This window comes from Hevea brasiliensis, chromosome 15 (assembly GCF_030052815.1).
Source record: "Hevea brasiliensis isolate MT/VB/25A 57/8 chromosome 15, ASM3005281v1, whole genome shotgun sequence".
NCBI classification, from domain to species: Eukaryota; Viridiplantae; Streptophyta; class Magnoliopsida; order Malpighiales; family Euphorbiaceae; genus Hevea; species Hevea brasiliensis.
The window spans coordinates 52,347,907-52,419,995 of record NC_079507.1 but is presented as its reverse complement, the minus strand read 5'-3'; the positions used below and the strand labels follow the sequence as shown (position 1 = coordinate 52,419,995).

Below are 72,089 nucleotides of genomic sequence, written 5' to 3'. Positions count from 1 at the left end.
TAAATTAATTAATCTCTATTAATTAATTTCTCACAATTAAATTCATATTTAAACACTTTAAATATAAATTTAACTTATACTATACATCCAATAACCTATATTTAGTTTCAAGCCATGCTAGAAACTTTGCAATCTCATTGCAAATCAAACATATTTAATTAATTAATTAAACTCTTTAATTAATCAATTAAATCATATTTTACTTGGTAATTATCTTGTGTTTGTGTATGACTCACTAGGCTCATCACTAATTGGCAATGAGATATGATATCAACTCTTAATATCATCAGAACTCTTTCTTACCATGAATGATTTCTCTAAATCATTTTAGGCATCTCATAAACCATGGTTGACACCTAGCATAGCGTGCCATGGCCACCCAATCAATAACAAAGAATACCTTAAATGAACCTTTAATCATATGTTACCATGCACTAGAATCTCTCTGTTATAAAATTTCTATTCGAGCTGGAGTCATGGTTTATGTCAAACCCCATTTGCTATGAATATTATATTCTCTTTTAATTCCAGTTCTTGATTAATTAGATTTTCTTATCAGAAACTCTTTTCTGACTAAATCTGTCTATCCTAGCCAGGAACTTGAAACATCAAGAACAATTAAATGAACATAGGATTTTATCCCTATTTACTTAGGGTAACAGATTCCATCTTGATCAATACCTATCTCCATATATAACTAGTAAGAGCCAACACATGCCCATATACCCATACACAGTACAAGTATGAAAGCAGTATCAAACTCAAACCACCTATATACAAGATAACTGTGTTATCTCAAGTCTAAAGATTATATGCACTGATATGATATATGACAATGCATTGACTAGAGTAAACTCCTTGTGCTTGTTATATGTGTCACTGGTTCGGCCTACTTATCATGTATAAGTGCCTATCATGTTTGTTATATGGCATGAGACTCACCATTCCATCTTATTTATATCTCATATAAATACCTTGGGAACAAACATGAATACAATTTTCTGGACAAGTCATGTCCTGTGTGAAGTATCCTCGACTGTGAACCAATTTATGATACTTTATGCTAGAAATACTGTCACTCATATTCTTAACAACTTAAGAATAGAATTTCTAATAAAATATCAATGGACCTTTTCTATTACACATAAATACATTATGTAAACGAAAAAGTGAAATTACCTTTTATTAATAAAATGTATACAAGATACATACTACATGATATGCTCTAAAGCATACTACTAATAATACGACCTAATACTAGCAAATACCTACTTTATAAAAAGGGAGTCGCATTTAGTGACTTTCAAAAGTGGACAACATAAAAGCCAAATTGACTTCCTCTTAACCAGGAAGACAAATAGAGCTATAGCCAAGGATTACAAGGTTATTCCAGGAGAAGTTTTAACAAGTCAACATCGGTTAGTAGTCTTGGATGTCAAGTTTATGAACATTTCAAATAAGGCTAAAAGAAATATTGTAGCTTGAACAAAATAGTAGGAGTTCGAAAGAGTAAAGCAAATGAAGTTCAAAAATAAGCTTCTCAAGTCCGAAGCATGGAAGCTGGATGTGGAGGCAAATGGTATGTAGATACATATGGCATCAAAGATTAGAGAAATAACTAGAAAAGTACTTGGAGAGTTTAGAGGATATGGACCACCCTCAAAAGAGCGATAGTGGTGGAATGAGGAAGTACAAAAGACAGTGAAGAGAAAGAGAAAATGGTATAAGAAATTATCTAAGTGTGATAATGTAAGGCTTATAAACAGTACAAGATAGCAATGAAAGAGGCAAAAAAGACGATTAATCAAGAAAAAGCACAGGCCTTTGAAAAGTTATATGAGAAACTTATAACTAAAGAAAGGGAGAAAGATATTTATAAATTAGCAAGGAGGAGAGAAAAAGAAATGTCAAGATCTCAATCAAGTTAGGTGCATTAAGGATAAATAAGGAAAAGTATTTGTGAAAGTTGAGGACATTAAAAAAAGATAGAGAAATTATTTTGATGATCTCTTTAATAATAGTCAAAGTAATAATAGCGTGAATATAGACTACAAAGTAATAGAAAAGAATGCGAATTACACTAGAAGGATTAGATCTTCGGAAGTAAAGAAAGCACATAAAAGAATGAAAGTGGATAAAGCCTGTGAACCCGATGAAATACCGATTAAAGTGTGGAAGTGTTTGGGAGATGTGGGAATGGCATGATTAACTAAATTATTTAATAAGATTCTAAACTCAAAAAAAAAATGTCTGATGAATGGAGGAGTATTTTAGTACATATTTTAAAAAATAAAGGAGACATACAAAGTTGCTCAAACTATATGAGAATTAAACTCATGAGCCATAGCATGAAGTTGTGGGAGAGTGTTGTAGAACATCGACTACGTCATGATACTTCTATCTCTCTCAATCAATTTAGCTTCATGCCTGATCGTTCAACTATGGAAGCGATCTTTCTCATTAAAAGTTTAATGGAGAAATATATAAATGTGAAGAAAGATCTACATATGGTTTTTATCCATTTGGTGAAAACTTATAATAGTATTCTAAGAGATGTCTTATGAAGAGTGTTAGAACAAAAGAGGATATCTATTAGGTACATACAAGTATTGAAATATATGTATGAAGGATCAACTACTATTGTGCGCGCAGTAGGAGAGGACACAAGAGATTTTCTTATCTCTGTTGGATTATACCAAGGTTCAGCTGTGAGCTCTTACCTTTTTATATTAGTTCTAGATGAATTGACAAAACATATACAAGAGAGTATTCCTTGGTGCGTGATATTTGCAAATGATATAGTTCTGATCGATGAGACAAAAGAAAAAGTCAATAGAAAGCTAGATCTTTGGAGAAGTACTCTAGAGTCAAAGGGTTTTAAGTTAAGTAGAACGAAGACAAAAATACATGCATTGCAAGTTCAGTGAAGGCCGAACTGGTGATAGGGACGGAGTTAGTTTGGATGGAGTGGTAGTGCCCCAAAGTAATGACTTTAAATATCTCGGCTCAATCATTCAAGTAGATAGAGGATATGAGGAGAATGTTAGTCATAGGATTAAAGTCAGATGGATGAAGTGGAGACTTGCCTCGGAAGTTTTATGTGATCGTAAGATTCCCAATAAGTTGAAAGAAAAATTTTACCGTACAGTCATATGACCGACCATGTTATATGGTAGTGAGTGTTGGGCAATAAATATGTGTCTAAGATGAGAGTTACGGAGATGAGAATATTAAAGTGGATGAGTAGTCATACTAGATTAGATAAAATCCGCAATAAGAGTATTAGAGAAAAGGAAAGAGTAGTGCCAATTGAGGATAAGTTGAGAGAAAGGAGATTGAGATGATTTAGTTATGTGAAGCGTAAACATATGGAGACTCCAGTTAGACAAGTAAAGCACATTGAATTAGAGTATAGAAAGAAAAGAAGAGGTATATCTAAACTAACTTGGAAGAGTAGTACAATATGTCCTAGAAATATTACACAATTTCAAGAATTTAACTCAAAATCTTTTAGAGTAGAGAAAGAGAATTCATATAGCCGATCCCAAATAAATTTTTTGGATAAATGCTTAGTTGAATTGAGTTTTATATCTCAGAGACTAAATAATTATTTAATAAAAAAAAAATTTTTCAACCATGCTTATCAAACGCATTAAAAAATCCTGAGGCATTAGAAAGTTAATACAGCCACAAGTTCCCTTGGAGGATAAGCAGTCCAATTAGAAGAAAGGGAACCTTTAAGATACAACTTAGCAATGCAATTTGCTGCCTGATTTGCAGCCCTTTTAATCAAGGACAAAGATACTTGGGACGAGGAGGATATAGCAGCCTTAATAGCTTGTATGGAAGCTTGAATCTCCCATCTCTGACATTCATGGGACTTGACTGTAGAGGAATAAAGGATTTCAGAATCAGTCATACACAAAAATATGACTTTATGATAGAAACTCCAACCTGATCGCATTGATAAAATGATTCAACTCTTCTCATCAATCGTGGATGAGTCCAGCATCAATTGAAATTCTCCTGATAGATGGTTTTGGACCAAAACCCATATCCAGATGGTTTAGGCCATATATAAAACTATGAACTTTTGAGACATTTTCAAAGGCTGTTGGTCAAGTGGGCTTGCCCAGGATTCATTGGGCCAGTATACATTTGGGCCCCCAAGTTTGTTCCCTAGTTTTCGGGTTCAGTTTTTGTTAGCCTGGTCCATTTGCTTTCATTTGCCCTTTTTTTAATAATTAAATTATAAATCTTGCTTACAAAAATTACAAATCTCAAATTAATTAAAATAGTTTCGATTTATTAAATAAAATCTCAATGCACATACAAATATTACTTTATTTACCCAAAAATTGACACATCAGAGTCACCTATGAATGTCAACATCTTCCAGCTAAAAAATTAACCCATCAATAATAGAGGAACCCAGGAATATCCGCAATACCCTAAACAGTACAACGCCTTTCTCGAAATAATAATATCAACAGTTGTTCATATGCAGTAATAACAATATTATTATTATTATTTAAAAAAAAATTATTATTGATCAATGCGTTCTGTTGGCTGGTGAGCAAATATAAAGATAATTATAAATTTTCTTGCTAGTAAATTATTCCGAAATTAAATAAACCTTACAAATAATAATAGAAATTAAATTCAGGAAAATATCTAAAAATATATATTTATAAAGGAGGAAACACAAAATGATAGGAAACTGAAATTTTTCTCATAGAACTTGCAAACAAGATCTATAGACAAAAACATAATCATCGATCAAAAATGATCTACATCATCATTCAAGGAACAACACTGACAGAGCACCCTACAGGAATCATAAAACCAACACAACTCACAAGCAAACAACAAAGCCAGAACTACTACTTCCTAATTCCTCCAGTTCCCGTCAGATGCACCACCACCCCTTGAGTAACGAGATCCACCATCACCATATCCACGGTCCCGACCCCCACCGTAACCACCACCGCCATATCCACCACCTCCGCGGTTGTAACCACCACCGTATCCACCTTCACGTCGTCCGCCACCACCATAGCCGCCACCGCTGCCGCCACGGCTGTATCCACCGCCACCACCTCCGCTTCCGCGGGATTGAGCTTCGTTAACGGTAATGTTACGGCCGTCGAGATTCTGACCGTTCATTCCTTCAATAGCATCTCTCATCGACTTCTCGTTGTTGAAGGTCACGAATCCAAACCCGCGAGATCTGCCAGTCTCTCTATCATTGATGATCTAAACACAAAATTAACAGATCCAATCAGAACTAAGCCCGAACAAAACCAAATCCATAACTGATAATCAAAGAAATAAAAGAAAAATAAATCGATCGATCTTCGCCCAAAGGATGAAGATGAACGTACCGATTTGAGGTTAGTAACATAAAAGAACAGTAACACAGAGATTATAGTAACACAAACAGATCACAGATTTTGGATCGACAAAGCCGAATGGGGTCGGTCAGATCCGATCTCTGCGACTACGCAAACCGACCTTCGATTCAAGGATCTCGCCAAAGGGACTAAAGGCCTCCTGGAGGGCTTGGTCGTTTGTGGCCCAGGCAAGGCCGCCGACAAAGCACCTGTACTCTATCTCTGTAGACGCCATAGGGTTTGGAAAAAGGATTGAAAAAGAAACCCTCAAGAGGAAACTAGGGTTATAGCGAAGTAAAGGATGAGATACCTGCCTAAGGCTAAACCATGATTTTATAGAAGGAGTGGGAGTTAACTATGGTTAGCTGAGCTGACTGGGGGTTAAAATTGCAGACGGTGACCGTGCAGGGATGCTTGGTTACGGGGCTAAGCATATCCTGATCTTTGCGGGTTTTTGAGTTGGTTAACCAGAGCAGGGATTAGCGGAGTAGCGAAAGCGCTCGTGGTGATTTAACTTTTTATTTCAATTTGAGGCTAAAAGAATTCCAATTAAATCCAACTTTAATTGTATAATATAAACCGCTAATACACTTTATTGTATAGTATATATTTTATTTATATTTTAATTATATAGTCTTTAATTATAAAATATATATACTTAAGGATTAAAAAGCATACTATATAATATATTCATATATTTATAATTAAAAAATTTAAAAATAATTTAACATATTTATAGTTCAAATTATTTAATAATAAAAATATGAAAAATAATATTAAATTATATATAATTCATAATTATAATATATATTTAAATTTTGATGGGATATATATCTAAAAAATAATAGAAAAAACTTACGTATAAAATTAGAGATGGCAAAAGCCGTATATTTGTGAGTATTTGATGTAATCGAACTTTAATATAATAGGTTTTGATAATGCATAATCAAATTTGAAATGAATTTAAATTTAGAAAATAATACTTATGATGGATTTAAATTCTGAATATTAAGCATTTGTTACTCGAATTTATTTATTTTTAGTTAAATATAAAATATATATTTTTATAAAAATATTAATAATTTTTTATGAATTATTTTTAAAGTAAATAGAATTCAAATATTTTATAGAATTATTAAATTTTTAAATATAAATTATTAATAAAAAGTTTTTATATAAATTATAAATTAAAATATATAAAATTAAATAATTTAAATATTTTTTGAATAAAAATAATCGAATTTAGAATACATTCAAATATTAAATATATTAATCAAGTTTAAATTTAAATATTATAATATTTATTGATACTCTACTCATTATCATCTTTATATAAAATTAATTTTTAGACTAGTAAAGCGTCTACAATTGTTTAAGTTTAATTATAAAAAAAAATAAAAATAATAAAATAAATATTAATATAATATAATTCTTCAATTTAATTTGAGACTTTCAAGAGCATGCAATATTCATGATTATGAATATATTCAAATAAAATTATAAGCAAGTTGATTTTGGTACTTCTAACCACATACCATGTTGAGGTTGAAATCAAATCAAATAAATAGAGATTATGGATGGTAATGTTATCAAACTCAATCCAATTCGCTTAAACTCAAGTAATTTTTTCTGATTTACTTTGACCCTAATTCTCATAACCTATTTCGATAATAATATATTATATTATTTATTAAAAAATAATTTATTTTGTGTATTTATATATTTGAATTATATTTATATATAATAATTTTAAAAATATATAAGAATAACATTCTAATTATGTTTGAGCTTATATTTTTTAACTTAAAATTATTTTTAACAAATAAATTTATATTATATAATGATAAATTAAAATAAAAAAATTCATTTCATCTCGTCCCAATTCTTGATTGAGAAGTCCTCACTCCGATCTACCCTGTTGTCATTCTTATTTTAGACCTATTTATAGAATACTCATAATCAAGATCGAACGGTGATTGAAAAAATTAAAACTCGAACCTCAGACCATTAATCAATTATAAATTTCAATGCAGCTCAAAATCAACATAAATGAGAGCTGATCTCAATCTCTTCTCTGAACATGAGTCAAATTAGATTGAAATCAGAAATTTGACACTGCAAACTAGTCTAGTTTAGCACTTTATAATGATAATAATAATAATAATAATAATAATAATAATAAATTTTCATTTATTTATGATTTTGATTCTAACAAATTTCACCTTTTTAAAAAAGAAAAATATAAATTAAAATTGAAAGTCGGATAGAGGCTAAATCAGAATCAATGATAACAGAAACCACTTGAAAGTAATTATAAAAGTCAGTGGTCTAATTAATGTCTTATTTAATATTAAGTTTTGAAATTTGAAATTATTTTTTTAAACAAAAATATAATTTTAAATATAATTAAAAAAATAATTTAAAAATTATTATTTTATTATTTTAATATTTTTATAATTAAAATTAATTTTTAATTATTTTTAATATTACCTAATTAATATATTTAAAAATATAATTCTCCCAATAGCACTTTCAATAACAATAACAATAAAAATGTTAAACAATCGCTAAATTACCAATTTTAACAGGAAACCTAATCGTGAGGACCGGTTGGTGTAGGCTTGGGTGGGTGTTTAAGGAATGGTAAACCATGGTTAACAAACGAGGTGACTCGGGTCAAGTGGGGTCCACAATCGTGCTGAGATGGGTGAGAGTGGATAGAGACGAAAATTGCCGATATTTATGGTCTTGGAAAATATCCTGATAACGCTGAAATTACAATCGTGTCCCTTCCATTTTGCTTAATTCCTAATTAAATTAAATTAAAAAAATATTAAACAAATCAACGATTAAAATATAATTTATTAAATATAAATAAAATTATATTTATAATAATTTTTATTTATTTAAGAAAAATAATTATAAATTGAATATTACAAACATTTTAATTAATTTAATTACAAAAAATAATACACACTCCAAGTTAGCTGGCATAGCTGTCGTATTGCATGCGTCACTCCAATGATAATAAATTAAATATATATTAATCATTTAATATATTTATATTTAAGCTTCCGTCTATCGAATTTTTTCTTTTTAAATATCATTTCTAAAATAATGAGTATATGAAAGGATAGATAAAGAAAATAAGTGTGGATTTATTTAACTAAGATAGGTTTGTCTTTTATTTTTAAAAAAATTATTTTATTTAAAATTATCTATTAAATTTAAAAAAATTAATTAATATTAATTAATTTTTTTTCTAATTTTATCCTTATTTTTATTAAATATAATAACTATTTATATAATTTTTTAAAATTTATCTCATCAGCTCGATCTAGTGATGGAGCCAAAATTTTTTATTAGTAGGATAAAAATTTTATTTTCATGCATTTAAAAAATATTTGAATAAAAATATTTTTTATTTATAAAATATGGTGTCACTAGCAAATAAATAAATAAATTTATTTTTTAATAAAATATGTCAATTTTTTTATTTATTAAATTTTATTTTAAAATGAAATATATGATATTTAATTATATTATTTTTTATATTTCACAATAAAAATAATTATATATTTATTTTATATATTTTAATTATATATTAAATATGAATATTAGTAATTAATTATTAATTAACTAATTAAAATATATATGTAATTTATTCATATTAAATATGAATTTTTTATATATATACTTTAGCTCACATAATATGTAATTGTTAAATGGAAAAATCTCATTAAAAATTGTCAAGTTACTTCCTCAGTAAATAATTACTAAACTTTAATATATTCTAATCAAATTTTGACTCCAAGATTAGGAGAAAATTTTCAATAGAAATATTGAATAAAATTTAAAATTCATCAACAGCATTAAGAATATATATAAGAATTTTAATAGAAATTATTAATATTTAAAAAAAAAATTAGTGGGTCAATTGACCTCGCTAGCAGAGCTGTAGCTATGCCCTTGCCTCAATCTCTCTGTTATTTAGGTGAAATAAATAACAATTTAGACTCTGTTTGGTTTAATTTTATGATAAAATTTATTCGATTTGTAAATAAATTTCATGATAAAATTTATTTTTGAATAAATTTCTTTATTTGGTATATTTTATATGAAATATGAAATTCATTTCAAATAAATAAATTTGTGTTTAAAATAAATAAAATAAAATAAAATGATATATGATAAGGGAATAATTTTGTCACTTGCAATAAAAATGATTTTAAATTTAGAATTCATTTGGAAATTCTATCAATTTTGATGGAATTTGATTTAGTTATAATAAATTTTATGAAATTGATTATTAAGAATTTAAAATGAATTTTCATTTAAACCAAACATTAAAATCTTAAATTTATAAATGAATTTCATAAAATTTTATATAATTCATTTATATCAAACATTACCTCAATTAAATTAATAAACATTTTATCATAATTTAAGTAATTTAATTTTTTAATTATCATATAAAAATTTCAAACGATAGATAAAGTAGACGACGGAGTAATTTAAAATTTTGATATTATTTAAAATTATTATATAAATGAAATATTAAAAAATGAACAAATGAAAAAAATAAGAATCATACATGAAACCAACGTTAAGTTACTATTAAACAGACATTGGGCCAGGCCATGTACTGCACCTTCTCGAATTAATGGATCTATCTTTGGAAAAAAGAAAAGGGATAAATGATTCAATCTTAATAATAATAGGTCCTTCTATGAAAAGTATATTAGGTGACCTATTGGCTCCGATTATTTTTAGAGTCAAATTACTGTGACACTTATAAAGGAGAGCTCTCGCAATATAATTTTTTTTTTATAGTATATTTTAATAAATCTTTAAAATTTAATAAAAATTTATTGGTAATTTCAAGTATTGCCTGATTGAATGTATATGTAAAATTTATATGTAATTAATATAAAATAAGTTTTGTTACATTAATATTTTTTTTTTTAATTTTATCATTATTATAAAAGAAAAAAATATGTATAAATAAATCATCAATTTATATTATCATCATGCAAAGGACAAAGTTTAGCTGTCATCAAATAGTAATTTAAGCCTTTTAATTTTAGGTTAGGTTATTGAATCAAACCTTAGGACTTTTTGGCAGATTTATGGGCTATTAAAGGGCTAAAAAGAATTAATCCAATATTGAAAGTTATCTTTTGGGCTTGGAGGAACATAGCCCCACCAACAATTTTCTTAATAACATGGGCCTTACTCATTGTGGGTTGAGTAGGCTATGAATATTACCAATGCTCTCATTATATATATAAAAAAAAATGAACATAAAAATTAATATATGTCATATTTTTAAGCTAATATCTACTTAATTACTAAGATTAATAGATGGAATTTCTTAAATTTTGGGTGCTATCATAGAGAACTCCAACTTATATAAAAATAAGTTAAGAGTTCTTGAAAAATATTAGAACTTAACTAATATTTGTTATTTTGAAAATTCATGCCAAGAAATTTAATATGGCACTATTTCTTATGACTTTTCTTTTCTAATAACATCATTCCATATTTTTGCATCAGGGATTGAAATTGGGCTAAAAGCTTCTTATAGATCGAAACATCTTTAGAAAATATTATAATATCATCCATATAGATAAGAGCACGTGAAGAATTGGCTCAAAATTTCTGACCATGACCTTTTAGAAGAGAGATGAGGCTATTCTAAGCCAGTTTAAGTGTGATATCTGGTTATCTATACTAAAAGGCATTAGATGCCTTATCATGTGATTATTTATACTTCTCTATACAACAACGAAAGCTTTATACAATTCTATAATCGTAATACAGTAAGGTATTAACTCTCTTAAATATTTACATATAAAATTATGCATTATATATATATATATATATTTTAATTAATTTTATATATATTTCGATACAAATATTTAATTCAACGATAAATTGTTAAGTCCATTTTCATATTAGCACAGAATTTATATTATATACACTCAAAAACTTCTTATGGAATAGTCCAACTACCTCTCATATTTAGCATCTAACATACAAAAAAATAAAGTCATTAATTGGCTGCCAAAAAGAAAAAATAAAGTCATTAATTTGAAATTTCAACGGCTATTTTGATGGCATAATTTTTATGTATTTAATGTTGAAAGTCAAAGTTAGTAATCTAATCTCTAATTCAATGGTGAACAATTCTCAAGGTTTTCGATAATCAAATTTATTCCGTTCAACGTTCATAACAATGGTATGGCGTGCCACTCTTTTCTTCCTTCACTATCAGTACACCTTTATTTTAATAAAATATTTTATCCTTTTTTATTTTTTAAATAATATAAATATATATATATATATTAGTTTGCCTTGCAAGCAAAAAAAAAATCCCTTTATTTATCAATTCATTTTGCTTATTGGGAAAATTGTTTGACAAATTGGGACATGAAATAATTAATTTTTCTTTTATTTTTTTTTTTAACTTTAAGGTTAAAAGTGATAATTAATTGGGGAAAGAATGGAATTGTATATTAGGGTTTAGAAAATATGTAATTTACATTTTTAACTTTCTAATTAGTTAACTTTTTTTTAAAAAAAATTTTACGTGATAAGTGGGACCCACACAAATACTATTAGAATTTTCAACTATCATGTCACCTAAGTTAAGCTGCATTCCTTTAATTTTAATTACAAATTTAGATAAAATTTCACTTTATTTTAAAATTTTATCAATTAATTTAAAATTAAAAAAAATTAAATTAAAAAACCAAAATAGTAAAGATTTAAATTTTTATGACCTTAAAATTATGGGTTTTTCTTCACACACAAAATGAAATTAAGAAAAAAATTTAATTGAATATATTGCCTTGTTTAATGTATAGATAAAATTATCAATTTACTGAATAAATTCAGATTTGAGTATCACCCACTCAATCCCTTACTAAAAAAATTAATTCCATCATCAAATATTTCATAATGTATTTTTCTTATTTTTTTAATTAATTTTTTGTTTTGTTTTTTGGTAGATTGGGTGAGGATGATAAAGCATATAGACAAAACTTTCAAGGCACAACCTGACATCTTCTGGATGTTCCCACATTGGGCTGTTATTTCCTTCATTGAATTAAGGGAGAAGCCCTTTCGGCTTTGAAGTTTTGTATAGATTTATATATAGCTGTATTTGCAAAGCCAGCTAAAACTTCACAATGGTATATGTGAATATGAACTTCAGCTTCAATATATTTATGTCTTATCCTCAAACATGAAAAAAAAAAGATTATATATCAGAAATTTTTCATGAGAAATGCTTCTCTTAGAAGTTCTTAATAAATAAATGTCTTCGCTTGATTTAACAGTTAAAGACATATAATTCATCTGACAGTCTCGGATATAAAGATAAGCTACACAAAAATATTAATTAGCATATTAAGAAGCTTTAATTGAATAGGAGTAGACGTGTTTTCAAAGTTGTAAAATATTGGGTTGGAGTCTTAATCATAATTAATTAAAAAAATAATAATAATTGGTTTGCTAATTTATAAATAGCATATATGAACTCCAACTAAGGTGAAGGAATCATGCTTTGGCCAATAGAGTTTACTTCTACTTTTGTTCAATAATTAATGTAATGTATTGTTTCCTTATATTATTGAGGTTTAGTGGCTTAATTAGTCTTCTCATTGCATGCTAAGCACTAATATTATAGATTAGAACATGATAGACAATGCTAAGTGCTTTAATTTTATAAAGATTCATTGCTTTTATTAGTCGTAAGAGAGAGGAATGCTTAAAATATTTAATTGAATATATAGCATAAAAAAAGTAAAAAATTATTTTACGGTTTAGCTCACATATTTAGATTTTAAATTTATAATGCATCGGATTTCGGTAATAATATCTTATTAGCAGGATTTTTCTTACCTAAATCCGGTTCACTATGAGTTCAAAATGTAAAATATATAATGGAACATATATATTAAATATATAAACCATATATATTTGTACTGGGTCTAAGCAAAAATTCCCTAATTAGATTTTTTTTTAACTAAATATGATTCATTATAAATTTAAAATATAAAATATATGGTGTAAATTTTTAATTAAATAAAAAAATTAGAGTAAATTTTAAATCAATCTTCTTTAATTAAATTAAAACTTCTGTAATAATTAAAATGTAATTTTTTTTTTCAGGTAGATTGTTAATATACTAATATATTAATTGGATCTAAGGAAAAAAAAAAAAAAAGATTTCAAGTGTATATATAATATTGAATTAGATGATTAAGGTAACTTTCAGATGAGTCAAAGGGTCCTTAATGAAATCTCTAATTAGATTACCGAAAGGATCATGGAGTAAACAGTCTGGAATGTAATTAATTAGACCATTATAGGGATTATGATGTCACACCTCACGATTGATTAACAAATTAATAAGTAGGCCAGTGGTCACACACTCACCATAATCATATCCTAATCATCATCAAAATGCTTCAAAGCCCTCGAGATAAAATTAATTATAATTAATATTAGGGCTTAATTATAGGTGCTAGTTCACAGGTGCCAACGGCCACATCATGAAATACTAATTCATGGTGTGTATTGTACTTTCTATTAATCAAGCTTGCATGCGTGGTATAAATTAATTAGTTTGATTAAATAATTGATAGTTAATTAATTAAGTTTTATTTTTGAAATTATTTTGTAATTACATTCATGGTATTAAAACAACTTGCCAAATATAATTAAGTGGAGCGCAAGATTAAGGAGTATTTAGTACGAGATTAACGATATATAATTGTTAAGATTGTAATTTTTAATTTTTATTAATATTATTTAAATACTTAAAAATGAATAGGTTAATTTTTTATCTCATTAATATTTATGTCTTTTTAAATGATTAAATGTTAACCTTAGGGACCTAAGTTAATAATTACCTTAATAAAACTTATAAGGTATTCCCTCCATCTATAAATAATAGCTACATTTAAAGTTTTCACGGTGATTAAAAAAATGATTGAATAATCTCATTTTAATAAAAAAAAATACTAATAATTTACTTAATTACTCTTTCTTGAAAATTTAAAGAAATGAATATTAACGTAACAAATAACTGATTTAATTAAGTGACTTTTGAATATTAACGTAACAAATATTTACCATTTATCTGATAGATTTTAATTTGAATTTTTACTTTAAGTGACTTTTGAAGCATATAGTTAGATTTAGTTTTGCTTCAAGCGAAATTAAGATCGTGGCATTTTCTATCAATTTTAAGAGTGTATTCCCATATTTACTCGTTACATAATTGAAGCCTAGGGCCCATTTTATTAGAGGAAAAATAAGAAGAAAATGATAGAAAGAAGGGAAAAAAAAAATTTTTCCTAATTTTATTATAATAAAAAAATTAAAAGTTAAATTTCCCTGTTTTGCAATAAGGAAAAGAGAAAACTAAAAAAAAAAATTACATGAAAAATATTCAAATATATTTTGAGCCACTTTGTTTTTCAAACAATGTTAAATTTTATTTTTTCTTCATAATACCTTATTTCCCTCTAATAGTTATTATTTAATATAATCTTATTTATTTAATATAAGTATAATAATAAAAGTATAATAATTTTTTCTTATCACTTTTTTTTTCATTAAAATATAAAAATAAACAAATTATTTTTTTTCTTTATCTTATAAAAAATATTTATAAGAAAAATAATAATTTTTTTCATAAAAATTTTATTTTCTTATAATTCCATTCGCTTTCCTTTCAACGAAACAAAACTTAATAAATAAGGATAGAGCCTGATTCTTATAAATCGATAAAATCTTATTTGTTTTATTATTGATTTTAAAACATTAATTAATTTTTTTTAAATAATAGTAAGTAGTAATTAAAAGAATTCGATTATTCTAAACTAACCACAATTACTAAATAAATTTAAATATAAAATTATTAAAAAAATAAAAAGAAAAAGAAAATTAATTTTTTGCATATGTTTAGCCTAAAACAGTTGAATCTAAATCTCAGGGTAGAGTATAATGGCAGCTCAACCTCTATCAGTGCGAATCTCAGATAAAGATTCCAAGTGGATGAAGCTTCGCAAATAGTTGTCTTCATTTTAATTACTTTTGCGGATTCAGCACGACAGCATTGGCAAGTGTATAATATAAATTAATTTTATTAGCACAATCATGGGATTGTGAACAAAATCAGGGGGGATTCCCATTAATTAGCATCATTTATGGAACTATAAACCCTTTATATATAATTTTTCTTAAAAAAGTGTTAAAATTTAAATATTTTTATTGATTTTATTTTCATTAAAATTTAAATTTGAGATTTTTTATAATTAAATGTTATTTTGTATGAGAATGATACATGGCAGTTTAATAAGATTTATTTATTTGGCATGGATGCAATTTTTTTTTTATCAATTAAGATTTAATTTTGTTTCTTTAAAAAAATTGATTTTATTAAAAATATTTAAAAATTAATTTATTTAAATATACTAAATTTATGTGTGAAATTATTATTTTTTAAATGTTTTTGAGAAGAAATTAATTTTAATGCACGTAATTGAAATAGTAATGGATGAAATATTTTTAAATATTCAATTAGACCAAACTCTATCGAAATAGACTTAGAACCAATAGTTTAGAGTTGAGAATAGAGGTGAACAAGATTTAGAATAGTTATAAGCGATTTCAATCGGTTCTGATTTAAGATAATTCAAGGCATATTTTAATTCAATTCGAAAGTAGTTTATTTCTAATTTCAATTTTAATTTCTGAACGGTTCAATATGATTTGATCCATATGAATTTTCTATGTCTAAACATTTAGTTCTAATTTCAATTTCGATTTTTGATCAGTTCAATATGATTCGGTCGATATGACTTTTCAATGTCTAATACATTAACCTTTTTTTCTTAAAAAAAAAAGGATCAATTTAAAAAATATTTAATTTAATTTATAAGTAAAAAATTATAAATAAATTAATATTTTATTTGACTTATAAATTAAAAAATTACTTAAAATAAATAAAAAATTATAAATAAGATAAGTGCCTTTTAATTAACCAATTAAATTATTTAAAATTTAATTTTAAATAATTTTATTAAATAATTAATATTTTTAAATTAATTAATTAAAAATAAAATTTAAATCAAAAGTTAAAAATAAATAGTCAGTTTAAATATCTTGTTAAAATTAAATGAAAAAAAAACTGTAAACCATTAATAGAACCAATTCTAAATTTAATAAAGACTAATCTTAATTTGATTTAAAAACTGAATCGACGTTTGACTTGGTCTTGCTATGATCATCAGAGAAAAAAAAAAAAAAAAAAAAAAAAAAGACAAATTGCAAGTGTGCAAAACACTCAAAGAAAATGAAAGTTGGAAATGATGGGTGGTTGACTGACTTGATGATTAGGACAAGTAAACGAGGCCAAGTAGGAATATATAAGTCCACATCAGATAATTGGCCGAAAATGTGCCAAATCAGCAGTCGGTCGACTGCCCCTCAATTTGGTTCAAGGTCGTGACCCAGTGGCCTAGTGGCAATGAAAAACCGTGTGCACCGGACCTTTGATTGACGTGTCCTTTTTTTTTTTTAATATTAAAGGCAAATGACATAAACAGCACATTATTTTAAAAGGATGTAATAATAAAATATTTAAATTTTAATTTATAATATAAATTTTATTAATTTTTAATTTAAATAATATATATTTCTTTATTACTTTCAATAATTAGTTTTTAAATTATTTTTATTAATATAACAGTTAAATAAAAAATTATATATTTTTTATTAATTTCACACTTATTAAAAAAAATTAATTATTTATTTTTTACTCATAATTTTAATTATTTAAATTATACATATCGATATTTCAATAACATAAAATCTATTTACTTAAAAATTAGCTACTAAAAATTATAATGAGTTTTTTGTTAAATTAAAAATTAAAAATTTTCTACTATAGATTAAATTTTAAATATTTTACTGTTTTATACCTCTAAATTAAGGTATTATTTATATATTTTACTCATGCATTATCATTGCTTAAATATTTATTTTATAATATAAAAAATTTAATTTTTAAAATTATTAAAATATGTCCATTTGAAGATATTTTAGTAAAATATTCACTTAATTATTGACTTCTCATTTTATTTATATATATAAATAATTTTGTAATTACATTATTGGATTAATAATTTTCTCCTTATAAAATTTTAAAATATCAACAAGAAATATTTTATTATTATAAAATATAAAAAAATTCATAGCATTGGTTTAATGGCCTTACATTTGCCATTTTCTTTTTTTTAATTATTACAAAATAAATATTCAAAAACTGAATCATTAGTCTAAGCATCACATTTATAAAATTATTTTTATTGTGATTGAGTGATATTATAGACTAATTTTTGTATGATATATTAATTATATTATTTTTATACATTTACATAAGAATTAAAAAAAATTTGCAACAAAAATATTTATGGTATATATGATTAGACCAATTACCAAAAGTTTTAATATTTTTAGTTTACTATTTTCAAATTGATTGTTGTAATATCAATAATTATCAGGAAAATGTCTTAGTTTTCTTTTTCTTTTTTTTTTTTTTTCATGTATTTTCATTCTTATTTCAGTAGTGGGAGTTCTCCCAAAATTTTGATGCATAAAGCTTGATAGGATGATAAAGAACTGAAGACTATATAAAAGGAAAAAAAAAAATCAATTGATCAAAATAATTAATCTATATGGGGATGTCTCTTTCATGTTCTCTCTCTCTCCTCTCATATCTCTTCAATTTCTCTCTCTCTCTCTCTCTCTCTCTTTGACACACTCATACATCTCTCTTTTTATTTGTGTTTCTCTCTCACGCTTGGCTTTCTTTCTTTATTTTGTTTACTTTAAGAGTGTCGATAGCCAGTTTTTAACCGGTTGCCTGTAATCCTAAGAGCCTCCAAATCTATATAAGGAGTTGCTCTCTTCAGTTATAATCAGACTCAGTTTCCTTTTAATAATATTCTCTGAAATTTTCTTCTATGGCTTTCTAAACCTTTCTCTTTCTCTTCGAAAACCTTTGAACGTGTATCAGACTCTTATAATCAGAAATACGTATGCTCTACAATTGCCTCCTTGAGAAGATCCTGTGTATCAGAAATATCTTTGTTATGATATTAAATACGACGGTCTCATTATTATATGTATAATGTACAAAAGGGTACAATCAGAGAGTACCTATAGAGAGGGAACAGGCATAGCATGAGTATATTATATGTATGGTAAGGACTTCCGGCTTATTTAAAAAAAAACAAAGAAAAGAAAATTCCGAAAGAAACAAGCTAATCAATTAGAGTACACAACTCTAGGCAAAGCTCAGTCATGCAAATTCCAGAGGATCAGATCCATCGTTTTCGCCGGGGGAGGACGCAAAAAAAGGATACCCATCAAAAAAGTCAACTGCCAAATTGCCTAGCATCTCCGCAATTCTGCTAGCCTCTCTATAGCAATGAGACACAAATGCACCGACCAACGTGGAGTAAGAAAGCCCTGACACTATGAAATTAAGTCCATGGAGCAAGATCTTCATCCGAGAGCAGCTCCAAGGCAGCTTTGAAATCTAATTCAACAATCAATTTATGAACACCCATTTCCCAAACAAACTTAAGACAATGGGACAAGTAAATAAGGCCAAGTAGGAATCTGCAAGTTCACATCAAATTAGAGGCCATAGTGCCTGTATGAAAAAGTTATTTTATTATTTTAATATTTTTATAATTAAATTTATTAAATTTAATTTTAAATTATTTTTTAATATTTTATAATTAATATGTTTAAAAAAATAATTTTTTTAACAATAATTTCAAAAACAATAGTCAACAGGTGGTTGACTACCCCGTAATTTGGTTTAAGGTCATTCCCTAGTAGAGCTAGAGGTTAGTCACAACTATAATTCCATTCATATTAAATAATCAAAACCGTGTGTGCCTTTGATTGATGTGTATTGTTTTTTTTACTTTTTTGTGCAATATCATTCGATTATGCAACTTCATAAAACTTTGGATGAATTATCATTTATTATATATTTATTTTATAATTTTAATTTTTATGTCTTATTTTTTATTTAAAGTTTTTTAAAATTATTAAAATATAGGTCTATTTAAAGATATTTTAATAAAATATTTACGTAATATATGAGCTTCTAATTTTTCTATAGATAAATAATTTTTTAAATTATATTATTGGATTAATTGTAACATTTTCTTTATAAAATTTAAAAATATCAACAAGAAATATTTTGTTATTATAAAATAAAGAAAAAAATAGATTTCAAACAATTCACACCTTAAGATATTATCTGCTTTGATTACATTGGTTTATGGCCTCATAATTCTGCCATTTGAGAAAAAGACATTGGAGTCTCCTTTGTTTTGCAGATATTTTTTAGTATTGCAATTATAAAATGAAAAATATTTTCCTTATTAAATAAAAAAATTAAATTATTTTTAAAAAAATTTTATTAATATATATATATATATATCATTAATTCATAAATTATATTTATAAATTATTATTATTGGAAATAAGCAGAAACCATTCGTAGCAATACTTTTCTATTCACTTTTATAGTAAACTTATAGTTTTCTATATATTTAGAATTTATTTTTTTTTAAATGAAAACTTCTGTTTGGAGCTTTTAATACGCAAAACGTATATTTATGTATAGTCTCTATGGTATTATTTGATCACTTTACATCTTTATTTTCACATTGAATCCCTCAACTTTTATCATTTTTATGGAGAATTTACAATTTGGTTTTTAAGCTTTGCTTTATATTATATTTTAGTCATTGAGTTTTGAGAAATTAATTATTTAATTCTTGAATTTTGCATTATATTATGCTTTAGTCCTTAAATTTTAAAAAATAAATTATTTAGTCCGTCACGACCTGAATCCATAAGCTAGACCGGTACTAGGATCTGGGTCGGCATTAAGCTCCCGAGGCTCGTAATAAGCATTACTGTTCCCAAATCCATAACCAAAGCCTAAAAACTAAGACCCAACATGTAAATAAAATAAAAATAAAATATTTTATTTTAATTCGGATCACCCAACCCAATGATTATCAGCTCTTAAAGTGAGGGGAGCCCAGCTCAACCCTATTACCACTATTTATAAGTTATTTATAAATCATAAAAATTTTTGTTCAGTAAAAATCAAAAACTCATTTAATATTGTCTCCAATAAGATTCATAATACTACTAATACATGCGAAGTTATAGATTATAAATTTAGAAAATAATATTACAAATAAACAACTGTTAATAAACCTGTAAGCAAAAAAAGCAGGTTCCTTCGAAAAAGAACTCCTCCTGTTGCATGGAAAAATAGGGTAAATAGAAGTGAGCGTTCGACTCATAGAGTAAGATATTGATTTTACATATAATTTTTATAACTATCTAATTCTAATGTATCATTATAAATGAAATGCATCATATTCATACAAGCCATACAGATCGGATCCAATCACATCAAAGATAATCTAGAGCACTCACACATCCGTGTCAAATCTATACTCACACATACGTATTGTAACACCCCTGATTTTATATATTATTATTGGGCTTCGTGTAGGTATCCTCAATTCGCGAAAATTTGTGATTGTCGGATCTGTGAATTTCCGGCGCATGGACTAGCTACCGGAAAAGTCTCCGAATTGGATCGAGGTTTTGGCTACCCCACCATTGTCAGGCATCCCGAGCGCGTTCCCGAAGTCGGAATCGGCAAAGGTAAACCCGAACCTTGTTTTTACGTAATTTTCTAGTGCTTAAATAGGATTAAAAATCCGTAAAATATTCGTGGTAGCTTAGAAAATTATGATTCTTTTTGCAATAGCTTAGTAATATTGCTAAGGACCGCGGGGCAAAGTTTTAGAATTTTTAGAGCTTATTTGGGCAGTTTTTGCAAAAATGGTCAATTATAAGGACTAAATTGAAATATTACATACTGTGATGGATGATTGATTTGATGGGCCCAGGAGGGGCTGTGTGATATGATTGAGCTGTGGATATATGGATTGTAAATATAGAAGTGTGTTTTGAGTCATTTTGCAGGTTGGGTAGGTCCTAGGTATAGGGGAGACTCTGCCGGATTTTCGGCACGACTTAGGACGTATTGGTCTTTTTCTTTGTTTGTATTGAGTCAAATTTATTAAATGATTGTAATAAAATTGTCGTGTGAGCGGATGACCTTCTTCCTCCGCCCGGCCGCCTCGGTGACCATCGTCAGTGCGTGAGTAAAATATTAATTTTAATTGTAATTTCGATATTATTATATGTTCAGCATGCCCATGCATCACTTATATGCATATATTTATGTAGTTAAACTCTAGGCACGATTTATGATGCATGATAACTGTTAAAGTGCCATGATGTTGTTGTGGTAATTTGGAGCAGTGTGCGTGCGTTGGCGTGCGTGTGATGTGGTGTGGACTATGGATAGGACGGGGTAGTCACGGCTTGAGTAATTCGCTGGGACCCGATCCTTCGAGGGGTAGTCACGGCTTGAGTAATTCGCTGGGACCCTCGATTTGGTTATTAAGTGGAAGTCCGAGCTTGAGTAATTCGCTGGCACCAGGTTGGATTTAAGAGAGCTGTATAGGGGATCAGCTCCCATATGTTATGATTGATACTACAGGGTGTGTGAGTGCTCCAAATTACCTTTTTGATGTTATGATGTGAAAATGATGTTGATGTTGCATTTCACTCTACAGGGTGCATTAGTTTTAGATAGTTATAGAGATTATGGTTAAAATTGATATTTTACTCTCTGAGTCGAACGCTCACTCCTGTTCAAAAATTTTTACAGGCCACAGGAGGATACTTTTTTTGAGGTTAACCTGCTTTCTCCCTCGCAGGTCAATTATTACTGTTTGTATAAACTTGTTAAATCTTAGAATTTCCGCATGTGTTAGGAATGTTTATTTGATTTGGGTCTGTAAACTAAATTATTATTTTTGGACCTGTAAACTTAATATTTTATGCATGTTGGATGGATTGGATGAGGGAGCTGAGCTCCCATTTATTTTTATGCTGATGAGTATGTGAAAGGTGAGCTGAGCTCCCCAATTGAGTATTTATTGTGTTTACAGGTCGGGTGAGTCGAAAACTCCCCGTTGGAAAGTCCATTTTATGGCCGGACTCTGTCCATTTGTTTTCTTGAAATTGGGCCCAAATGGGCCTTAGAATTGGGTAAATGAACAGTTAGGCTTACTACGGGCCTCGGGGGCTTTAGGCTAGCCCAGGTCCTAGTGCCGGTCCGGCCCATAGGTTGGGTCGTGACAGATGTGGTATCAGAGCTTAGGCTCCAGATTCATAGGGAAAAATTATCTAAGTGTTGGGAAGAGTCTACTAGGAGTCACATGCGGAGTATAGGATTACATTTCGTCTTTCCTGTAATTCTTTGTTTCTAGATTCTACGTTATATCTCGAAATATAAGATTACCTCGCTTAGTGTCTTGATTTTCGTGGAGTACAGTAAATGTGAAATAGAGTTAGTAGACATGTGAGGTCTATCATGAGGATACGTACTCCAAGAAATGTTATATTTTGTCTGTATGGGTTTAAATGGTGTGCCCATTTCGTAAGACACGAGTACATAAAAGTGAGTCTTAAAAATACAGTTGCCTAGATAAGGATGAGGATACCACTACCGGCAACATCGTGAGATGACCCAATGTAATAAGTTTGTGATAATAGAAGATTCGGGAGAGATAAGAAATTAGGAGACCTAGTGCTGTCAGACGTATCGTAGTAACTATACAATGTTCTCGATGTCCGCTCTGTAAGTCGCAGACACTGATCGACATGAGATTATTGTGTAGAGCTGTGTACTTCCCTGTAGTGCTTATGATGAGGATGTTGCAGGCAGTCTCTGTTTTGGTACAGTAATACCAGAATAGAGTTTTATATCTGCAGAGGAGTTGGGAACTCCTGGTTAAGAGCCTAGAGCTAGAATATCGAAAGGTCACAGTTGGGTGGTAACTAGAGTCAGTGATTCAGTTACCCTAGCATGAGCTAGAGTTCTGATAAGAGTTGCCATCAGACCAGAGGTTTCGGACTAGTTGCAAAGTAAAGGTGACACCTATAGAGTGAGAATAGTATACTTTGTGTGTATCAGTATGGAATAAAGTACAACCCTACTACCTAGGAAAGGTCGAAACTATGAATTGATGATTTATGGAGCTATGATATAATAAATGAGACATTAATTTGACATGGTTTTGGGCAAGGTGGTAAATGTAGTACCTTTGTTGCAGCAAGTTATGGTATAGTCCTATCTTTTCAGAAGGGATCGAAAGTTATTACTAATAATGGTGACCAATAAAATAGTGTCCCAGATGGGACTGTAGAGTGTGGTAGAGAGTAGTTGGCTCGGGTATCCTGGAGAGGATACAAGTTCCATTATAGGAATCATATATAATCAGATCATGATGGATGTAAATCCTTTGAATTGGATGACAGGTTTGGGTGCCCGGAATCTTAAGTTTTGGGCTAGTTGAGTAAACATGGAAAATAATAATAATAATAATAATAATAATAATAATAATAATAATAATAATAATAATAAAATTACTGCAAAATTAGTTCTCGAGGTAGTAAGGGTATTATGTAAGCTAAAGGATAAGAATAGAGATCATACAATAAAAGTATGACTGTAATTTGCTGAGTTCCTTTCTAATTTCAAATTATTCAAAACAATAGTATAATCTAATTATAATAGTGTTAAGAGTAATAAATTAGCAAAGATAAATTATAGAAGGCCAATGGATAGAGAAAGTGCAGAATGAAAGTTTGGACAAGTGATTGTAGATACAATATAATCTAAATGCTAGTGGAAGTACTAGCTAGAGTGGTCAAAGGACCAAATCTGAGTAGCACAGATATGTGATAACGCGGTAGAGACTCTGAAAGATATAGTTAGCAGGTACAGCTGTCATGTTAGGAAGAAGAATGGAACCAGAAATAGAATAGTTAAGTTCTATTTTGGGTAAGACAAAAGAAATAAATGAAAGGACAATCTGAATGGCGCATAATAGAAGGAACAAAGTTAAGATATAGGGTAGGCTAAGTGTTATTCTTGGCAAGGTGAATGACAAGGATGGAGAACCCAAAATGGGACCATATTAGCAAGAATAGTGATGGAGGTATGGAATACAATAATAATGAGTAAATGTTAGAAGGTGTGCGATGGTATTGCGGACTACTTAAATAGGTAGAGAAAGAGAAGTTAGTAAGCAGTAAGTTGAATAAAAGTCAGTCTAAGGGATCAAATAGGTATGATGAGAGGAAAAGAATGATAGATAATGACACATAGGTTTTAGGTTAGACTTTTGAGATAGTGAGAAGGTAGTTAGAGGTTCGTTATGAATGTCAGGCAAACATTTTTAGTGTGATCAACAGAATCACTTTGTAGTGAAGCAATAACGACAGGACAATAGTAGGGGTAGAACGAAAAGTGACAAGTCTGGATGGTTATAAATCACTAGAAAGTTCAAGGATCAAATTAATGACCCTAGATAAGGGTGGAATTAGTGTTGGAAGAATTTATTAGTGAGAGAAATCTTTCAGGAATCAACAAAAGTTAAGGGCACAATATAAACGATGATAGATATGAATCATAGGTCGAGTATAAGTAAAGTTAATAAATTAAAAAAAAAATATTATGGCAGGAAGGACGATGGTACAGTAAAGGGTTCATGCAGATGATACCTTATAGGTAGAGCACAATTGTGCTAGGAGATGATGAAATTTGAAGAGAAAGACTAAGAAACATAGGTTAAACATTATTATATGGACAATCGGGCGTAGTTGAATATAAGAGGATATTTTCTTTCTTTTCAAGTTTAGCTTGTGCTTTTGGTTCTAGAAGGTTATATAAGGAACAGAAACTGAGACAAGGAGACCTAGTTATTGAGAGTTTGGTAGGCACAAATTCATACATAATTTCCTGATATGAGAATGACAGTAAGTGCATACCTAGTGTTAAGTATGAAAGGACGATCAGAGTAATGACAGGAGTTAAATTGAGTTAGCTACTAAGGCTTGCGACTGTTTTAAACTATGAGCTAGATGAAGTACTATTTATGGATGAGTTTCAATAGATGAAATTGTTCTTGATGGGTAATTTGAGGTTGAAGTTTAGAAAGCTATGGGCGTATATATGATTATATTAAGGAGAATGAACACGTGAAGTATCTTGTTTGGAATTAAGGCATGACACATATTTCCTACAGTAGTGTTAGTTCGGATGGAACTTATAGTTTATGGGGCTCATATTCATCCAGATAAGCAATTTCCTACTAAGGTGGTAGGGAATGATAATGTTCGATAGTTAAGTTGGAAAAAGGTGATACAAGAAAAATTTTCTATGGGTAATTATAAGTGTTACATAAGGTGAAGAATGTCTTTGGTAGGAGTAAATCATAGGGTTAGAATTCTTGAAGTAATGAAACTAGTAATCAAGATAAGACTAAGAAATAAAAAGAAAGTTAAAGTTGATGATGGGATAGACATCTTTGAAGGAAAAGGTGTAAGGATGAGATAGGACTAAAATTAAGGAATAAGTACAAAGAGTTGAAAAGATACCAACAATACCAAAAATAGGAAAAGGGAAGTGGATAAGATGCAAAGGACAGGAAGAGAGCTCGATAGAGTCAATTATAATGATGAGGATAAGGAGTGTCTAACCACCGCCTGTGTTGGCACTACTGTGAGTGGTGAAGGATACAGTGTATTGTGACGCCTCGAGTTGGCCTTGGGTGTGTTTTGATGCAGAATGGAAAGGTAGTGGCTTATGCTTCAAGGCAGCTGAAGAGGCATGAGCAGAACTACCCCACCCATGATTTGGAAATGGCGGCTGTAGTCTTTGCACTGAAAATCTGGAGACACTATCTGTATGGTGAAGTGTGCGAGATATACACCGACCATAAGAGTTTAAAGTACATCTTCCAACAGAGGAATTTAAACTTGAGACAGAGGAGATGGATGGAGCTTCTGAAAGACTATGATTGCACCATCCAGTACCACCCTGGGAAGGCCAATGTTGTAGCAGATGCTTTGAGCAGAAATCTTCTGGCAGTTTGGCGCACATTTCAGCAGAGAAGAGACCGTTGATTCAGGAAGTACATGAGTTGATGGATCAAGGTTTAATCCTAGATCTTTCAGATGAGGGGGTATTGTTGGCTCACTTTTCAGTGAGGCCAGACTTGAGGGACAGAGTTAGAGTTTCCCAGCACAGAGACCAACAATTGATGAAGATCATAGAAAGAGTACAGCAAGGTGAAGGTGGTGAGTTTGGATTTGCCAATGATGGCGCCCTAGTGCATGGTTCTAGGATATGTGTGCCCGATGTGGACAACCTCAGGAATGAAATCATGCGAGAGGCACACTACACACTTTACAGTGTCCACCCAGGTTCCACCAAAATGTATCATGATGTGAAAGATAGCTACTGGTGGAATGGCATGAAGAGAGACATAGCAGACTTTGTGTCCAAGTGCTTGACTTGTCAGAAGGTGAAGTTTGAACACCAGAGACCGTCAGGGAAGCTGCAAGAGCTCCCTATCCCAGAATGGAAGTGGGAAATGATTACTATGGATTTTGTGACTGGGTTGCCTCGTACCACGCGAGGATATGATTCGATATGGGTAATTGTAGACCGCTTAACTAAATCAGCTCACTTCTTGCCAGTGAAGATCACGTATTCTGTTGCACAGTATACCCGACTCTACACTCGAGAAATAGTCAGATTGCATGGAGTTCCTGCTTCCATAATATCTGACAGAGGGCCCCAGTTCACTTCTCGGTTTTGGAGAAAGTTGCAGGAGGCACTTGGCACACAGTTGAACTTCAGTACGGCTTTCCACCCTCAGACAGACGGACAGTCCGAAAGGACAATCCAAACACTGGAAGACATGCTTCGCATGAGTGTTTTGGATTTTGGAGGTCAATGGGATGAGCAGCTAGCTTTGGTGGAGTTTGCCTACAACAACAGTTATCACTCCAGCATAGGGATGCCACCCTATGAGGCACTATATGGAAGAAAGTGTAGGTCTCCTCTGTGTTGGACGGAAATGGGGGAAGCGAAGGTGCATGATGTAGACCTAGTGCAGTACACTTCAGAGGTAGTTCCTTTAATCAGGGAACGAGCTTGACTTTTCAGTAGGCAGAAGAGTTATGCAGACCCCAGACGGAGGGATGTGGAGTTTGCAGTGGGCGACTATGTATTCCTGAAGGTTTCTCCAATGAAGGGAGTCGTGAGATTTGGAAAGAAGGGCAAGTTGGCAGCTCGGTATATTGGACCTTTTGAGGTTACTGATAGAGTTGGAGCAGTTGCCTACCGGTTGGAGCTACCACCCAACCTTTCTCACGTTCATCCCATGTTTCACATCTCCATGCTCAGGAAATACATTCCCGATCCTTCTCATGTACTACAACCAGATGTAATAGAGCTAAAAGAGAACTTGACATTTGAGGAGCAACCTGTAGCCATAGTGGACTACCAAGTGAGACAGCTAAGATCAAAACAGATCCCTATGGTTAAGGTTTTGTGGAGGAGCCAGTCAGTGGAAGAGTGCACCTGGGAGTCAGAACGGGACATGCGTAGCAAGTACCCTTATCTGTTCAATGTGCAATCATGTACTTTATTCTGCCTTGTGTAAAATTCGAGGACGAATTTTCTGTAAGGGGGGGAGAATGTAACACCCCTGATTTTATATATTATTATTGGGCTTCGTGTAGGTATCCTCAATTCGCGAAAATTTGACAGTTGTCCGGATCTGTGAATTTCCGGCCAGACAGACTAGCTACCGGAAAAGTCTCCGAATTGGATCGAGGTTTTGGCTACCCCACCATTGTCAGGCATCCCGAGCGCGTTCCCGAAGTCGGAATCGGCAAAGGTAAACCCGAACCTTGTTTTTACGTAATTTTCTAGTGCTTAAATAGGATTAAAAATCCGTAAAATATTCGTGGTAGCTTAGAAAATTATGATTCTTTTTGCAATAGCTTAGTAATATTGCTAAGGACCGCGGGGCAAAGTTTTAGAATTTTTAGAGCTTATTTGGGCAGTTTTTGCAAAAATGGTCAATTATAAGGACTAAATTGAAATATTACATACTGTGATGGATGATTGATTTGATGGGCCCAGGAGAGGCTGTGTGATATGATTGAGCTGTGGATATATGGATTGTAAATATAGAAGTGTGTTTTGAGCCATTTTGCAGGTTGGGTAGGTCCTAGGTATAGGGGAGACTCTGCCGGATTTTCGGCACGACTTAGGACGTATTGGTCTTTTTCTTTGTTTGTATTGAGTCAAATTTATTAAATGATTGTAATAAAATTGTCAGGTGAGCCGGGACAGCCTTCTTCCTCCGCCCAGCCGCCTCAGTGACCATCGTCAAGTCTGTGAGTAAAATATTAATTTTAATTGTAATTTCGATATTATTATATGTTCAGCATGCCCATGCATCACTTATATGCATATATTTATGTAGTTAAACTCTAGGCACGATTTATGATGCATGATAACTGTTAAAGTGCCATGATGTTGTTGTGGTAATTTGGAGCAGTGTGCGTGCGTTGGCGTGCGTGTGATGTGGTGTGGACTATGGATAGGACGGGGTAGTCACGGCTTGAGTAATTCGCTGGGACCCGATCCTTCGAGGGGTAGTCACGGCTTGAGTAATTCGCTGGGACCCTCGATTTGGTTATTAAGTGGAAGTCCGAGCTTGAGTAATTCGGCACTGAAGTTGGATTTAAGAGAGTCAGATAGGGGATCAGCTCCCATATGTTATGATTGATACTACAGGGTGTGTGAGTGCTCCAAATTACCTTTTTGATGTTATGATGTGAAAATGATGTTGATGTTGCATTTCACTCTACAGGGTGCATTAGTTTTAGATAGTTATAGAGATTATGGTTAAAATTGATATTTTACTCTCTGAGTCGAACGCTCACTCCTGTTCAAAAATTTTTACAGGCCACAGGAGGATACTTTTTTTGAGGTTAACCTGCTTTCTCCCTCGCAGGTCAATTATTACTGTTTGTATAAACTTGTTAAATCTTAGAATTTCCGCATGTGTTAGGAATGTTTATTTGATTTGGGTCTGTAAACTAAATTATTATTTTTGGACCTGTAAACTTAATATTTTATGCATGTTGGATGGATTGGATGAGGGAGCTGAGCTCCCATTTATTTTTATGCTGATGAGTATGTGGAAGGTGAGCTGAGCTCCCCAATTGAGTATTTATTGTGTTTACAGGTCGGGTGAGTCGAAAACTCCCCGTTGGAAAGTCCATTTTATGGCCGGACTCTGTCCGTTTGTTTTCTTGAAATTGGGCCCAAATGGGCCTTAGAATTGGGTAAATGAACAGTTAGGCTTACTACGGGCCTCGGGGGCTTTAGGCTGGCCCAGGTCCTAGTGCCGGTCCGGCCCATAGGTTGGGTCGTGACACGTATATGGGGAGCTGATCCCCCTACACAACTTTCTTAGTTCCAATCTCTGCCAATGAGATCAACTCAAAGCTAGACTTTCTTTTATTATCCAAATACGGAGGCCAACAAGATCAACTTAAAGCTATGCCTACCTTGATTTATCCACAATGAGGATCGGGTCCCAGCGAATCAAGCTCCAGCTATGTCTACTCGTCCTATCCATATCCATAAATACCACATATACACCAACTCACACACACAGCTCCAGATTGTTATAACACAGCAGCAAAGGCAATATCATCAAAGATAAATGCAAAACAAGGTATGCCTAATATTTAACCACATACATATATGCATAAGTAATGCATGAGCATGTCTGAAATAAATTAATATTGAAATTATAAATAAGATCAATATCTACTCACTAATTGACCAGAAGTCGTTGCTATAGCTGAGGGGAGAAGGATGGATAACCCTGATCACCTAGATAATTGTGTTATAAATTTATTAGTGCTAACCCAAATCAAGAATTTTAAAGAAATAAGGACACCCTAATTTATCCCGAAAATCCAGCAGAGTCTCTCCTATATCTAAGACCTACCCAACCTACAAAATAGTTCAAATTATGTTCTAAAATTACACATCCCATCTTCATATCTCATCAACAACACATGGCCCCTCCAATCCAAGCAAAATCTCACAAAATCAAAAATTATGCTTTTGCCCTTAGAATTGATATTTTGTAAAAATTACTTAAATGAGCTCTAAAAATTTTAAAATTTTTGCCCCGCTGTCCTTAATAAGGTTATAAGACTATTGCAAAAAGAATTATAATTTTCTAATCACTCACGAATATTTTATGAATTTTTATTCTAAATCGATATTAGGCGAAAATGAGCAACTTAGAGTTCAGGTTTACCGATGTCAAATTTGACACCTGAAATGTGTCCAAAATGTTTAAAAATACTAGGATTGACTATAATATCGACCACGTTCTGAGACGGGCTGTGGATCCAGCTTAAAATGCCGTCCTGGCGCCGGTGAGCTATCCTCGATCCGATTGCACATAAAGTAAGTCCAAAACTTGTTAATAATTATCATGAATTATTTTTAATTTTTAGGAATTGAAAAAGTTCAAAAATCTCACAAAGTGATCTGGATTATTCAATGATCGTCTTTTTCAAATGGTGTCCGATTGGAGCGAGGCCATTCTCATCTCGAAAATTTCATCACCTTGAGTTCATCGGTGGTCTCGAATTTCTGATTTGATGGTCGGATCATCTGAAAAGTGGTCGAAAAGGTGCTGCTACCATTTTCTCTCTCCTCTTTCTCTCTCTTCAAAAACTGTCGGAAACCTCCATGGAACGAGACATCGCCGGTCGGGATGGGAAGCCCATGGCCCTAGGAGTCGAGGGCCACCCTTCCCATGCCAGTGAGCTACCAAAGTTGGCAGAAAATGACCTTGAAAGCTCACACCGTCTCTCTCTCTCTCCTCTCTTTCCTCCCTATTTCTACCGGCTCTTGCTGGGTGTTGCAACCGTCTGGTGGCAGTCTTGACGTGGAGGAGGAGCGTCGATACCTCGCCGGCACTGATACTGGCCGGTCGGATAGGGACATGAGAGGGAGAATGTGAGGAGGGTGGTAGAGTCGGGGAGAGAGAGACGGGGGGAGGTTTTCTGGAGTTTTTTTTTAATATTATATATAATAATATAAACTTAAAATATATCACATATTTTTTAACATTAAAATAAAATAATATAAAGTTAACTCAAATAACTAACAATAAAATACAATTAAAATTTTTATTTAGTATATTTAACTCAATGAAATAATTAAACTAAATTTAATTTAATATAATAATAAATAAATCCTTTAAATTTAGTCTTGATATGAAATAATAATAATAATAATAATAATAATAATAATAATAATAATAATAATAATAATAATAATAATAATAATAATAATAATAATAATAATAAAGTTAGTAACAATTTAATCAAACCCAAAAGATCAAGATTAGAAACAATGAAACAATATGCTTTGATAATTGATTGATCATAAATTTATAAAATCAACTATTTAAATTAAAACTTCGGCTACTAAATAATTTATTAAACATGTTTAAAAGTAATATTTAAAATATAAATGGAAGTTTTACAATAATAATAATAATAAATTATAAATCAGCTAGATAATATTAAAATACTATATATATAACTATAAAATCTATATTTTAAAATTAGGGTTATTACATAGTCCCTTTAATTTTAATATATAGAATAATTTAGTTTTTATAATTTTAATGTTTATAACAATTTCATCCATTAACAGAATGACTAAATTATTCTATATATTAAAATTATAGGGATTAAAATATGATTCAAAATGAAATTCATAGATTAAATAATTAATTTTCAAAAAATAGAGATTGAATAATTAAAATTTCAAAATCTAACTATAATATAAGATAAAATTTAGGGACTAAATTGTAAATTTCTCTTTTTATTTCATATTTTTTATAGTATATATTCACATAAGAATTACAAAAAAAGTTTGGAACAAAAATATTTATGGTATATATGATTCGACCAATTACCAAACTTTGCAATATTTTTAGTAAACTATTTTCAAATTGGTAGTTGTAAGATCAATAATTATTAGGACAACGACTAGGTTTTTTCCTTCCCTTTCACGTATTTTCATTCTTATTTCAGTAATAGGAAAACTTCTCATTTCAATATTGAATTTCTCCCAAAATTTGATGCAAAAAGCTTAATGGGGTGATAAGAAATTGAAGACTATATAAAAGGAAAAAAAAAAAACATTCAATTGATCAAAATAATTAATTTATCAGTGAAATTAAAATCTAGCAACAGATTATTAGATACACCTGGTGCACATGCATCATCTCTCACAATTATGTAAAATTTACTCTTCATATTATAAATAGGGTTTACTTTTCTGTGAGAGAGATAACACTGCTTTTGTGTGCACTAATAGTATTTTATAATCTTTCAAATCTGACTTTTAATTTAAATAAAAAAATATTTTAACTGTATCAATAAATTTTAATTCAATAATACTAAAATCGTCTTTAATATGATCAAATACCTCATTTATGGTATATGGTCCCAAAATTTGAAAACAAAATGAAGATAAACTAATTTTTCAAATTGTATTGAAATCTTTAATATGAAGTGAAGGCTTAAAGACTTTTGTTCTTATTATTAGTTTTCTATTCATTCCTTAATGTTGTGATGGAATTCATAACTTACCTTGTAAGGGAGATGCAATATGCCACTCATGATAAGCCAAAAGACACATTGATATGCTTTTGATGAAGATAGAAAGCTAGCTAGTTTATAACTTTGGATATATATTGGACCTCACCAATATTATTTAGCTAATTGATATGCTCACAACTTGACAAAAAGCAATTTATACTTGTTCCATTCTTGACTACAACTCTAAAAACAATAGTAAATTGGACCACACAAAGCTATATAACTCCAAATTTCTTATTATCTTATTGGTTTGATTGAATTTGAATGGTTCTTAGGAAAAATGTCATCATCTTTGCCTTTACAACTAAGTTGCAAGAAAACCCATATCTTCCAAGTGCAAAATTTTCCATTTTTAGTCTCTTTCCTCAAAATTTTTTTCATATCTTGAGAGAAAAAAAAAAAAAGGGGAAATCATTTTTCTGATAATGGGAAAATGCTTTTCAAGTTTGGAAAATTGACTTTTTATTTAAAGAGCAGAAAGTTATTTTCTTTAATGCTTACATAAACTGTTATTAATCCTCTTTTGTGGGCTCACTTAAGCATTTATATCGTAGGGATTAGTGATTAATTAGTGTCTTTAATTATTTTTTTTTTCTTTGTCACTTAATTTTTGACAATAACAGAAAATAATATAATTTTTCAGAAAATATTCTTCACAAAAGATTATTTTCTGTGAAATTAATATAGCTTTTTCGTATTACAAACTTAATTACAATGAATTTATCTACAACAAGAAATTTAATAAATTATATTTTTATATATCTTTTAGAAATTTAACATTTATTTTTATAAAAAATTCTTATTTAAATTCAAGACATAAACATGTGATATCCGTGTATTTAATAAATAAATCTTATCATATATTTTTTATTTTATATTTATAGTGAATCGATTTATGTAAAAAATTTTATATTTTTATAAATATTATGATTGGTTGTGAGATTTCAATTTTGACATTTATTTTTCATATTATATTAAAAAAAATTAGCTAACCTAAAAATTGAAAAAAGAGAGAAAGGAAAGAGAGGTCGGCAGAAAATAGTGAAGAAGAAGATGTGAAGGTTAGAATTTTAAATAGAATAATTGGGTGATGGAATGTTAACGTTGTTGTAGTTTCTTTCCGTCATTAAGGTTGCCAGTGGAAAGGTTTCCCTCTCACGTTTAATTGTATGATTGATGGAAAGTCTGTGAGGATGAGAGCGACTGCTGGCGATAAAAGATAAATCGGAACGCAAACACGACCTATATAGGACTACTAGGAAAGCAAAAGATACCTACACAAATGGGTTATATATATAGAAGGGTTGACTAAAATTCAAGTGGCATTAATTTCTAATAAGGTAAAAATTATATCTTGGAATTTTGTGGCTATTTTATATTGTCAATATGTTAAAAAAAAATTAAATAAATAAAACTTCTGAATGCTTGAAGTTTAAGAAAGTTAAAGGATTGGATATTAAAGTGGCAAAATCATATTTTTTGGAGTTAGGATTTCCATGAATGTGCTTTCATTTAATAATATTGAGTATTTTAAAAATTATAAAATTTAATATTTAAATTTGGATAACTTGTCTTTTACTTTTGGGTTATGTTAGAATATATATATATATACTTTAAAATTTATTAGTTTAGCATTTATATTTTGCTCCATTAAATTAAAAGTTTCTCTATCTGTATTTAAAGAAAATGTTTTTTTTTTAAATTTGATAAATGCCCTATTTAATAATAGCTTTTAAAGTAACATTTAATATTTTAATCATAATTAAAACACTAGCTCTCTTATCTATACTATTCAGTAACATAATAAATAGTAGAGTTTAAAATTCGAGGAAGTGGTTCATAAAAAATTACTCTTTTAATTTTTAAAGGTTGAGAGAGCAGTTTGACCATGATTAATAAGATGATATTACTATTTTTACATTTGACAGTTAATCTAACAGTTATTTTTACTGAACACTTCTGTTTTAACTCACAATATAAATAGATAACCGCTAATAGCTAACAGTTAGTAAAATAGCTGACAACTAATAACTGTTAGAATAATTAATATTATCAAATAGCGTCGAAGTCAAAATACAAGTATTAAACCATTGATTTATGAAAAAACAGGAAACATATGTATTAATTTTGGCATAATTTAAAAACAAAAAAGTAATTTAATTTTAAGGGTATTTTAGTTATTTCTCAAGCAATTAATGGAGAATTGGATTGAGTGACTTCCACATAATTACAACATAGATTAGTAAATTGAATTGTATTAAATTTCCACATAATAACATATAATTTTTAGACTGATTTTTAGTTTTTTAAAATAATTTTTTTAAATTAAAAGAATAAAATTCTTTCATTTATTATGTTTTTAAATTTAAAAATTGATAAAAAAAAATTTATAGTTTACAAAGATAAAGATTAAAGCCAAATTAGATTCTTAATGAATCCATTAAATTACCAAAATTTGCTTCAAACAATAAGGGAAAGCAAGGGAAAAAAAAAGTGACAATTCAACCATATACCTATTTTACAACATAGATTAGTAATGTGCTTAGCTGGAAATGGGTATGCCATTGGTAAGTAACACTCTTTTTTTTGTGTTTTCACTGTAGAAAATATTAGATTCAATAACATAAATTTTTACCGCCAAATATATAAAAATTGTAGACATTTTAATAATAAAATTTTAGTGTTACCAAAAAAAATGCTATTGCCAAAAATAATTAATATTGTAAAATTTTTTTAATAATAATAATAATAATTACTGTCATATTTTTTTTATTTTTCATTAATATCAATTATTCATATTGTTTATGTATATTAACTTTATAAATAATAAAATTAATATTATTATAAAATTATTATTGCTAATTTTAATATTTGTTGCAGTATCACAAGAATAAATGTACTAAAACCATTGTAAGAGATATTGTAGTTCAAGTATTTAAAAAAAAGTATGAAAAATTGTTAAGTGATTTTAGAATTATTGTAATTAAAATATGTAAAATTTAGTTTTAAATTAAATTTTAATTAACATATTTAAGAATATATTTTTTTCTATAATAATTTTAATAATAATATAAAAAATTCATGATTTTTGTTAAAAAATAAAAAGACAAAAAAAAAAAAATCTTTGGCTTTGGTGATCCAATAACTATTAAATCCACTGTATCTTTCTTAACTCACTAACCTAAGAAATAATATCAAACTATTAATAATGAACACAAACTCATGCCCAATTGTAAATACTAACTCCATGCTTTTATTTTATTCATTTACTTATAGCAAAAAATATATATTGAGAAATTATAAAAATAATAATAAATAGAACTAATTAAATAAATCAATTAGTAATCAAGTATAATAAAATCTCATATTTCATAATTTTCTTATTTTTTTTATAATTAAATTCAATTAAGACTTAAATATTTCCTATTCTCTTTAATTTATTCAATAGTACATTTTTTAAATTTTTTTTTATAATTTACAAAGATACAAACTCTACATTTAATGGTGATAATTTTAATAGCGATCTATTTTTATCACTAATTCATGTTTACATATATTTTATTTATTAAAAAAAAACACATATTTCATTATTTATTTATAATTTTTATTATCATGGGCATGGGTATAAATGTTACATCTTCACTAATATAACAAATGTTTTTATATCACTCTCTTCTACTTCTCTCTCTCCCTCTCCATATATATATATATAAAAGAAAATTGAAGGACCCGCGATCTCAGTGACTTAATAATTTCTGTAAGCTACTTGTCTCTTTGAAAGGTAAAGTCTCTGAATTAGATTGTCAATAACAATAAATAAACGCGTTATCAATGTGAACCATATATCCCACCTAGAGTTTTTGTCTCCTTGATAAAGACTAACCAGTCCAATAATAATCGATAAGTTATTCAATAAAAGGTAGCTCTCTTTTAATTAGTTGTTCATTATTGCTAAAGCATTTGGTCTAAACAAACTCAATTGGAAAAAAAAAAAAAAAATCTCATTGTTGATTGGGGAGGAGCGGCTTAGAGGAGGCTTTGCTGCTGTAATTCAAGCTCATTAAATTGTTGCTTGCAATCCATCATATCAAGGACACTCTGTCTCTGCAAAACATTTTCCCCTGCTTTATTATCAATCCCAATTCAACCAGAACCCAATCAAAGTCCTGTTCTCCTAACCCCCATTATGATTATACCCATAATCCCAATCAAAGCAAGAACCTAATGGGCATCATCTGATCATACCCACAAACCCCATTCTCTAAAACCACTACTATAGAAAATGAGCCAACCCTCGACTAAGCAAAAGTAGGAGGAGTAGGAGTATATTAGGTTGAGATGGGTGAGAAGATAGAGAGAGAAATTTGGAGATCTAGAGAAGAGGGAGAAGATAAATGATAATGGGTAAAAAATTAATAGATTTTTATTAAAGAGTATTTAAGATATTTTAATTTTTTTAAAAAAGAATTATTATATACACTCACAGTATTAAAATATAGTACTCTTTTAAAGAGAAGAAAAATAATTTTTTTTTTAATTTTAAAAAAATGAAACTAAATATTTAGAGTGTGTATATGCATCGGAGCACAGAATAATCTCTCGTGGGCGTGTTAGATCAATTTTTGTAATTACGAAATTGACAAAGATTTTGTGTTCATTAAATTAAAATTAAAAAAATTTTATATTATAAATTAAAGTTTATATATCGCATTATTATAGACTTCTAAATTTAGGCACTGAGGATGTAAGTTACCCTATTAATATTATTAAATCAAAAGCCATTGATACTCCCGTCCGCATCTAGTTCTCTAAACAAATCATTCCAAATTCTCATATTACATTCAAATCGAATTGAAAATAAATTAAAATGAAACAATTAAAATTATTAAAATTAATTGATTAAAATTATTTTTTTAATCATATTAAAATTAATTGATTCAATTAATTTAATTTTAGGTCATAATTAATTTTTTAAAAATAAAAATTAGTAAAAAATTTAATTATTATATTTAATTAAAATCAAAATTAAAACTGAGTAGAACCTTTCAGTCCATAAATTATTAGCTATTTTTAAATAGATTCAGCCAATAATTTAATAATCCATATATAGAAATCACAAAATAGTTTCTGAGTAATGAAATGGGGAAATAGTGAATCTGTGTAGTGAAAGAATATATATAAAATTAGTTTCGATTGAAATTTAAATTTGAAATTGCACGGTTTTAGAAATAATTTGAATATTAATAAACATTAATGAAAAATATTTAATTGCTCTTTTGAATTATTTTTTATAAGATTTTATTAAAATTCTTAAAAGTTATTAATTGTGATTAATAGAGAAGATTATAAATGTAAAAAATACAGTGGATGAATAAATACTGAGTTTAATTATCCTCTGTTAATATAATTTTTTATTTTCATTGATCATGTTAATTAGTGATATTAAAATTATTTTTAAAATTATTAAAATTAAAATTTTAATTTTAATTAAAATTAATTATATAAAAAATAATTATATTAAAAATTAAAATTTTTTTATACTCTGAAATAAATATTTAATAATTTAATTACAATTAATCATAAAATATTAAGAAATACTACAAATTATACTGATGTAATTTTATTGATTTGACACCTAAAATTATGCAAATAAATGCACTCTAATTTATTAATGAAAGAAAACCATTATTATAAATGTGAGATTACAACACATTATTATACATTAATTGAGAAAATTTCTAAATATAAATACATGATAATAAATACATGATTACTTACTAAAAAAAAAAAAAATCATCAAAAGGCCTTAAATGAAACAAATCTCTCCTGTTTCCATCATTCCTTAAACAGGTGAGACCATTGACATTCACATAAATTAAGGATTAATTATACAATTTTAATATTCCTTTCAAATATAATTTCTCATTTTTTTCATATTTTTAAGGAGTAAAATCTATAATCTGAGAGATTATTAGGTATATTTGGTATATATGTATTATCTCTCCAATCATGTGAGATCTATTCTCCACTTTGTAAGGAAAGCCTACTTTTTTATGAGAGAATAATTATTATTTTTATGTGTACGAAAAATATTTTATAATCTTTTTATAATTTTATATAAAAATTATATATTTTAAGAGCACACAATAACACTTACACATTAAGACTAGAGCTTCTCTCTTACTAAACCAACAACTATATAAAACCTTTGGCCCCAACTCCTTGTAATATACTCACATAAATAAATAAATAAATATATATATATAATTTTATAAATATATTATGTAATTTTGTATTTGATCTCTTCAATAATAAAATTTGATTTTTATTAAAATAATATTATGAAACTTTATGCCATTATATTTTTTATAAATTTATGAGTGAAAAATATTGACATGAGAAATTTTATTTTTTAAGAGATAAAGTTAAATCACAAGATATGTGTATAAAATTATATTAATTTATTAATATTAAAGAATTTGAAATAAAAATTTATTAATTAATAATATATAATAAATATTTTTAAAATAAAAATTTTAAAAATAATAAACATCATAATATAAGTATACATATCCTTCTAATAAAAGAAAAAATATAAATGTAAATAATTAAAAACTTATATTCGGAGAGTTCTAAGCAAGTAATATTTTTATTTTATTTTAGTCAATTAAATAAACCTCTTGTCATTTTAGAAATTTATTATCTCTTTAAGTAAAAATATTTAAATAAAATTAAATTTAAATTTAACTTATAATTTTAAAATTATAAAAATAATTTTAATATTATTAAAATAAAAATTAATCCATTGTGGTGAATATATATACGTTGGAGTGTATACATAGGACAAGGGAAAGGGGAGCGTATTTTTTTACAGGGAGAGAAGGGAAGTCTGTCAGGAGGAGTAGTTCGAGCATAGCTGGCAGGAGCGGGATAACCGGAGGTCAAATTGACCAGCACAAGTCCGGCAGGCGGACGTGGGTTCAGTGTCAGAGCCCAGAGGGGTGATCACCGGGCTGGGACTCTGGCTCCTGCTGCCTACTAGCCGCTTTCCTTGTTTCTGGATTTCCATCTTTCCTGGTTTTCTTTTTTCTTATTTTTGTTTTTCCTTCCCTTGTGTGATGGGCAGCTAAAAACTCTTTGCTTTATGAATAGTCAGCGCTTAAAAACTCAAAAACCCCATTTTTAAAGCCCACAAAGAGCAATAGTAGAGAGAGAGAGAGAGAGAGAGTGTGATAGTCCATGGTCCATTCTTGACCAGCCACATTTCCTCTTTCTTGTTCTTGTTTTTCTCTTTCTACCTATCTAACCTCCATTAGTTTTAATCATTATTTCCTCATTTTTATGATTTTATCCTTGCTTTTGTCAACTGGGGGAACAGGGAACTGGAACTACACAAAGAGAGTAGGTAGAGAGAGAGAGAGAGAGAGAGAGGGGGGTAGAGAGAATACTGACTGGTCACCAATAATTTTGTTGAAGAGGAGAGAATCAAAAGAAAAAGAAGGGTTTTTAATCCAGCTGAGAGTTGGTGACTCCTACCCTTCTCGTTATGTTTCCTATTTGGAGTGAAACAGAGAGAGAAGCGCACATTTGATATGAGGAAGAGAAGATTTGAATCTGTTATTCAGTTCCCATAAGCCATGTTGGATCAGCGAATTGTAGTAGCATTCGCTTTTCTGCTATTGCTGTTGAAGTTTCAGCCTGCATTTCAGCAAGTGGAGACACTGAGTTCGCCATTTGAACGAGGCGCTCTACTTCAACTCAGATCCTCTTTGGGTATAAGAAGCAAGGAGTGGCCTAGAAAAGCAAATCCTTGCCTGAATTGGACGGGTATCACGTGCCAGAACGGGAGTGTTTCTGGGATTAACATTTCTGGTTTTAGAAGGACAAGGCTTGGTAAACAGAACCCGCAATTTTCTGTGGATGCGCTCGCCAATCTCACCCACTTGACTACTCTTAACGCTTCTAGATTCTTGCTTCCTGGTTCCATCCCAGATTGGTTTGGTCAAAGCCTTGGTTCACTTCAACTTCTTGATCTTCGTTTTTGCGGTATAAGCAATGCTATTCCTGCGACTTTAGGGAATTTAACTAATATAACCAGTCTTTATTTGTCTGGTAATAATTTAACGGGTGCAATTCCCTTCAGTTTGGGTCAATTGGTTTTGCTTTCGGTTCTTGATCTTTCGAAGAATTCGCTTACGGGATCTATTCCTGTGTCGTTTGCTTCGCTTGGGAATTTGACAAGGCTTGATATTTCTTCCAATTTCTTGTTTGGGCCGATTCCTCCTGGCATTGGGATGCTTTTGAAGCTTCAATATTTGAATCTTTCAAGTAACCAGTTATCATCTTCAATACCTGCTCAGCTTGGGGACCTTGGTATGTTGGTTGACCTTGATTTCAGTTTCAATTCATTGTCTGGGTCAGTGCCAGCAGACTTGAGAGGGTTGAGGAATTTGAGGAGAATGCTGATTGGCAACAATACTTTCTCTGGGTCCTTGCCAGTCAACTTGTTTCCTTCTTCAAGTCAATTGCAGTTTGTGGTTTTGAAGGGCAATGGTTTTGCTGGTGCTCTCCCTGATATGCTATGGATAATGCCCGGATTGCGCCTTCTTGATATCTCTGCCAACAATTTCTCTGGTTTCTTGCCGAATACTACCTTGAATGCTAATGCCATTTCTGCGGTACTGAATCTATCTGGGAATTCGTTTTATGGAATTCTCAAACCTATACTGAGAAGGTTCCGTTATGTTGATCTGTCTGGTAATTATTTCGAAGGCAGGGTTCCAGATTATGTGCCCAACAATGCTTCTCTTGTTAGCAATTGTCTCCAAAATGTGTCAAATCAGAGAAGTTTGCAGGATTGTGCATCCTTTTATGCTGAAAGGGGCCTGACTTTTGACAATTTTGGACTCCCAAATTCTACACAACCTCCTTCCGGAGAGACTCAAGGGAAGAGCAACAAAAAGGTTATCATATTAGCAAGCGTTCTGGGTGGCGTTGGGGTTATTGCTCTTTTGACATTTCTAGTAGTGCTGCTGCTCATTTGCATCCGTAGGAGGGGCACTACAAATCAAAGAGGTGTTGGAGTTGGGCCAGTTCCTACTAGGACCAGTCCTCCGCCTCCTGAAGTATCAATTAACTTTTCAAGTTTAGGGGACACATTCACATATCAGCAGCTCCTTCAAGCCACTGCTGACTTCAGTGATGCAAACCTTATCAAACATGGCCACTCAGGGGATCTCTATAGGGGTATCTTGGAAAATGGGATCTCTGTGGTCATAAAAAGAGTAGATGTGCAGTCCATTAAGAAAGAGGCTTACTTACTGGAATTGGACTTATTCAGTAAAGTTTCAAATCCTAGATTGGTTCCCCTCTTGGGACATTGCTTGGAGAATGAGAACGAGAAGTTCCTGGTTTACAAATATATGCCAAATGGAGATTTGTCAAGTTCCTTGTATAGGAAAACCAGTTCAGAAGATGATAGTTTACAGTCATTAGATTGGATTACACGATTGAAGATTGCGATAGGAGCAGCAGAAGGTCTATCTTGTCTGCATCATGAGTGCACACCGCCCTTCGTACACAGGTAAGACCTATTTTTTTTTGTCATTCTCCTTTTTCCATAATCTCACTTTAGCGATAATACCACTTTCTTGTATCTTCCTACTTTTTCCTATAAGTTAGCTGATCTGGTGCAATTGTCTCCATAATATACTCTCCTTTCTGAGGAAAAAAAATCACATAATTGTAGCCAACTTCAATCATTCTACACTACTCATTCATCAATTCCTCGAATGCCTGGCTTCTGAATTATTATTTGTCATTTCTAATGCTAACAGCAGTTTGATGTGGTTGAGCCTTGTTTATGAGCATTTTTATTTTGCAAAAGTAATAATGTAATTTTCTTTTGTTAAAGACTTAGACAGCCAACATTAAAAGTTTAAACCCCTTTATTGTACAATCTATGACTTGCATTCATAACCACTTGTCAGTTATGAAGTTAAGATGAAGTTGTAACTAATGATACAGCTGCTTTAGCAGGAGTTATGGCAAAGATTATGTGCAACTCCATGTGTAAGCGCTAAAGTGAAATCATGCTTTGGAGAAATGTATTGTCATATCAATATATTGGCAAAAGTTCTTAAATAGTTTCTACATATTGTTTAGGCAAGTCTGGATGGGATATGCTTGGTTATGTGGTCCACCATGCTCCTTTGAACATCAATGAAATCTGGGATAATCTCAAATGCACATCTTAAACCCTATTAAGTGAATTAATTTAGTTATTAAATTTCAATATCAAGGTTAATTTATGTGGCATGGTTCTTTGGTGAGCGGTAAGCTGCAAATATACCCTTGCATTGCATCAACCTGGATTAAAATTCGTATAACTAGTACTCATTGCTTGGGCTTTGGTAATAGTTTAGTGGTAAAAAATAGGCAAGTTTGGATTTGGAAATCCAAGAAGAAAAATGTGAAGCTAAAGCATGAGCTGCTTTGATTTTTTTTTTTTATTTAAATTGATTAGTTTTCTTTTTTCGTGTGTTTGTGACCCAATTTCACACTATTTTGGTTGTATGGCCAAATGATTCACTAGCTTACATTACATCATAAAAAGTTGAAAAAGTTGTGCTACTGGTGTAATCAATGAATGTCTTTCTTTTGGTTCATTGAAGAGATGTTCAAGCAAGCAGTATACTCCTTGATGATAAATTTGAAGTACGGCTTGGGAGCCTAAGTGAAGTTTGTCCTCAAGAAGGGGATGCTCATCAAAGCAGGATTACCAGGTTGCTGCGATTGCCACAGTGAGTATTTATTTAAAATTGCCTCTATCTTTCCATTTTCATACTATGTCCTAGCCTGTATCAATATTATGTATAGTTTATTATTTAATTTTTTTTTCTTGGATTTTTACGCTTGCATTGGGCTCTTCTACATGTTAAATTACATGAAACACTAAAGTGGTTAATTTTTTTTGTTTCTTATGGTAAATGAATCTGTATTTTGTCTTTTCAACTTTTAGATACCTCTGCTTTAGTTGCCATGTCTCTGACATTTTGCTTTCAATGTTACCTGTTGCTTTAAGTAAGATATTCCATAGTTAGTGGATTAAATTTAGTTGTTCATGATGCTTAAAGTGTTTTAACACCATTATTTTTGTAAGCTCAGATAACTTCCTTTGTTTGACTATTCAGTGAAATCTATCTTCTTGCCACTAATATTAGGGAGGGAAATTTATTGATCCCTAGGTTTCTTCTCTGACACAATATATTTTGGAAACTATAGGCAAGAATTATTCTGTGGTATAGTTACAAAATAATATAGTCTCTTTCTGTTTGGATGTGATTAAGCATAAGTTGCATGCTGTGTATGTGTCCCATGCAATATAGTTTCTACAGAATTGTCAACTTGAATTTTGTGTGTTTACACCATCCACTGAATGAAGTTCCTTTTTTTAGCAGATCAGGAGCCAGTTTTAAAAGGTCAAAGCATAATTCAAAGTTTTTTTTCTTCATTTCAAATATTGCCATTTAAATACCTTATCATTTCAATTCCTTATCTATCCAAATGGACCTTAACTTCCTTCTCCCATATTTAGGGCACAACTGTACCACATAATCTCTACCTATTGTGTCAATTTTTTTAAAGTGTTAACGTGTTGCATGCTTATTTAGCTTAATCAAGATTTTCATTATGGATTTTTTTCCTATGTGCAGGTCATCGGAACAAGGCACTTCTGGTACGTAGAGATATAGGTTTGAAGTACACTTTCATTTGTTTAATGTCTGCAACTCAGCCTTCATATTGATCCATCTAACCAGAAATAGCTGTATTGTTGCTGTGATACTCTTAATTTTCAAACCTTAAGTAGCTTCTTATCCCACATGTTATTTAAGCAACTGTGGTTTAGACATAGATAAACAAAAAACAATATTACGAGCTGAAGCGGGTAAAATGTCTTAAATGATTCTTTTGTAGCAGTGGGATATTAGTTGAAGCCTAGAGGCAACAAAAATGATAATTATCTTCTTTTCAAATGAAGGGTAAGATATTTTCGATATCATTCTGTGCTATTATGTGGTGGCCTTGGTGTCCATGCATCATTGGTTTGATATGTGTGGCCCAGGAGATGAAATTTTGTGCCTTTTTCTTTGGATCAAATCCAAGATAATTAACAATTAATATTTGGAGTCTGAAATCAATGTGAATTATGTTATCAAAGAGCCCTTGCAAGGGGTGCTTGGAACTTCATTTCTTTGATGCTTATGATCAGTAAGATAGCTTACTTGTTTGGATGCAACAACTCTTTCAAGAAGAGTTTGGAAGTTATTTGTCCAAAACATGCATTTGCAAGTATTTTCAACTTGTTTGAGATTATTAGCCTCTGTTGGTTTGTGTAATCAGTGGTGTGCAAGTAGTTAAGCCAAGTTTGTTGGTCCTAGTTGGTTCCTATGCCACATGCATATGGCAGTATGAGAAAGAAAACAGAGTTTTTGATGTAGGACCTCTGTTTGTGGAGAAGTTTTTAGTACTCTGCTGTGACTGTTAAACAAAGTAGAGTGATCTGTTGAAGCCTTTTGATGTGGCTAGGAGGCCATTGCTTGCCTTTGTTTGAGATACGTTCAGGCATTGTTTAATCTGGTTTGATGGCCAATTTTGATAAAAAATGATATGCTCTTCCACATTTGCTTGCTCCAAATAATGCTCTTGAAGATGATATAAAATTTTGACCATTGGTTCTCAAGGAGTCTTATAGATTTGTTTGAGCTCAGCTAACTAGCAAAATGGGAAAGAAACTTTTAGAAGCTTCAGAATCCTTCTTTGCTAAAGGAGCTTTATTTTATATGATTTAAAATTGCCCTTCATTTCCCATACTTATTCTGAATTTCACTTCTGTGTAAACATGACCAGGTTCAGTGACAGCAACATGTGCCTATGATGTTTACTGCTTTGGGAAGGTATTACTTGAGCTGGTAACGGGAAAGCTGGGCATGAGTGCATCTAGTGAAGCCCAGCTGAAAGAATGGTTAGACCAGATGCTACCATACATCAGCATTTATGACAAGGAACTTGTGACAAAAATTGTGGATCCATCTTTGATCATTGATGAAGATTTGTTGGAAGAAGTCTGGGCTATGGCCATTGTTGCCAGGTCCTGCCTCAATCCCAAGCCTTCTAGGCGACCACTCATGAGATACATCCTCAAGGCGTTGGAAAATCCATTAAAGGTAGTAAGGGAAGAAAACTCCAGTTCTGCAAGGCTTAGAACAACATCTTCCAGAGGCTCTTGGAATGCTGCTCTATTTGGTAGTTGGCGTAGCTCATCTGATGTGGCAGTGATTCCTGCAGGCTCCAGTACTATACCAGAAGGAGGAAGTAGTTTTAAACATTCAGGAACCTCAAATTCACAGGGAAGTGGCCAAAATGGTGGTGGTGAACATTCATCCTCGCATAGACGGCAATCCAGGGAGATTTTCCCTGAACCATCATCTGATGTGCAAGATGTAGAGAGACTAGGTCAGGAATAGCAGAGATGTTGATTGTTCTTGATTCTTTGTTAATAATACAGCAGGCTTCCCATTCGAGTGCCTGCATGTTATTGTTGGTACCCCAGTTTGTTGCCCATGTTTTTGCAGTTGGTCAAGGTCTGGAGACATTTTTGTATATCAGCTGGAGGTGTTTAAAAAGGTGCATGTCTTCTGTGAAGATTTTGTATCAGGGCAGCAGTGTTAGGTGGTGGATAAAATTGGATTGGGAAAGATTTTGTAAGAAAATGGGGTCGCTAATTGCAGTAATGGTGATCATTCGTTTGAAAGCTTGTTTTAACAAGCATCCATTTATATCTGTAACTGATCTTTGCTTGTGGTCTTTTTTTTGTTGCCATGTAAAGTGTAATTGTCAAGGATTTTATCATTCAAATGAGGGTATCATTGTCAGAAACATTGACAGGAAAAAAAAAAAATTCACAGAGATTATACTTTTGGTTATTTTCTGATCCAAGTCTCCACAATGATTGTCCTGATTATTGACATGGGTTTGATACTTCCCTTCCTTCTGAGCATTCCAAGTTGGGAGTGTCCTTACCTTTGGTAAAAATTTTTTTTTAAATGCATGGCAAATATCATAAGGGTTAACAAAATTTAAACTATATATATTGAAAAATGAAAAAAAGGTCCCACCGAGATTTGAACTCGGGTTACTGGATTCAGAGTCCAATGTCCTGACCACTAGACCATGGGACCTGGTTTGATTTTTCTGGCGTCAATTATCTATATATAATTCATAACCAACGAGCCTTTAGGCTATTTTATTTTTTTAAAATGAAATAATATATTTTTAATGCATAGAATAATAGACATTATATTAAATAATTAATAGATTCTACAATATCTAATTAATTTTTTTAATTATTTTATGCAATAATTATTAAATTATACAAATAATTAAAATAAATTAATTAATATAAAGCAAATGTTTCTAAAGTTAAAAAATGAAGAGAAGTACAATAAAGAGAGAGCATTTTAAACTAAATAAATTAAAAATAATGTAATCTTGATAATGGTGAAATTTAAATTTTATACCTTTTATATCCTCTCTTTTTATCTATTTGAATTCTTAAAATTTTTCAAATTTCAACTTATGTAATATAAAAAATTCATTTTTTTACTCTCATTGTCTCTATTTCTTGGTCACTAAATTCTCGCTTTTTAAATTCGTACACTCTACATACATATTTTAATTAATCATGTACACATCTCGATGTAAATATTTAATTTAACAATTGTTAAATTCGTTTTCATATGATGTTGAACTTATACTAAATATATCCTAAAAACAATACCAATTAAATTAAGTTATTATAATTTTTCTAATAAAATGATATTTTATTCTTGTAATTAATTAGGATACAAATCATATAATAAAATTAAATTTAAAAATCAATATAGAAGAATAAATTTGTTATAATTTTATTTAATATAGATGATTTTCATTTTTTAACATGTATTAATGAGTTTTTAGTTTTTTTGTTTTGGTATTAAAATCTCCTCCCTCCCCTTTCTCCTCTTCATCATCCAAACACAATAAAACATTTCCCTCTCCTCCCTTCATTCAACTTTTTAATTTTTAAATAATTTCTCTTTCCCTCCCTTTAAAAATATTTCATTCCCTTCCCCTTTCCTATTTACCTCACAGCCAATGCATAATGTTAGTATGAGGTCTTTATACTAATTTCTCAAATGAGACTTACACATACAATTAAGGGTCTGGTTGGTATTGCTACTGGAACTGCGATTGAGAAAATTACTTTTTTAAATATGATAGGTAGAGAGTATTACTAAATAATTTAAAATTAAATTTGATAAGTTTTAGTAATAAAAACACTAAAATAACAAAATAACTTTTTCCAAACTGCTTTTTTCAACAGTATCTAAAATGATTATTTTATTCAGAAAAGTATTTTGGATCCTGCAAATTCAATGCCAAATAGACACCAAATCTGAATACTAAAATCAATTCTATCTCCGTGATATTACAGTCGTATTCAAAACTAATGCAAAGCATACTGAATGAAGAGAATGTTTTTATCGGTGGAGATTTGAATGGACATGTAGGAAGTGATAGGCAAGGTTATGAGAATGTTCATGGAGGTTTTGGTTTTGGTAGCCGAAATAAAGAGGGGAAAAGTATCCTGGATTTTGCTATGGCGTACGACCTAATATTAGCAAATACCTACTTTATAAAAAGGGAGTCACATTTAATGACTTTAAAAAATGGGCAATATAGAAGCCAAATTGACTTCCTCTTAACCAGGAAGACAAATAGAGCTCTATGCAAGGATTGCAAGGTCATTCCAGAAGAGGCTTTAACAAGTTAACATCGGTTAGTGGTATTGGATATCAAGTTTAAGAACAATTCAAGTAAGGCTAGAAGAAATATTATAGCTCGAACAAAGTGGTGGGAGTTTAAAGGAGTAAAGCAAGTGAAGTATAAAAATAAGCTTCTCGAGTCTAAAGCATGGAAGCTGGAAGTGGAGGCCAATGGTATGTGGATACTGATGGCATCAAAGATTAGAGAAGTAGCTAGAAAAGTACTTGGAGAGTCTAGAGGACATGGACCACCCTCAAAAGAGAGATGGTGGTGGAATGAGGGAGACAAAAGGCAGTGAAGAGAAAGAGAGAATGGTATAAAAAATTACTTAAGTGTGATAATAATGAGGTGTATAAACAATACAAGATAGCAAAAAAAGAGGCAAAAAAGGCAGTTAGTCGAGCAAGAGTGCAGGCCTTTGAAAAGTTATATAAGAGACTTGGACCTAAAGAAGAAAAAAAAATATTTATAGATTAGCAAGGAGGAGAGAAAAGAAATGTCAAGATCTCAATCAAGTTAGGTGCATTAAGGATAAAGAAGAAAAAATGTTGTTGAAAGATGAGGACATTAAAGAAAGATTGAGAAATTATTTTGATGATCTCTTTAATAATAGTTAAAGTGGTAATAGCGTGAATATAGACTACAGAGCAATAGAAAAGAATGTGAATTATGCTAGAAGGATTAGATTTTCAGAAGTAAAGGAAGCACTTAAGAGAATAAAAATGGGTAAAGCCTGTAGACCTGATGGAATACCAATTAAAGTGTAAAAGTATTTGGGAGATATTAGAGTGGCATTATTAACTAAATTTTTAATAAGTTTCTAAACTCAAAGAAAATGCCTGATGAATGGAGGAGAAGTATTTTAGTATCTATTTTTAAAAATAAGGAGACACATAGAGTTGCTCAAATTATAGAGAAATTAAACTAATGAGCCATACTATGAAGTTGTGGGAGAGAGTTGTGAAACATTGACTACGTCATGACACTTTTATCTTTCTCAATCAATTTGGCTTCATGCCCGGTCGTTCAACTATGGAAGCGTCTTTCTCATTAGAAGCTTGATGGAGAAATATAGAGATGTGAAGAAAGATCTACACATGATTTTTATCGATTTGGTGAAGGCTTATGATAGTATTCTAAGAGATGTCTTATGGAGAGTATTAGAATAAAAGAGGGTATCTATTTGGAACATACAAGTATTAAAAGATATGTATGAAAGAGCAACTATTAGTGTGTGCACAGTGGGAGGGAATATAATAGATTTTCCTATCTCAGTTGGATTACACCAAGGTTCAGCTGTAAGCCCTTGCCTTTTTATATTAGTTCTGAATGAATTGACGAAACATATACAATAGAGTATCTCTTAGTGCATGATATTTGCGGATGATATAATTTTGATATATGAGACGCGAGAAAAAGTCAATGGAAAGCTAGAGCTTTGGAGAAGTACTCTAGAGTCAAAGGACTTTAGGTTAAGTAAAACGAAGACAGAATACATGCATTGCAAGTTCAGTGAGGGCAGAACTGATGATAGGGAAGGAGTTAGTTTGGATGGAGTGGTATTGCCCCAAAATAATCACTTTAAATATCTCGACTCAATTCTTTAAGTAGATAGGGGATGTGAGGAGAATGTTAGTCATAGGATTAAAGCTGGATGGTTGAAATGAAGATGTGCCACAGGAGTTTTATGTGATCGCAAGATTCTCAATAAGTTGAAAAAAAAATTTTACCGTACAACCATACGACCGACCATGTTATATGGTAGTGAGTGTTGGGCAATGAATGGGTAATGAGTCATATGTGTCTAAGATAAGAGTTGCGGAGATGAGAATATTAAAGTGGATGAGTGATCATACTAGACTAGATAAAATTCGTAATGAGAGTATTAGAGAAAAGGTAAGAGTGGTGGCAATTGAAGATAAGTTGAAAGAAGGGAGATTGAGGTGGTTTGGTCATGTGAAGTATAGACATACGGAGGCTCGAGTTAGACAAATATAGTACATTGGGTTAGAGGATAGAAAGAAAAGAAGGAGCAAACCTAAATTGACTTGGAGGAGATTAGTACAACATGATCTAAAAGCACTACACATTTCTAAAGATTTAACTCAAAATCGTTTAGAGTGGAGAAAGAGAATTCATATAACCAACCTCAATAAATTTTTAAAATAAAAGATTAGTTGAGTTGAGTATTCAAGACTAAAAATTCTTAAATTCGACTCTAAAGTTAAATGAATAATAATAAAAAAAGAGTTAACATTCAGTTAGAAAATGCCACTTGATAAAGGATCACCAAGGCATAAGAAACCTCTAAAAGCAATATCCATAGTTGCTAATGAGGTTTAGCTGTAAATAGTTATAACCGAAAAACTCGCCTCCCTCTCGATTTCTCGCTCTCGCTCTCATTTCATATTTTTTTGTTTTCTCTTTCAACTTATTTTCTTAATCACTTCATTAATGTTTTCGCCTTCACATTACCGGACAGTGAAGATAAATTGAAAAAGAAGAAATATCTCAAGATTGCAAAGTAGCAACCGATCGCCATTGCTTAAAGTAGAAACTCAAGGTTTCTATAGCTCTAATTTTTGTTACAATTTTTTTTTTAATTTCTTCATTTTCAGAATTACCTGTATTGGATGATTTGTTTAATTTTTTTCTTTTTATTGAAAACACACAAGAAAGGACAACATACCCCTCAATAAAACTATGATAATTTTATCAACACATACTAAGTTATATAATATACAAACTATCTGTCCATAAGCGATGTAGGATCACAAATTACCAGCCCTCAAATGCCAAGGTTAAAAATAATTGTTATTTGCTATCAATTATTGTTATTGGAAGGTTTGTGAGATTGATTTACTAGTTGGGTTTTGAAAGTTTGAGTCGCTGTGTATTGATTTTCCTCTCTTTAACATGGTTAAGTTTTTATTTCATAGCATTTCAGTTATCTAGTTTTTACACCCCCAGTTGCAAATACAGAGTAAAGAACATATGAATATTGGCCTATTGTTAGAATACAATGATGTGAAGTGCAATACAATGTCATTATACTCACAACATTGTGAGCCAAAAGAATACAGAGCAAGCACAAGTTCAATTCCCCACCTAATTTCCCCCACATAAAACTCATTCAATTTATTCTCAAATGAAAAGAAATAATTAAGGCCACAAATAAGAAACATTTCACAATCTACCGTATTCCAATGAGACAGAGAGGGTTTTTCTTCATGAGACTAAGATCCACCTGCAATTAGAAGAATGCGTGCAAGTCAACAAAAAATGAAGATTGCATGATTGTCTAGCTTACAAACACATTAAATGTGACATAGTACCGTGTGTCCAAACAGATTGCGGATATTATCAATTCCATATAATATCATCGTTGGTCTGGTTTAAACAAGGAAAAGAAATATCAAATTGAATATAAAGAAGTGATTGATAGGAAAAAACTTGCCTAAACTTGGAGAAATTATACACTACTATTATTATATCCTACATGTAATGGTAAACTAATAGTAAACAAACACCTATACACAGTGGGTTCCAAAAATTATAACCACCAGGTATTTTTTTTTTTTTTTTTTTAAAAGTAAATGCAATTGTACATTGGTTTTTTTATTCCATTGATTTGTCTTACAATGTAATGTGCATGGTATCACCACTTTACTACATAATTTTCCATAAAGCTGATTCATCATAGATCCAAGATACAAACATGTGAATCCCACTATATATATTGTATTTTGGGCACACGATGGAACATGTCTAAGCAAAAGCTTCCCATCATTGATAATATCTTTTCCAGAATTATTCTCAGTTATTTGGATTCATGACTAATTTCTTAAAGAGAGGATCAAGTTTCTTACCTTTCAAGTGAAAGGCCCCATGCAACAACACTAACATCTTCTGGAAATCCCATGGGACGTAACATTTCAGGCCTGAACATGCCAGAATTTCCAATCTCCACCCATTTTCCAAAACCTTTGTGATAGCTGGCACATAAAGTATGCATCAATTTCTTTCTTTCTTTTACTGTATACTTTCATATTTATCCCATAGATCCACAAGGGAGCCTCGGTTATTACCTGAAAATCTCCATGCTAGGTTCAGTATAGGGATTGTAAGCAGGCTTGAAGCGCAGCTTTGACATTCCTGAGAGCAGAATATGAATTTAAAAGTAAGATCTTCCTACAGATTTTCCTCTTCATTGCAATAGATCCATGGATTTTTCCTCATCTCAGTATCCAATCTCATCCATTATCAAGGGGTCATCATCACTTATCCACGTCAACCATGAATACTTTATTTTGTGCCAAATTAAGACCTCTAACTCATGACGTCAAACTTACAATAAGGAAATCCTACTGTGTTTCAATGACAAAACTTACACGTATTTACCAATTTGATTTTCAAGCTACATATTTATAATGGGTTTTGTTTTCTAGGAAGAAAAAGAAAAAAAAAATCCATTGAAGGGTTGAAACCAAACTAAGTTTCAGTGCGATGAGAATTTATTACCTAATCGTGAAAAGAAGTCCTCCAGGATTCCAATCAGGTGACTCAAAGTAAACCCTCGATCACACACGAGACCTGAAACCAAATGCAGGAGTTTAGAAAGTTATTGATCAGAAAAAAATCACAATTTGTAAATTTGATAATTGAACAGAGACGTTTGATCGATTAGACAGTGACCTAACTTTACAATATGACATGGCCTAACATCCTTTACAATATTACTAAAGCAGTCTGCCCAACCATACCTATGAAAAAGGTACTCAGGTTGGGCCACATACAAATAAAATGTATTGATGCAAAAATAAAAAATTGGTCACTTCACATTTTGACGTTTCATGACAGATAAACATGGTATGAGCAGCACAAAAGCCCGTAATGAGAATCCAAGGAAGCCATAACCCAGCTTCTATTTTGTTAACTCAAAGATACCTTCTATCTGATGGAACTCTGCAAGATGAGTACGATCTACTGCTTCATTTCTGAAAACACGATCTATTGAGAAGTACCTTTTTGGGGTAAGAGGTTGCTCTTTTGCATGCTATAAAGGATGACATAAGCAATAAATAACACCTCCAATATACTTTAAACAAGGAAGAAATTCAGGAGGGGGTAAGGGAGCTAGTTTCAAATAGCCACAATCCTTCCGTAATTATAATTATGAAAGCAATATATAAGAACAATAATCAAACAATGAACACATGTTTATATTATCTTAAAACTAGATTATAGGCATTAACGTACTTAGGTCTTTATAACGTGCAAAATTCACTCCTGAAAGGAAAGAAGAGGTAAAACGGCAGAAAGAACAGAATCAAGACTTTACGTTGCTTTCTTAGCAAAATCAGTTTTGAGTCCCTTTAGGAGGCATATTTGCAGTAAAGCAATGTTGAAAGGGGAGTTACTAGATTAACACATTAAATAAAGACGTCAATATAAAATCTAAAATATTTTTAATTTTAGCCAAATTATAAGTATTTAAATAAACATTGAGATAAAACAATGAAGAGGCAACCAGAATTGCAATAACACCTGTGCTAGTGCGTAAAGCATCCGCGATGAAATTGCTGTTGTGTGAGTTCGCAGAAGATTTTTGTTTGCTTCATCTCTTTTCCATTCATATCCATATCTACCAGCACAAAAAACGAATAACAGTTTTGGGAATTAAACATCTGATGTGATATCATGTTAAAGGATAAAAATAAGCATCATACCCCCTTGATCCATAACCTCCTGACTCATGAACCTGCTTCACTAACTCAACATAATCCTCTGGCAGTTGCCTTGTGGTTGAAGGAACTACATACACATCCACATAGCAATCAGGCTAACAACCACCAAACACACCCACCACCACCCCGCCCCCCCCCAACAAAACACACACGCGCGCCAGAAAAAAAAATGTTAAACCAACCTTGCAAGAAGAATGTATCATGTGAATCACGGGCAGGATGTTGTTATGGCTGGAACAGTGCATCAAAATTCCAGAAGCTGTAAGTTGAAATACAAGGACAATCAATAAGAAGAATATTTGGAGATGAGAAATCCATAAATTAGACCACTTTCCATAACACAGACACACACAGGCACAAAAAAAAAAAAAAAAGAAAACATGATGCATCATCCAAGAGAGAATATGTGAAGAAAGAAATTGTGGATGCTACATTACAGTTACCTGCTCTCAACATATCTATTTGTAGGCATTTCCTCAAAACTGCATCCAGCAGAAGAGAAAAGGAAGACATCAAATTTGAAGACTAGAATAGACAAGTGAAAATAAATATCAGAACACAGGGCAGCACTTACTTTAGTAGACAAAATATATCCTTCAATCGGTCTTTCACCTTTGAAAAAAAAAAAAAAAATCAAAAGTATCACTTACATTAAACATTTGGAATAAAATGTAAAATGAATAATGCAGTGCAAGCCATTTATTAAAGCAAAAGAACAGCTACAATGAAACAATTTCAAAAAATATATGCAGCAACTTGCCAAGTGAACCATCTTTCTACACTCAGTTTTCCATGTGTTCATGTTATGGATGCATATTTGTGGGCAAGACTTACGCAATACGTGATCCAAAAGAGATTCAAGTCAATGGTGATAAGAATAGCAACAAATAAATTAGCATCAAAGGTGAATTCAACAATAGCAACTAATTAGTAGAAATAAATATCCCAATTAATATATTACTCTAATTGTCATTATCTTAAATTATGACCTTAAATGTTGGTTTTCAATAATAGAGAATTTCATATGAAATCATGTAATAATTATTAGTAGTATGTCCTAGAACATGTCATTTAGTGTGTATCTTGTACATATTTTATTAATAAAAGGCAATTTCACTTTTTCATTTACATAATATATTTATGTGTAATAGAAAAGGTCCATTGATATTTTGTTAGAAATTTTATTCTTAAGTTGTTAAGAATATGAGTGACACTATTTCTAGCACAAAGTATCATAAATTGGTTCACAATCGAGGATACTTCATACAGGACATGACTTATCCAGAAATATTGTAATCATGTTTGTTCCCGAGGTATTTATATGAGATATAAATAAGATGGAATGGTGAATCTCATGCCATATAATAAACATGATAGGCACTTATATATGATAAGTAGGCCGAACCAGTGACGCATATGACAAGCACATGGAGTTTACTCTTGTCAATGCATTGTCATATATCATATCAGTGCATATAATCTTTAGACCTGAGATAACACAGTTATCTTGTATATAGGTGGTTTGAATTTGATACTTCTTTCATACTTGTACTGTGTATGGGTATATGGGCATGTGTTGGCTCCTACTAGTTATATATAGAGATAGGTATTGATCAAGATGGAATATGTTACCCTAAGTAAATAGGGATAAAATCCTATGTTCATTTAATTGTTCTTGATGTTTCAAGTTCGTAGCCAGGACAGACAAATTTAGTTAGAAAAGAGTTTCTGACAAAAAAATCTAATTAATCAAAAACTAGAATTAAAAGAGAACATAATATTTATAACAAATGGGGTTTGACATAAACCATGACTCCAGCTCGAATTGGGATTTTGTAACAGAGAGATTCTAGTGCATGGTAACATATGATTAAAGGTTAATTTAAGGTATTCCTTGTTACTGATTGGGTGGCCATGGCACGCTATGCTAGGTGTCAACCATGGTCTATGAGATGCTTAAAATGATTTAGAGAAATCATTCATGGTAAGAAAGAGTTCTGATGATATTAAGAGTTAATATCATATCTCACTGCCAATTAGTGATGAGCCTAGTTAGTCACACACATACACAAGATAATCACCAAGTAAAATGTGATTTAATTGATTAATTAAAAAGTTTAATTAATTAAATAAATTTGGTTTGCAATAAGATTGCAAAGTCCCTAGCATGACTTGAAACCAAATCTGAGTTATTGGATATATAGCATAATTAAATTTATATTTAAAGTGTTTAAATATAAATTTAATTGTGAGAAATTAATTAATGGAGATTAATTAATTTATTTATATTTGATATAAATTGATTAGAAGATGAGAAATAATGATTTGGATTTGAGAACTCAAAATTACAACATAAGGGTAATTTGGTCATTTCACAAGGAGACATGTGGCACCATGAGATGGTGACATATGGCATCATATAAACTTGCTATTTGTCTTCCTATCATATAAGATGATCAAAGTCAAGATTAAATCTAACTTTAACACTTGGCTTAATGTGATTGAGTCAATTAAAAAAATAAGATGCAATGAGATGGTGACATGTGGCATAGGGTTTAAGTGACTTAATAACCTAATTGTATAAAAGGAAAAAGAAAGAAGAAAAACATAACACAATTACTCTTCCTCAAAGGCAGCGGCACTTATTCTTCTCCCTCTCTTCTTCTTGCTTTCTCATCAATTCAAAGAGAATCACTCCATTCCCTTTGAATTAAAATTGCTAGAAATTATTTTTAGTGTCCTATACACACATACAACTTCTCTAAAAGCAAAAACCCAATTTATAATTGGTTGGCAAAGGCTTGAGAAGCAAATTGGGGGCTGCCTATTGGTGATCTTGGTATAGACAAGCTAGAGGGACAACACTTGGGGTCCTAGGTGCTTTCTAAAGGTGCCAATTACATCCATAGTGCATCAAAGAGGTTAGTGCTCTAACTCCTCTTTTAAACTAGAGTTTAAATGAATTAATTTGTTAATTCACAATCTTGAATGGCAAACATAGATCATAATACATATTAAAAGTGTTTTAATATGCAATTGAACATTGAAATTAATTAGGCACATAAATGATGTGGCATGATGCATGTAACCCTAGAAGAAAAATTTTGAAATTCAATGCTCTAATGAACAATCACCATGCTTCCGCTCCTTCAATTGGTATTAGAGCCACTATATTTGTCATTTAGATTGATTCTTGAGATATAATTGTGTGAATTGAATTGATCTAAAGTTGTTTGGATTAACCAATGGTGGCGGCATGCATGTTGAAGTCCTCATGTGTGGCAGCTTGCATGGTTGTGAACACCAACCATGCGTGTGGTTTGGGTTTGATGTATGGGCTTGGTATTTAAGGCCCATAATTAAGCCCATGCTTAATTAAATTGTTTAATTAAGAATTTTAATCACACAATTAAATTTTGATTCAATTGTTTGAATGAGATTCAAATCTGAATTTTTAAATTTGTTTGAATAGGATTCAAATCTGAATTTTTAAATTTGTTTGAATGAGATTCAAATCTGAATTTTTTAGTTGAATATAAGATAAGTTTAATTTTAGTATATATGTTTTATTTAATTGTTAAATGATAATATGCATGATGGATGATCATGGACAATAAAAGACCAATGTGATTAGATTTATTTCTTTTATTTTTTTTTTGGGTTGTAAAATAATAAATTTTATTTTTTGTGGCATGTATTATAAGTGTTGTAATAATTTGGGATGTAATTTCATTTATTTGAGGACTTTAAAGTCCATATTCTTGTAAATTCGCATTGGTATGCCAAGGATTACAATGTAATTGGATTGTAAGAAGATCAAGGAGGTCAAAAGCATTGGTGGGACCAATGGAAGGAATTCAAGATCAAGTGTTGATTATGTACTCTTTTAGCAACTCTTATAAAATGAATGAATGAAATGCACCTAGGAATGCCCTGATTCAATTTTTGGTAGCTCAGAATTGAATCCCTTAGAAAGTCCATGATCATACCATATTTATTGTTTATCCATGTATGCATGAGATGTATGGGAATGTATGCAAGTATATGATATATGCATACTAATTGGATAATGTAGACAATAATAGTAATTAAGTCGACCACTAAATCTTCCAAACAAATTATAAAGGTTGAAATATTTTTGGATTGTAATTTCATTTATTTGGTTCTTGTAAATTCGCTTTGGTACGCCAAGGATTACAATGTAATGGATTGCAAGAAGATCAAGGAGGTCAAGAGCATTGGTGGGACCAGTGGGAGGAATTCAAGATCAAGTGTTGATTATGTACTCCTTCAGCAACTCTTGTAAAATGAATGAATGAAATGCACCTAGGAATGCCCTAATTCAATTCTTGGTGGCTCGGAATTGAATCACTTAGAAAGTCCATGATCATACCACATTTATATTGTTTATCCATGTATGCATGAGATGTATGGGAATGTATGCAAGTATATGATATATGCATGCTAATTGGATAATGTGCAAAGTGAGACCATAATAGTAATTAGGCCGATCACAAAATCTTCCAAACAAATTATTAAGTTGGAAATGGTATAATTAAAGGTAATTATATCATGGGCCCTCCATTGAGGCAATTATTTTAAGAAATTTTAAATACTTGCATGTGATGCATTTAATTTAAGAGATTTTCTTAAGAATAATTGTTCAGCATGAGATGTTGTAAATATGTAAATAAGTTGATGGCTAATAATGGATGTGCCTGAGGATATTAAAATTATTTGCATATTTACTGGCTTAATGGAATCAACTTAACTAATGCAAGATAAATCAATAATGGATGTGCCTAAGATTTTGAGCATTAGGGGCTAGATAATTGATTGAACCTCACATGAGATGTGATAGGCAAGGAATTGCTCACTTATAGTCTATTGTAATTCCAATAATGGATGTGCTTGAGGATGATCAATAAGACTATAAGAATTCAATCACCCACTAGAAATCCATCCAATTAGGATTTCCGTTTCCTACCTTGGAAGTGTAGGATTCGCCAAGTTAGTGGGAGGACCAATTTGATTAAAAGACTATAATCATTTTGGTTAATTACTTGATACATTTACTAATTAATCTAGTTATTTTCTGCAATTATTCTTCTGATAATAATGAGCACACAACAACCACCACCATCCAATGTACTTGCGAGCATACTTTATCACAATAGGTTGACGGCACCTAATCTTTCAGATTTGCTAAGAAATTTAAACTTGTCATGAACCTAGAACGTATTGGATATGTTCTAGACTCAAAGGTTCCTGGTCCCTTACCTCCAAAGGCCACTCAAGAGGAACATGATACTTTCGACAAGTGGAAGGAGCACGATATGAGAGCCAAGTGTTACATGCTTGCTTCTATGAGTAATGAGTTACAGAAGCAGCATGAAAATATGCAAAGTGTTAGTGAGATCCTCCTTCACCTACAAGACTTGTATGGTGAGCATAGTAGGAATGCTAGGTATGAGATATCTAGACAGCTATTTCGAATGAGGATGTCTGAGGGACAAAATGTTGAGAATTATGTCCACAAGATGATTCAACTTATAGAGCGGCTGGAACATCTTGGAACATCTTGACTTTAACATGGATTTCCAACTGCAGACGGATTTGATCCTTCAGTCCCTACCTGAGTCATTTGGGAATTTTGTGATAAATGTCCATATGACTAAGCAAGAATACACCTTGGCTGGTTTACTTAACATGCTTATTATTGCCCAAAAGAATATGCCGGGCAATAAAGGAAAAGAGATAGCTTTGATTGCATCTTCTTCTACTGGAAAGTCCAACAAGAAGAAGGGCAATAAGGAAAAGAAACCTCAAGTTCCAGGACCTTCCAAGAAGATAGCCAAATAGAAAGGGAGGACTAAAGCTGATGGAGGCAAAGGAAAGTGTTTCCACTGCCAAAAGAATGGACATTGGAAAAGAAACTACCCAGAGTATCTTGCTTCTCTGAAGGACAAGAAGGATACACCTTCAGAAGTTATGTCTATATCTTATTATTTAAATGCTGATGATGCTCATAGTTCATCTACAGCTTGGGTTTTAGATACTGGTGCCAGTTCTCATATTTCTTATGATATTCAGGAACTAGCAAACAGTAGCAGTTTGCATGCTCGAGATGTTAGACTCCGAATTAGCGATGACTCAACTATTGAAGCTTTAGCCATAGGATCTAAATCTTTTTACATGTGTAGACATATTTTGAGTTTAAATAATATTTGATATGTACCTGATGCTTTTAAGAACATCATTTCTATATCTAGTTTGACTAGAAATTGTTATGAATTTCAGTTTACAGATGATGTTTGCAATATTTATTTTGAAAATAAATATGTTGGCTCGGGTTATATGCATGATAGTCTTTATTATTTGGATAATAATGATAAACACAAATTGAATGCAAGCAATCTAGGAGAATGCAATGTCATGATGAAAATCAACTCAAGTTCAAAATATCTTTGGCACTTAAGATTAGGTCATCTTGTAGAAGATAGGACTGCAAAACTGGAGAAAATGGGGATTTTATCCTCATTGGGTTCGAACCTACTCCAACTTGTGAATCTTGCCTTCAGGGCAAAATGACTAAAAATGACTAGATCACCCTTTATTGGACAAGAACTAAGAGCTAAAAATATATTGGAACTAATACATAGTGATGTATGTGGTCCATTTAAGAAAATGGCTAGAGGCGATTTTCATTATTTTATTACCTTTACTGATGATAAATCAAGGTTTGGGTATTTATATTTGATGAAATACAAACATGAATCCTTTGAAAAGTTCAAAGAATTTAAATCTGAAGTAGAAAATCAAACAGAAAAAAGTATTAAAACTCTTCGATCAAATTATAGAGGTGAATACTTAAGTACTGAATTTGATGAATACTTGAAAGAGCATGGCATTATTTCCCAGCTGACTCCTCCAAGAACACCACAGATGAATGGTGTATCTGAAAGGAGAAATGGTACCCTATTAGATATGGTACGTAGTATGATGAGCTATACTGATATGCCAATCTCCTTTTTGGGGATTTGTATTAGAATCAGCTTTGCATATTCTGAATAGGATTCCATCAATATCAGTTTTTTCCACACTTTATGAGATATGGCATGGAAGAAAACCGAGTCTTAAGCATGTTAAGATTTGGGGTTGTCCAGCTTATATCAAAAAGCTGAACACTGATAAATTGAAAACCAGATCAGAAAAGAGTCAATTTGTTAGATATCCAAAAGAAAGTTTTAAATATTATTTTTATTTGCCTACATCACAAAAGGTTGTGGTAAGTAGAGATGCCATATTTCTTGAACAACAGTTTATTCAAGAAGGAGGCAAATAGAGTTAGAATTGGAGAATTCTGACTAACTAACAGATCAAATGGATATAGATCTATCTAGTCAACCTACACCTATTGATGAAACATCTACAGTAATTCCTTGTAGATCAATCAGGATATCTCACCCACCAGTGAGATATGGTTTTCTTCATGAAGATGAACAAGAGTTGTTTACTCATGAAGAAGTAGATCATGGAGATGATCCGCTTACCTATGAAGAAGCTATATCAGATATAGACTCTTCAAAATGGATTGAAGTTATAAAATCCGCAATTGATTCTATGTATAAGAACCAAGTTTGAGACCTTATTGACCCACCTGAAGGTATTGTACCTATAAGAAATAAATGGGTTTTCAAGAAGAAAATTGGTTCTGATGGAAAGGTAAAGACCAATAAAGTAAGGCTAGTAGCGAAAGGGTTTCGCCAAAAGGTAAGGAATAGACTATGAGGAGACTTTCTCGTCTGTCGCCATGCTTAAATCAATTAGGATTCTATTAGCAATAGCTGCATACTATGATTATGAGATTTGGCAAATGGATGTCAAAACAGCTTTTCTCAATGGATGCATTGAAGAAAACATTTTCATAGAACAACCTAGGGGTTTTGAATCCCAAGATGGTTCCAAGGTATGCAAGCTAAAGCGATCCATTTACGAGTTAAAACAAGCTTCGAGGAGTTGAAACATCCGTTTTGATGAAGCCATTAAGTCATTTGGTTTCATCAAGAATGTGGATGAACCATGTGTATATAAGAAGGTTAGTGATAGTGCTATCACTTTCCTTGTCTTATATGTTGATGACATTCTGTTGATAGGTAATGACATAGGAATGTTGAAAACTGTCAAGGTATGGTTGTCCAATACATTCTCCATGAAAGACTTAGGGGAGGCAACATATATTCTTGGAATTCGCATTTATAAAGATAGAGCGAAAGAAATAATTGGTTTATCCCAAAGTCTATACTTGGAAAAGGTGTTAAAGAGGTTTAACATGCTTGATTCTAAGAGAGGATTGTTACCAGTAAGACATGGTATCCACCTTTCTAAAGAGATGTCTCCAAAGACACCTGAAGAAAGAGATAAAATGGCCAGGATTTCATATCGCACATGCTGTTAGTTTGACTAGCAGGTTTCAATCCAATCCAGGTTTAGAACACTGGATAGCTGTCAAGAATATCCTTAAGTACTTGAGAAGAACTAAGGATTTATTCTTGATTTATGGTGGTGGTGACTTGCAATTAGATGGTTATACTGATTCTGATTTCCAATCAGATATCGATGATAGAAAATCTATCTCTAGGTTTATGTTCATTTGTAATGGAGGTGCAGTCAGTGGAAAGAGTTCCAAACAGAGTACGACTGCTGATTCCACTACAGAGGCTGAGTACATTGCTGCATCAGATGCTACAAAAGAGGCTGCTTGGATATAAGGAACCCCGGTCTCACCAGAAATCCAAACACATAGAAAGGCGCTACCATATTATCAGAGATAATTGTGCGAGGCGGTGTAGCCATGCAGAAAATAACATTAGCTGAAAATCCAGCTGATCCATTCACTAAGCCTATGTCACAAGCTCAGTTAGACCGACATCTTGAGAAGATAGATCTAAGATATTGTAATGAATGGCTCTAGTGCTAGTGGGAGATTATTAGTAGTATATCCTAGAGCATATTATTTAGTATGTATCTTGTACATATTTTATTAATAAAAGGCAATTTCACTTTTCCATTTACATAATATATTTATGTGTAGTAGAAAAGATCCATTGATATTTTGTTAGAAATTCTATTTTTAAGTTGTTAAAAATTTGAGTGACAGTATTTTTAGCACAAAGTAGCATAAATTGGTTCGCAATCGAGGATACTTCACTCAGGACATGACTTATCCAGAAAAATTATAATCATGTTTGTTCCTAAGGTATTTATATGAGATATAAATAAGATGGAATGGTGAGTCTTATGCCATATAACAAACATGATAGACACTTATACATGATGAGTAGGCCGAACCAGTGATGCATATGACAAGCACATGGAGTTTACAGTCAATGCATTGTCATATATCATATCAGTGGATATAATCTTTAGATCTGAGATAACACAGTTATCTTGTATGTAGGTGGTTCGAGTTTTATACTGCTTTCATACTTGTACTATGTATGGGTATATGGGCATGTGTTGGCTCCTACTAGTTATATATGGAGATAGATGTTGATCAAGATGGAATCTGTTACCCTAAGTAAATAGGGATAAAATCCTGTGTTCATTTAATTGTTTTTAATGTTTCAAGTTCCTGGCCAAGACAGACAGATTTGTCAGAAAAGAGTTTCTGACAAGAAAATCTAATTAATCAAGAACTGGAATTAAAAAAGAACATAATATTCATAGCAAATGGGGTTTGACATAAATCATGACTCCAACTCGAATTGGGATTTTGTAACAGAGAGATTTAGTGTATGGTAACATATGATTAAAGATTCATTTAAGGTATTTCTTGTTACTGATTGGGTGGCCATGGCATGCTATGCTAGGTGTCAACCATGGTCTATGAGATGCCTAAAATGATTTAGAAAAATCATTCATGGTAAGAAAGAGTTCTGATGATATTAAGAGTTAATATCATATCTCATTGTCAATTAGTGATGAGTCTAGTGAGTCACACACATACACAAGATAATCACCAAGTAAAATGTGATTTAATTGATTAATTAAATAGTTTAATTGATTAATTAAATAGTTTAATTGATTAATTAAATAGGTTTGGTTTGCAATAAGATTGCAAAGTCCCTAGCATGACTTGAAATTAAATCTGGATTATTGAATGTATAGCATAAGTTAAATTTATATTTAAAGTGTTTAAATATAAATTTAATTATAAGAAATTAATTAATGGAGATTAATTAATTGATTTATATTTAATATAAATTGATTAGAAGAGGAGAAATAATGATTTTGGGTTGAGAACTCAAAATTACAACATAAGGGTAATTTGGTTATTTCACATGGTGACATGTGGCACCATGAGATGGTGATACATGACATCATATAAACTTGCCATTTGTCTTCCTATCATGTAAGATGATCAAAGTCAAGATTAAGTCTAGCTTTGACACTTGGCTTAATGTGATTGAGTTATTTAAAAAAAATAAGATGCAATGAGATGGTGACATGTGGCATAGGGTTTAAGTGACTTAATAACCTAATTGCATAAAAGGGAAAAAAAAGAAGAAAAACATAACACACTTACTCTTCCTCAAAGGTGGCGGCACCTATTCTTCTCCCTCTCCTCTTCTTGCTTTCTCGTCAATTCAAAGAGAATCACTCCATTCCCTTTGAATTAAAATTGCTAGAAATTGTTTCTAGTGTCCTATACACACATACAACCTCTCTAAAGGAAAAAATCTAATTTATAATTGGTTGACAAAGGCTTGAAAAGCAAATTGGGGGCTGCCCATTGGTGATCATGGTATGGACAAGCTAGAGGAACAACACTTGGGGTCCTAGGTGCTTCCTAAAGGTGCCAATTACATCCATAGTGCATCAAAGAGGTTAGTGCTCTAACTCATCTTTTAAACTAGGGTTTAAATGAATTAATTTGTTAATTCACAATCTTGAATGACAAACATAGATCCTAATGCATATTAAAAGTGTTTTAATTTGCAATTGAGCATTGAAATTAATTAGGCACATAAGAGATGTGGCATGATGCATGTAACCCTAGAAGAACAATTTTGAAATTCAATGCTCTAATGAACAACTTTCATGCTTCAGCTGCATCAATAATCTCTCTATAAGGAGATTAGATTATGAATAAAATATCAAACATAATTATTTTCAACTAAATTGAGATTTGGCCTCTTTCTTCTCTAACGAGTCTAAGGTTAGAACTTCCCTTTAACGAGCTCACGTTTTCAGCAACAATAGGTCAAGGAAAGACTTGTGACTCGATCCTGGGCGAGAGATCATAATAACTTGTTATCAGAGCCGATTATCATAGACGATACAAATCCGAGAGAAGAATTAAGGGCGCTATTCCAAGAAGCACAAGCATTGACTGAAGCAAGAGTAGCACAGGCTGAATCAAGGATAGAAGATCGAATCAAGCAATCAGAGGTGAAACTAGAATCCCAATTGCAAAATTTGTACCATCAATTACAAGAGTTTATTCAAGAAACTTACAAGAGTCGAGGCAAGGAAACAAAGAGGGGCTCATGTAGCAGTAACAACTATGAAGGTAGTAACAATAAAATTGATAGAAAAACATAAGTGAGACTCGAGTTAAGGGTAGTATCAAGGTATACGAAGTTGGATTTGCCAACATTTGATGGATCCGAAGATATATTGATTTGGTTACACTGATGTGTACAATTTTTTTCAAACCAACGAATGCCAGAAACAGACAGTATTTCATATGACTCGGGAGGCATAACTCTGGTTTTATAGATTAGAATAAGAAGAACCCCAACTATTGTGGACGCATTCAAAGAATATTGCAATTTGAGATTCGAGCCTCCACTCAGTAGCAATCCCTTGGACGATTTGGCTAATCTGAAGCAGACAGGGATGGTGAAAGAATGCCAACGTCAATTCCAAAGCCTCTTAGCTCGTGCAACAACAGTTTGGGTAGATCAATAAGTTGATTTGTTTACTGCTGGCCTGACAGATTCAATCCAAATCGATGTAGAGATGCTATATCCCCTATGTTTGGTGGCAACTATGAACTTGGGAAGAGCCTTTGAAAGAAAACAGCAACCAGAAGAAAATTGGACAAATTCATAGTCCAATATAAGAACAACAACTACTTCATCAATTCTGCCTATAACCAAGGCTACTAGCACATTTCAGAATTCCTGTTTAGGAAGTGTTTCATCTCTTTTTATTAAAAGATTGAGCCGTCCAGAGATAATTGAGCAAAGAGCAAAGGAGTTATTCATCTAATTGTGATAGACCATATTTCTCTAGGCATCAGTGTAAGAAGTTTTGGTTGGAGATGGATGATTCAGAGGAAGCAACTAGGCAAAGGGACTATGGGTGATTTATAGTCTTATCCTACTGTTGAGCTTGAGGACAAGCTCTTTCTCTAGGAAGGGGAGTGATGCTATAGATGCATATTTGTGGGCAAGAGTTCTATAATACATGATCCATAAGAGATTCCAGTCAATGGTGATAAAAGTGACAACAAATAAATTAGCATCAAAGGTGAATTTAGTAGCAGCAACTAATAAGCAAAAATTAATGTTCCAATTAAGATATTACTCTAATTGTCATTATCTTAAATTATGACCTTAAATATCGATTTTCAATACTAGAGAATTTCATATGAAATCATGCAATAATCTCTTTATAAGGAGATCAGATTATGAATAAAATATTAAGCATAATTATTTTTAACTAAATTAAGATCTGGACTCTCTCTTCTCTAACGAGTTTAAGGTTAGAGCTCCCTTTTAACGAGCTCACGTTTTTAGCAATAATAGGTCAAAGAAAGAATAGGCCCGTGATCGTGACTCGATCCTGGGCGAGAGATCATAACAGTTCACAAGAAATAATAAATAAATAATTAAAGAAAATATCATATTCTTGCCTTGTTGAGTGGATGAAGATTGCCACATTCAGGTGGTGGACCCTTGGCACTGAAGTTATACTCCTTAAACTCTAGTTCCTTCCAATCACCCTTACAAAATCAGATATATTAGTAAAGAATGTTAATTCAAAGACTATAGGTGAATGAACAACCAGTTTTTGAGGACTGTCCGCACTTCATAATGCTTACTATACAAAAAGACCTCAGAATGTTTACGTGATTCCTAAGAAGGCCAAGAAAAAGAGAACAAAATAGATGGAATCTAGAATATCTCATGCATATGCATTCAGCTGTGCAGCAAACTGATAAGCATAATTACTTGTGTGCTTAACCACGTGCATGTATTTATCCTTTAAACCATATGCATATACAGAATTCGCTTACACAAACACAAGGCTAAAACTATCTAATAATGCCTCTCCTCAATAGGTATTTCCCCAAAAACCAAGCCAGCTCATTCCTCATTTGGTAGGTGAAGCCATTTTCTAGTGATAAAGGTAAACACACACACACATGTATATCATATGTACATTAATATATTAATTTCCCACTAGGCTGTGCAGCAACATATAATTACTTATTAGTTGCCATCAACCAATGCTGGTAAAAACTTACAAAAAATACATTGATTAAGCTTAGTGAAGCACGTAACAAGCATGCAAATGGCAAATAACAGCTTAGATGAATACTCAGTATATATCATGAGTAGATAAGTTCATACTGAATATATGTATACCTTTGTAAATTTTCTCGAGTCAAATCAGTTTCTGGTTTCTTTCTTTTCGGTGCATAATTAGGACCTTTTCTCACCGAGTAGCCCTTCCAAGTCCTAGAGCACAAGCATAATATTTAAAATACCAGCAGGAACTAATAAGGAAAAAAAAAAACTTTTTGCTTCTCACCACAAAGAATAAGGACTCTCAAATATACATCATAATAAACAGAATTAAGTAAGATCTTTACTGTAAAACAATCAGCTTTCTTGCTTTTAAATTATTGACATCATCTTTGTCAACTGCCTGGAATCACAAAAAAGAGAAAAAAAAAAAGGAGTAAATTGAACAAAAGAAACAATAAAAAACCTTTAAAAGAGGAGCCACTTTCTAGCCATAAACTGCTACCTAACTAGGACACAGTGGAGACACAGGAAAACTTCCCAAAATCCCAAGTGCATTATCCATTGAATAGATAGCTAAAATGGAGGCCCTTTATTGGTGACGAAATTTACAAAAATACATCCTTAGATGCATAGCTGTCCAAATTTATGTGCAATTATATCACACCTACATTGTGCTTATGCAAGTCCCAAACCACACAACAACTAGCTCATGCTCATAAGGAAGGTCAAAAAACTGACCAGTAGATATATATTAAACCAATTGATGTAATATCTTTAGTTACCATAATGAAAAATTTGCTAAGACCCATCCACTTGAATTAGTATTTCTACTTCTGTAACATAATTCAGTTTTGCAAAATCATCTACAAATCCCACCTTAAACAATGAGCACCATCAACTGCATGTGACCAAACAGCTACCTAACCCAAAACACAACATGAATTTTACTGTCTCCATGGACATATTTTGAAAAACATATGCCTAAGAAACAAAACAAAACTCAGAACTGAACAAAAGATCAATAAAAGATTGAAGAACTGGAGTAAAACTGATGACCATTAAATGCATTAAAAACAATCACGAACCTTCCCATCTTGAATCCGCAAAAGCAAGTCCTTTACTCTGTCTTCAACATGTTGAACCTACAGCAAAGCACAAATCATAATTAAGCAACCATGAAGGTTCCACACATCCAAATTCAAAATTGTGCATTATTGGTGTAAAACTCACCAAATGATCATAATGAATACTAGAAGAATAGTTATCAAGAAGCCATCCATGGATCAATTAATCATGGGGAAAACAACAATGGATCTAGCAAACATTTTGAAATAACCAACCAAATTATTGCACTCAACTCAACTCAACTCAACTAAGCCGTTATCCAAAAAATTTGGGGTCGACTATAAGGATTCTCTTTCTCCACTCTAAACGATTTTGAGTTAAGTCCTCGAAAATGTGTAATGCTTCTAAGTCATGTTGTACTACTCTCATCTAAGTCAGTTTAGGTCTATCCCTACTTTTCTTTCTATCCTCTAACCTAATTGCATTCAAATAAGCAAAAATGAAATATCATGCAATTAAGATCCATAGTTATCAAAGGCGTGCCTCAGTCTCCAGGTTCACCAGGCTCCAGTCCTAGAGCCTCTATAGGAGAAAGGCGGACAACATTCACCAGGCCCTCGCCTTATGAGCCTAGGCGCGAGCCTTGTTCCAGGCGTAAGGCTAGAAAGGTGCGCCTTTTTTATTTCTACATTCGGCGAGTACTTCCATTGACAAAAAGCACTACCACCCAACTCGAAATTTGTTGATCTAGAAGTTTTCAAAATTAGTATCGTTGGTAATAACTAGTCATCAAAATCTCATCAAACTAACATATTCAGGATTACAAACCTCTTATATTTTCATTTTCAACACTACCACTCATTATCTTTTTCAAAAAAAAAAAAAGTTAATACTCCTTTAGTTCTTAAAAGATGAGGGAAATGATGAAGATATAATTTTGAAGATGAATATTAAGAGGATGAAGGTGTAGAAAAAGATGAAGAAGATATAGTTACTTTATAATTTCTTAACTTTAGTTATGAAAGATTAAAAGACTATTAAAGTTTTAACAATTAAGTACTTGAATACTTATTTGTTATTATTATTTTTAGTTTTATGTTATTTGAAGTTTGATAGAATATTCATATTTATTTTATTTTTTTTTATTTTATTTTTTTTGCCTCATCTCTCTCAGGCGTGCGCCTTCGTCTTGCGCCTTGCGCCTAGGCTTCAGGACTCCTTGGCGTCTTAGTGCACCTTGAGCCTTTAATAACTATGTTAAGACCAATTTTATACATCACAAAAAATTAAACTAGCAAAAGGTTTCTCAATAAAAAGGACCAAAGTTCTGATTTTAGGAAAAGACCTTGAGATTGCTACCTTCCTTGATATTTGCTTTCCCATTTCCACCCACTTATTCTTTCCAGCCTGTGAGCACCCTATTTTGAAAACTCCAGGGTCAAGCTTTTTCTGCATCAATGCAACAGCATATTTCAGCGTATTACAATTACTTTGTGAACACAAACCTTACTGGAAAAAAAAGGCCACTGAAATAACAAATACTAAGAAAGAAGTCCCTATAATTTCTATGTTCGTACACTCATACACACAAATTATAAAGTCAAAAAAATAGAGGGATTAATTACTAATTACAACAATCTAACATAACACATGAATCACACATAAAAAAAAGCAACAACAACCTGCAGCTCCTCCTTCGAGATGCTACCCTCCGTTGGCAAAGCCAAGAACAGCTGCACTTCAGGAGAGCCTACAGCAGCATACTTTTTCCCTTCGTCGGTCAGCACCCGTGTCTCCGTTCTAATGTCCTGCGCAATATTCAAACTATTAAGCAAAACATATTTAGCTCTAACAATCCATCTACTCATTTCAACCAAAATTCATAGCAGAAAAAATTTCTTCTAATTGTGATTTTACAGTATATTTTTAACCCTCCTAGCCCGCAGTCGCTCGAATTGATTGTATAAATTAATCATACTCACTATAAGATAAACTAATTGCATAACTGTAAACAATAATACAGTGTGGAAACCATATGTGCTAAGAATTCATATGCATGGGACATACATATATGCAGTGAAAGATAAACAGATAATGGAAGCAATACCTGAGCGCTGACAAAGCGGAAAACTAGAGGCTTTTGATGAAATTGACGATCTCGGCGTGGTCGATTCCCCTTTCTGCTGCGAACTCGCCGGAATCAGAGATCTCTTCGTGATTCTCCAAATATCCCAAAATAGCCTCCTCTGCCATTGTCACTTGATTTGCAAAAGTTGGTATGTATCTTGACCATGTGGGTTTTTAATAGTCTAGTTCAACGTAGCCACCACGGCATTTCAGTTGTCTACTGGAGGATGATCGCAAATGCCTGCAGTTAGAGCTAGGCTATGGAAAGAGAGAGGTGGGCCCTAATTTTGGGCTTTTTGACCTAAATTTGGGTATTACAGAAGTCGCTTTTTTTTTAATAATAATAATAATAATAATAATAATAATAATAATAATAATAATTATTATTATTATTATTATTATTATTATTATTATTATTTAACTGAAAAAATAGAAAAAAAAAACTCTCCCAAAAAACTGTTATTGCCCACAGGCTTAGTTTAATAATTAGAAAATTTATTATTTAGTATTTATATTTTAATTAAATTAATTATTTAATTTTTATATTTTAAAAAATATATTAT

General features: G+C 31.3%; 2 protein-coding genes, 1 non-coding gene and 1 pseudogene across 3 annotated transcripts; 1 reads left to right on the top strand and 3 right to left on the bottom strand.

Annotated features, from left to right (window-relative positions):
• Positions 1 to 4,710: 4,710 nt before the first annotated feature.
• Positions 4,711 to 5,719, bottom strand: LOC110652123 (glycine-rich RNA-binding protein). The gene is made up of 2 exons (XM_021807636.2): positions 5,515 to 5,719; positions 4,711 to 5,256 (listed from the first exon to the last, which is right to left on the bottom strand). The coding sequence occupies exons 1-2, from the start codon at positions 5,626 to 5,628 to the stop codon at positions 4,891 to 4,893; spliced, it is 480 nt and encodes a 159-aa protein (XP_021663328.2). The 5' UTR covers positions 5,629 to 5,719; the 3' UTR covers positions 4,711 to 4,890.
• A 34,305-nt stretch (positions 5,720 to 40,024) lies between these two features.
• LOC110645482 (probable LRR receptor-like serine/threonine-protein kinase At2g16250) lies at positions 40,025 to 47,166 on the top strand. Its single transcript, XM_021798674.2, has 4 exons — positions 40,025 to 42,759; positions 43,850 to 43,978; positions 44,891 to 44,913; positions 46,086 to 47,166. The coding sequence occupies exons 1-4, from the start codon at positions 40,814 to 40,816 to the stop codon at positions 46,700 to 46,702; spliced, it is 2,715 nt and encodes a 904-aa protein (XP_021654366.2). The 5' UTR covers positions 40,025 to 40,813; the 3' UTR covers positions 46,703 to 47,166.
• A 178-nt stretch (positions 47,167 to 47,344) lies between these two features.
• On the bottom strand, positions 47,345 to 47,416 carry TRNAQ-CUG (transfer RNA glutamine (anticodon CUG)). The gene has a single exon. It is a non-coding gene; the product is annotated as a tRNA-Gln (tRNA).
• A 4,611-nt stretch (positions 47,417 to 52,027) lies between these two features.
• On the bottom strand, positions 52,028 to 71,823 carry LOC110645483 (phenylalanine--tRNA ligase alpha subunit, cytoplasmic-like; annotated as a pseudogene).
• Between the last annotated feature and the right edge of the window lie 266 nt (positions 71,824 to 72,089).

Bases quoted from the DNA above. Each gene is read 5' to 3' on its own strand.
- LOC110652123 (XM_021807636.2), bottom strand. From the start codon at position 5,628: ATGGCGTCTACAGAGATAGAGTACAGGTGCTTTGTCGGCGGCCTTGCC. The intron at 5,257-5,514 runs GTCGGTTTGCGT...TTTTGTGTTTAG, and splicing joins GCGAGATCCTTGAATCGAAG to ATCATCAATGATAGAGAGAC.
- LOC110645482 (XM_021798674.2), top strand. From the start codon at position 40,814: ATGTTGGATCAGCGAATTGTAGTAGCATTCGCTTTTCTGCTATTGCTG. The intron at 42,760-43,849 runs GTAAGACCTATT...GGTTCATTGAAG, and splicing joins ACACCGCCCTTCGTACACAG to AGATGTTCAAGCAAGCAGTA. The intron at 43,979-44,890 runs GTGAGTATTTAT...TCCTATGTGCAG, and splicing joins AGGTTGCTGCGATTGCCACA to GTCATCGGAACAAGGCACTT.